The 71,579-nt window shown below is 47.9% G+C and overlaps 4 protein-coding genes and 1 pseudogene across 4 annotated transcripts; 2 read left to right on the forward strand and 3 right to left on the reverse strand.

Annotated features, from left to right (window-relative positions):
* The first annotated feature begins 12,694 nt into the window (after positions 1-12,694).
* Positions 12,695-13,647, forward strand: LOC133282174 (olfactory receptor 5AP2-like; annotated as a pseudogene).
* Positions 13,648-27,765: 14,118 nt separating this feature from the next.
* Positions 27,766-28,898, reverse strand: LOC133282235 (olfactory receptor 8I2-like; the record flags this gene model as incomplete). Its single annotated transcript, XM_061478287.1, has 2 exons — positions 27,766-27,794; positions 28,055-28,898. Coding segments are annotated over 2 exons (873 nt in total), but the record flags the coding sequence as incomplete, so codon positions are not given.
* Positions 28,899-38,729: 9,831 nt separating this feature from the next.
* LOC133282137 (olfactory receptor 5J3-like) lies at positions 38,730-39,602 on the reverse strand. The gene has a single exon (XM_061478214.1). It carries the CDS (start codon positions 39,597-39,599, stop codon positions 38,730-38,732), a length of 870 nt encoding a protein of 289 aa, XP_061334198.1. The 5' UTR covers positions 39,600-39,602.
* Positions 39,603-47,551: 7,949 nt separating this feature from the next.
* LOC133282236 (olfactory receptor 5AP2-like) lies at positions 47,552-49,298 on the forward strand. The gene is made up of 2 exons (XM_061478288.1): positions 47,552-47,578; positions 48,360-49,298. Exons 1-2 carry the CDS (start codon positions 47,552-47,554, stop codon positions 49,296-49,298), a joined length of 966 nt encoding a protein of 321 aa, XP_061334272.1.
* A 9,842-nt stretch (positions 49,299-59,140) lies between these two features.
* Positions 59,141-60,156, reverse strand: LOC133282237 (olfactory receptor 14C36-like). Its single transcript, XM_061478289.1, has one exon. It carries the CDS (start codon positions 60,116-60,118, stop codon positions 59,141-59,143), a length of 978 nt encoding a protein of 325 aa, XP_061334273.1. The 5' UTR covers positions 60,119-60,156.
* Positions 60,157-71,579: the final 11,423 nt, after the last annotated feature.

The following is a 71,579-nucleotide window of genomic DNA, read 5'->3' on the forward strand; positions in this document are numbered from 1 at the left end:
AACCTCTATGACTCCACTATGACACCGAGGAGACCCTTCTATGACCCCTCTATGACTCCTCTATGACTTGTATAGGACTCCTCTACGACTGATATTTGGCTGCTCTATGACTCCTCTAGGACACCTCTATGACTCTATGACACTATGACTCCTCTATGAATCTTCTATGACTCCTCTATGACTCCTCCATGACTTTTCTATGACCGCTCTATGACTCCTGTATGGGTCCCCTAAGAGTCCCCTATGACTCCTCTATTACTCTATGTCTCCTTGATGACCCTATGACTCCTCTATAACTCTATGACTTCTGTACGACTCCTCTAGGACTCCTCCATAACTTTTTCATGACTCCTCCATGACTCCACCATGATAGCCATATGAATCCTCAATGACCCCACTCTAACTCCTCCATGACTCCTCTATGACACATCTATGACTGTATGACTCCTCTCTGACACATCTATGACTTTATGACACCTCTCTGACTCTTTTGACTTCTCTCTGACTCCTCTCTGACTACTCTATGATTCCTCTATGACTCCTCTTTGAATATTCTATGACTCCTCTATAACTCTACTATGATTCCTCTATGTCTCCACTATGACACCACTAGAACTCCACTATTAATACTCTATTACTCCTCTATGACTCCTCTTTGAATATTCTATGACTCCTCTATGTCTCCACTATGACTCCACTAGAACTCCACTATTAATACTCAGTTATTCCCCTGACTCCTCCATGACTCCACCATGACAGCTATACGATTCCTCTATGACTCCACTACGACTCCTCCATGAATCCTCCAGGACTCTTCCATGTCTCCTGCATGACTACTCTATGACACATCCATGACTATATGACTACCCTATGACTCTGACTCCTCTCTGACTCCTGCCTGACGCCACTCTGTCTCCTGTCTGAATCCACATTGACTCCCCTTTGAGTCATCTCTGTCTCCTCTCTTATTCCTCTCTGACTGTTCTCTGACTCCTGACTCCTTTATGATTCCTCTATGAATCCTCTTTCAATATTCTATAACTCCTCTACGACTCCACTGTGATTCCTCTATGACTCCACTATGACTCCAGTATGACTCCACTATGAATCCTCTATGACTCCTCTATGACTGATCATTTACTGCTCTATGACTCCTCTATGACTAATCATTTACTGCTCTATGACTCCTCTATGACACCTCTATGTCTCTATGACACCTCAATGACTCTATGACGCTATGACTGCTCTACGACTCCTCTGTGAGTCTAAGACACTATGACTCCTCTATGACTCCTCTATGACTCCTGTATCAATCCTCTACAACATTATGACACAATGACTCCTCTATGAATCCTCTATGACACATCTATGATTCTATGACTTCCCTAACTCCTCTATGACTCCTCTGACTCAACTATGTCTCCTCAATGACTCCTCTACGACCCAACTACGACTCGTCTATGACTTCCCTATGACTCCTCTATGACTCCTCTGTGACTCCTCTATGACTACTCTTTGACTTCTCTATGAATCCACTAAGACTCCTCTGTGAATCTTCTAAGACTTCTCTAAGAATAATCTAAGAATCCTCTATGACTCTTCTATGACTCCTCTGTGAGTCCACTAAAATTCCTCTATGACTCCTCTGTGACTCCTCTAAGATGCCCCTATGACTCCTCCATGATTTGTCTATGACTCATCTACGACGCCTCTATGACATTTGTATGCCGCCTCTATGAGTTTATGACACAATGGTGCCTCTATGACTCCTCTATGACATCTCTGTTCCTCCTTGACTGCTCTGACACCTTATTGACTCCTCTATGACTCGTCTGTGACTCCTCTATGATTCCTATTGACTCGTCTTGAACACCTCTATGATGCCTCTAAGACTCCTCTATGACTCCACTGTAACTCCACTGTTACTCTACTGCGACTCTACTGTGACTCCAGTGTGAATCCTCTATGACTCCTCTATGACGCATCTATGATGCTTCTATTACTACTCTATGGCCCCTCTATGACTCCACTATGACTCCTCTATGACCCCCCTATGACTTTTCTAAGCTCCTCTATGACTCCTCTGTGACTCTTCTATGACACCTCTATGACTACACCATGACTCCTCCATGACTCTTCCATGACTTCTCCATGACTCCTCTATGACTTTATGACAGAATGGCTCCTCTATGACTCCTCTATGACACATCTATGACTCCTCTATGACTCCTTTATAACTCTATGACTGCCCTATGACTCTATGGCTCCTCTATAACTCTATGACTCCTATATGACTCCTCCATGAAAGCTATACGACTCCTCTAATACCCCACTATGACTCCTCTATGAGTCCTCCATGACTCCTCTAGGACTTATCTATAACTCCAATATGACTCCTCTATGACTCATGTATAACTCCTCCATGACTCCTCTATGACTCCATATTGACTCCTCTGGTACCTTATTGCCTCACTATGACTCCTCTATGACTCCACTATGACTCTTTTATGACTCCCCTAGGAATCCCCTATGGCACCTCTATAACTCTATGATTCCTCTATGAATCCTCTATGACCCCTCTATGGTGCCTCTATGGTGCCTCTATGACCCCTCTATGACCCCTCTATGACTCCACTATGACTTCTATGACTCCTCTATGAGACCTGTATGACCCCTCTATGACTCCTGTATGAATCCTCTGTAACCCTATGAATCCTCTATGACTCCTCTACGACTCCACTATGACTCCTCTATGACTCCCCTATGACTCCTCTATGATTTCTCTATGACTCTTCTATGACTCCTCTATGACTGCTCCATAACTCCTCCTTGACTCCTCTATGACTTCTCTATGACTCCTCTATGTCTGCACTATGACTCCTCTGACTAGTCTGATTCCTCTGACGCTTCTATCTACTCTATAACTCCTCTATGACACATCTATGAATCTATGACTCCTCTATGACTCCTTTAAGACTCCTCTAAGACTCCTCTATGACTCCTCTGTGACTCTTCTATGACTCCTCCATGACTCTATGACTCCTCTATGCCTCTCTGACTCGTCTCTGACTCCTGACTCCTCTGTGACTCCTCTAACTCCTCTATGACACATCTATGAATCTATGACTCCTCTGTGACTCCTCTATGAATCTTCTATGACTCTTTAATGAGTCCCCTATGACTCCTCCATGACTCCTCTATGACCGCTCTATTACTCCTCTATGACTTCTCTGTGGCTCCTCTATGTCTCCACTATGTCTGCACTATGACTCCTCTGATTACTTTATGACTCCTCTATGTCTCCACTATGGCTCCTCCAACTACTCTATGACACCTCTGACTCCTCTATGACTCCTCTATGTCTCCTCAATGACTCCTCTACGACTCCTCCATGACCGCTCTAAGACGACTCTATGACCGCTTAATGAAACTTATATGACTCCTCCACTACCCCTCTATGACTCCTGTATGACTCCTCTATGACTTTATGACACAATGGCTCCTCTATAGCTCCTCTATGACTCCTCTATGACTCCTCTATAACTCCTTATTGACTCCTCTGAAACCTTATTGACTCCTCTATGAATCCCCAATGACTCCTGCATGACTCCCCAATGACTCCCCAATGACTCCCCTATGACTCCTCCATGACTCCTCTATGACTCCTCAGTGACTCCCCTATGACTCCTCTATGACTCCTCTATGACTCCTGCATGACTCCTCCATGGCTCCTCCATGATTCCCCCATGACTCGTCTATGACTACTCTATGACACCTCTATGACGCCTCTATGACTTTGTGACACTATGGCTCCTCTCTGACTTTTATATGACTCCTCTATGACTCATCTATGACACACTTATGATTCTCTGACTCCTCTGTAACTCCTCTATGACACCTCTATGACTTTTCTATGAGTCCTCTAAGACTCCACCATGACTGCTCTATGACTCCTCTATGACTTCTCTATGACTCCTCTATGGCTCCACTATGATTCCTCTATGGCTCCACTACTACTCCTCTATGACTCTTTTATGACTCCCATATGACTCCTCTATAACTCTATGACTGCTCCAGGACAGCTATATGACCCCTCTATAACTCCACTATGACTCCTCTATGAGTCCTCTATGACACCTCTATGATGCCTCTATGATGCCCCTATGACCCCTTTCTGACTCCACTGTGACTCCTATGATTCCACTATGAGCTGTCTATGAGCCCTCCGACTCCTCTGTGACTCCTCTATAACACTACAACTCCTCTATGACTCCCATACAACTCTTCTATGACTCCTCTATGACTCCTCCATGATTCCTCCATGACTCTTCTATGACTTCTCTGTGACTCTTCTATGACTTCTCTATCCATCCTCTATGACGCCTCTATGACTCCTCTATGACTTTATGACACTATGGCTCCTCTGTGATGCCGTTTTGACTCCTCTATGAGTCCTCTGTGACACATCTATGACTCTCTGAATACTCTATGACTCCTCTATGACACCTCTATTACGTTTATAAGACTCATCTATGACTCCAACATGACTGCTCTATGACTACTTTATGACTACTGTACGACTTCTCTATGACTCCCCTATGACTCCCCTATGTCTCCTCTATGACTCCTCTGTGACTCTGCTATGACTCCTCTATGAATTTGTGACACTATGGCTCCTTTGTGACTTTTATATGACTCCACTATGACTCCTCCATGATTCCTCCATGACTCCTCTATGACTTCTCTATGATGCCTCTATGACTCCTCTATGACTTTGTGACACTACGGCTTCTCTGTGATTTTTATATGACTCCTCTATGACTCCTCTGTGACACTTCTATGACTCTCTGACTCCTCTATGACTTTTCTATGAAACCTCTATGACTTTTCTATGACTCCTCTACAACTTCCCCATGACTCCTCTATGATTCCACTAAGATTCCTCTATGACTCCTCTATAACTCCTCTATGACTCCTCTATGACTTGACTATGACTCCTATGATTCCTCTAAGAGCTGTCTATGAGACCTCTGACTCCTCTATGACTCCTCTATAACACTATGACTCCTCTATGACTCTTCTATGACTCCTCTAAGACTCCTCTATGACTCCTCTATGACTGCTCCATGAGTCCTCCATGACTCCTCTATGACTCCTCCATGAGTCCTCCATGACTCCTCTATGACTGGCGTATGACTCCTCCAAGACTTTTTTATGACTCCTGTATGACTCCTCTATGACTCTCCTATGACTCTTTTAAGACTCCCCTATTACTCCTCCATGACTCCTTTATGACTCAACTATGACGCCACTATGACTCCACTATGTCTCCTATGACTCCTCTATGAGCTGTCTATGAGCCCTCTGACTCCTCTATGACCCCTCTATAACACTATGACTTCTCTATGACTCCTCTGCGACTCCTCTATGACTCTTCTATGACTGCTCCATCACTCCTCCATGACTCCTCAATGATCACTCTATGGCTCCTCTAAGACTTCTCTATGACTCCTCTGTCTCCACTATGACACCTCTGACTACTCTATGACTCCTCTATGTCTCCACTATGACTCCAACTACCCTATGACTCCTCTGACTCCTCTATGACTCCTCTATGACTCTTCTATGACTACTCTGACTCTTCTACGCCTCTGTTAAGACTCCCCTATGACTCCTCTATGACTCCTCTATGACTCCTCTATAACTCTATGACTCCTCTATGATTCCTCTATGACTCATGTATGATACATCTATGATGTTTCTATGACCTCACTATGACACCTCTATGACTCCACTATGTCTCCTGTGACTCATCTATGAGCCGTCTATGAGCACTCTGACTCCTCTGAGACCCCTCTGTAACACTATGACTTCTCTATGACTCCTCTACGACTCCTGTATGAGTCTTCTATGACGACTCTATGACTCCTCAGTTATTCCTCTATGACTCTTCCATGACTCCTCTATGACTCCCCTATGACTCCTCTTTGACTCCTCTATGCCACGTTCTGTCTGTGGGGCTGTAGTGGGAGTAATGACTGTCTGGATTTTGTGCTTCAAATATTGTGGTTGTGTGGAGCGTGCTTGTGGGATCCCATACGTGTGTGTGTGTGCGTGTGTTGAGGGCAGACCGTGTTCTGTGTGTTTTTTTTTGGTGTTGGGTTCATGTAAAAGTTTTTTAACCGGTAGCAGTTTGTAGGCGTTTGTAGGGTGAGCGACTTTGCATAAAAAAAAACAAAAACAAAGGCAATGATGCAGCAAACTCCTCGCCGGTTAACAATGTGCAGTTTAACCTGTCTGCTTCTCAAGAACAGATAACCTGGGGGAGGGGGTATATTTGTGTCCTGCCTACAGGTCCATGGCGACTGCCTGCAAAGTTTGTGAAGCCTTGCCATGAGCTGGACAGACGAATGGAAAAACCTGATGCCTCAGCTACAGGAGCTGACCGTGATTACCCCAAGCAGAATGAGATAGAGGAAGAGAAAAACGAATGACTGCAAAACATCACTTGGGGGCAAATGAAAAGTAACATCCTGACTATGTGTGCTTGTAAAGTAGCTATTATTAGAGGTTGTGATTTTGTGTATATAACCACCTGTATTTACTAGCTAGTTGCTAATAAGGAACTGCACCTTGTATAGATTTGTCACTTGTAAAAGAGATGTTAGAGTATGGAAATTTGCAGTAGCTGCTAGAAAAATGCTAAGGCAAAAGCTAGAAAAAATTTAATACAATGGTAGTGTTATAAAGCAGGTGTTGGAAGAAATTTAAGAGGGGGGGAGAATTCCACTGGTAAGAAATTTCTTTGGCTAGTCCCTCACTGCCATCAGCATCTTCAACATGCTGCTGCACCCTGTAATAGTTACTCTGCTAATGTAAATTTGTGTGTGCCTTGCTGTAGTAGCGACTTGTTACTGGATGAAGCAGGTGAAACTGTGCATTGACAACAAGGTGCAAGGACTGAGGCTGACCAAATGCCTGCTACCACAATCAAGGGCAAGACTGGGTTGGCTTCTGTGTTTGCCACCAAGAAGAACCTTTAGCTCCGCTGTTGGCTGCAACCCAGCAGGCATGGAGCGGTGGGGACACATGCCATGCCAGACCTTGATGTGAAGGATCAGAGAGCTATACAGCCTGTTATCAGAGAGCCATACAGCAGAAAAGAGGGGCAGGCCCAGGCAGCCTCTAGTTGGCATATGTTGGGGATATAATCTAGCCCAGATCCCCTGCTCAAGTAGGGTCACCCAAACCATATATAAGACATAAAGGGGGGAGATGTGGAGACAGTGTTCTCACGGGAGAATGCATAAGTGGTACATAAACTTTGAATAGTCCTGAAAGATACAGCAAGGTCATGAGAGGCCCGAAGAAGCTTAAGCAAGCAAGATAAGAGGCTGGAATTCACCAAGTTAATGAGAACTGTGGACTGTTGGCAAGCTTTCAAGGTTGAGTTCTCACACCTGTGTTTAACCAATTATACGTTAGTCACTAAGGGTCTTCAAAACATGTATCCAATCATAATATGCCAAATCACTGTAAGTGCTTCAGCCGGGGCCTTGGCTCAACTAAGCAGACTGGGTTGCTGAGTTGCTAGGCAGACAATTCTACATCGAAGGCAATTTCTGATTTGTTTTAATGTTGACTCTGTAAGACATGCAACACTGCAGAACCTTTTGTTGTTGGAACAGGGACATGGATGTGAAGAGTTTGATGGAATGCGTTGCATGAGTCTCTCTGATTATGCTAATTCGATGCACACACAGCTGAGAACCCTGGCTCAGCTTACCCAGCAATAGTAACTGAGCAATATCCTAAGAATAACTAGATGGTTGTCTTCACGGGACATTACAGTCAAACACTGCTGTTTAAAGTATTGCACTTATTAGTGCAATTAATGATTGTTAGGTTAATCATCGTAGCTATTAGACTTGCTTATAGTTGTGTGATAAAACAGGTGAACAGAATAACCCACAATGCCTTGCTCGCACAAAGAAAAAGGGGGGAATTGTTGCAGAATGACTCTAAGAGCAGGACCATAGAGCCCTGGAGGACTGTGCAAGCAAGGCAGGGGGTGGCCCCCACAGGTAACCGGAAACTGGACATGGGAGGAGAATGTGGAGGAAGCTGTGTGGGGCTAACCAATACTGTTGTGCCAAGGAGGAGTGGCTGGATACCACTCCTATATATATGTGAACTTCATCACAAATAAAGTAGAAGCTTGCTTATCACCCATATTGGGTTGGCCTGTCTGCTTCTCCTCGCCGCTTACAAACAAGTGTACCCAGAGGAGATGACCTCAGCTTGAGCGAGCAGCAGGACTTTGGGCTCCCTTAGAGCAAACCACAGAACAAGCCCACCTTTCACATCCACTTTTGGAGCATTTCTGAGACAGTTACAGCTTCAGAAGGGCCATGGTTGACATTATCATGGCAGGTAGATGAGGGGAACCTTGCTGATGGGAGCTGGTACCAGCGTCCATCAGCAATGTCAGGCGCCACAGGCAATGAAGCAGCTTTCCACCCATCTTCAATTCCTTTTGCTCAAATCATAGCTCACAAGTTTGGCTGCAAAGAAGCCCACAGGAGATCATGGTGACCTTGCTAACAACGAGGTAAATGCTGTCCTCTACTTCTTGTCCATGCAAACATCAATGCTCACATCACCCAAGGCACTCAGATTGGTCAGGTGTGACTTGGCCTTGGTACCTATGTGCTGGCTGCTCATGGTCAACCTCCTGTCCTTCTTCTGCGTGGTGACGGCTTCCTGGGGAATTTGGTTATTCACCTCAGTGGGGATTGAGGCAGCCCCAGTCCTTTTGCTCTCCCCGATGATGACATTCACCTTCTTCCACCCATCGTGCTGGAAGCACAAGAGACAAAGGAGGGCCTGAGGGAGCGGTGCCCAAAATTAGAAGGAAAGAGATGGGGAGGAACAGTGAGGAGTGTGGTGAAGGACTGAAATGGGCAGCAACAGGGGGAAAGGGCCCTTCTGAATGGGAGTGCTTTAAGGTTGCCCCTGTCGCTAGTGGCTCTGATGGATGCTCCCAAGCCCATCACAGAATCCCAGCCTGGTTTGTGTTGGAAGGGACCTTAAAGCTCCTCCAGCTCCAACCCCTGCCACGGGCAGGGACGCCTTCCACTGGAGCAGCTTGTTCCAAGCCCCTGTGTCCAACCCGGCCTTGAACACTGCCAGGGATGGAACAGCCACAGCTTCTCTGGGCACCCTGTGCCAGCGCCTCAGCACCCTCACAGGGAAGAGCTTCTGCCTAAGAGCTCATCTCAGTCTCCCCTCGGGCAGGTTAAAGCCTTCATGGGTGTTGTGGGGAACCTCCTTCTACAGCGAAACATGAAAGGAAAGTGCATGTCACACGGATTCCCACCAGAGGTCAGCCAGATCCCCTGGCAGTGCACACTGGGAGCAAACCCCAACTATCTGGGCACCATTTTGGGTTCCAGCCCCTTCCAGAGCCACATCCTCCCCTTTCCTTCTCTCTCCAGCAGTAAAACCATTCACAGGAGCTGCAGGACATGGTGAGATGCTGAGGATGCGCCCCCTCCATCCTGCTCCTGCTGTCAGCTCTGCCTCTCACACCTCCTCATCTCCCTGCTCAATACCAGCCCCAGAGGCACAGCTGGAGATGGATGGGGGAGAGCCTTCTCCGCAGGGCATGAGATATGTGTATGGATGTGATGGACATAGTAGGTGTACACGGGTATGGTCCCTCCTTGCTTTGCATCAGTCCTGGTCCCAAATGCTCACACTGCTCACAAAGCCCCCATGGCCACCTTGCAGGACATGGGAGGCAGAGGGTGTCCTCTCCATTATGATGGCCATAGGAAGGATTTAAGCACTGATCCCTAAGAAGTGAAAGGTGAGTCCCAGTTTGGATCCAGCTCCATGCAGAGCAGGGAGGGATATCAGCCCTTGCCTCCATCACCAGGGTACCATCAGGGGCAGAAGCCAGCAGCATCCATATGAGAATGTTTCCTGTAGAGCCTCAGCATCCTTCACCCTGTCCCATGGTGTGCAGTGAGGTGCTGGAGTTTGCAGTTTGAATGAAGTCATAATGCAGGTTTTAAGCTATCACCTGGAGATGCTGACAGCTTTGGAAGATATTTTTGACAGGCTAGCAAGGATCCTGGTGCTAATATCCAGTGTGGATCAGAAAAGACCAAGACACAGGGAAAAAAACCCAGATACTAAGGGCAATAAAAGAGTGTAGATAAATCGGATTGTCTGTGGTCTTTCTACACAAACCAGTCATAGGAAAAAAGCAAGACTTAGAAATGGTTCCAAACCAAGCCTGGAAACCCAAGGAAGCGGCTGGGGAAACCAAAGTCCCTGGTGTCCGTGAAGCTCTGGTGTCCTCTGTCACAAAACCAGCACAGAAACGTTGTTCTAAAGCTACATTCAAACAAAAGTGTTGATAAACTACTGAAGAATGAAAGTCTAATTTTATACTTGGTAAACGAGAAGGCACTAAGGAAAAGATAAGAACGCTTGAATGTAAGGATTAATTTATTGCTATCGTCTCCTAATTTGCTCATGCAGGGACATGTTCTGGGTGGAGAGGGACTGCCAGAGCAGTGAGCACTGGCTGGGCTGTTGGGGTGCAGAGGGTGATGGGTTCTACTCTGCAGAAGCCTGGAAAGTACCACAGGGGTTTGTCTCCTTTATCTGTCTAAACAGAACCAAAGGAGAACACCCTGGTGTGCAGGGACCATCCCACAGCACCTGAGCAAGAGAAGTAGGGCAGGAACAGAGAACTGGGCCAAGTTTAACCAAGGCTCCAGAGCATCAGGAAAGCTGGTGATGAGGAGGCAGATTCAAGACCAAGCCAAGTCAGGTCGAGTCAGTCTCTTTTGCAGGATCAGGTGAAAAAATTGCAAGGAAGATAGATGAGAAAACCTAGGTGACCACCAAAAGATTGCATAGGTGTGCTGAACTCCTACTAAACTGGAAACCAGAACTCCTCTAGTAAAGACTAATCCTACCTGTTCTGAGCTGAAATAGAGATGGGGGAACAATAGGAGGAGGGCGGGGATGGAGCCCCAGCTGAGGCTGCTCAGGGGGATAAAGGCCTATTAGTTCAGCCTGGGACAAATCCTCTCTGCCTCAAAATGCCTGTTTTTCATCCTTGAATACAGTGGAAGTCCAGATGCACCAGCTCAGCCTCTGGACATCCAGACACTACATGTGGATAACCCCATTGGAGCTGGAAAACTGGGTTCACCCTCCACAGAGGGACATCAGCAGCTCCAGAGATGGAGTCACTTGTTCTTCATGTTCCTTTTGAGGACTGTGTGCAAGATCTGGAATGTCTCTAAACCCATTTTCATTGTGTCTGTATGTTCAGACCAAAACATTTGCATGGTCCACAAGTATGTCAGAAGCATCCTATGAGCTACCCATAACTGTGCAGCTGTTCTCAGGGATGGCTCACCCACACCATGTCTCTCAGATTCCCAAGCACCACAATGCCTTTCAGAGCTGATTTCATACCCTTTGCTTTTCCTTCTCTTTGTTTTCCTCTGCTAAAGCATGAGCAGCCCTGGAGGCTTCCTCCCAGGAGAGCACACTCTATTTACAGCCTAAGCACCACAAGCTGGGCTCTTGGAGTCTGGCAGGAGCTCACCTCTCTTCACATCAGTTGCTTAACAGAAGTGATGCTGACATGTAGATGTTCTCTGCTGCATTGGAGATAAAACCTTGACTCCCATCACTCGATGGCAGAGGGAAGGCACAGGAGGTAATACCAACACAAGGCAGAACCTCACCTGCGTTGAGGTCGTGTGCTTTTGTCTTCATGTTCTTGCGTCCTCTTAGGTAAAGCTGTGTCAGAAAACAGCCTTACCAGTGTGGGTTTTCTTTATAAGAGGGAGTAATGTCTGATGCATGCTGTGTTTCTTTTGCATAGGCAGCTAAAGCAAGATGCACTGATTTATTCAAGAGTTAAAAGTGGATGACTCTTATTCTGTTATACAGAAATGCAACAATTCAGATTGTCATCAGAATATAATCACTAACAAATGAGCCTTTGGAATCAGCCTGTTAGAACATAAATTCCTTTTTAAAGCAAGCAGCTTAATGCCCATATGTTTAAGATGCTATAGCCTGCTGTAACTCAGAAGTGTATAAATCATGAATTTACCAATGTCAATGTTATTTGATGTAAATGATCTCAAATAGTTTTGTAAATGTGATTTGGTGACTGGAATGATAACTAAAAGCTGAGGGAAAATGTCTGGAGGTCATTCATGTGTAAGCGGGGCTTTCACTGCGACTGACCATTTCTCTTGATCCATGATTAAATGCAATCCTATGAGGTTCCTCTGAGGTGTCTTCTGGTACAAATTGCCTTCAAATTGAAAGTGAATATAGATCTGAATCTTTGCTCAAACCTGAAAACACGTGTGCCTGAGTAACTCCGGTGTTTTAACTATTCCACCAAAGAAAAACAAAAATGCCCCTTTTTGCTTCAAGAAACTCCATGTTCTTTTCTAAACACCTTATCTGAAAAACATAAAATAGATATAATTTTGGTTAGAAAATAAAATGGAAAATTCTATTTGCAGTTATTCTATGGCAGTTAAAATGGTCACTGATTGGAGTTAGATATGGTCCAAATCTGAATGTCCATTTTTGATCAGTTTGATGTTTCTCTTCCTTTTGCCTCAGGAGGTAACACCTGGTCATGAGAGGAAATCACACGCAGACTAAATTTATCCTCTTGGGAATTGCAGACAGCCCATGTGAGCAGACTCCTCTTTTTGTCTTGTTTCTAGTGATTTACATTGTCACTCTGGTGGGGAACTTTGCCATTTTCACATTGGTTCGGGTGTCTCCCAGCCTCCACACCCCCATGTACTTCTTCCTCGCCCATTTTGCCTTCACTGACATCTGCTATTCCACAGTCATCTCCCCCAGGATGCTGGCAGACCTGTTACCAGAGGACAAAACCATTTCTTTCACTGGCTCCATGACACAGTTCCCCACTTTTGCTTTCTTTGCTACTATTGAGTGTCATCTCCTGGCCATGATGGCCTACGACCGGCACGTTGCTATCTGCCAGCCCCTGCTTTATGTGACCATCATCTCCAGCCGTGTCTGCTGGTAGCATCATCCTACCTATTCGCCTTCCTCAGTGCCATCGTCTACACATGGTGCGTGTTTGGAGGTTCCTTCTGTGGTCCCAACCGCATCGACCACTTCTTCTGTGATGTTGTCCCTGTTCTAAAGCTCGTGTGCTCTGACACCCACAGCAGTGAGATGGTCATCTTTGCCTTTGTCACCATCAACGTGGTGGGCACGAGTCTGGTCATTTTACTCTCCTACATCTCTATTCTCTGTACTGTGCTAAGGGTGTGCTCAGCACAGAGCAGGGCCAGAGCCTTCCACACCTGCGCCTCCCATTTGATGTCTGTTTCCTTGTTCTTTGGGACATCATTCTTCATGTACCTACAACCTCCCTCTAGTCACAGGAGCCTGGATAAGGTGGCCTCCATCATCTACACAATGGTCACCCCCATGCTCAACCCATTCATCTACAGCCTGAGGAACAAGGAGGTGAAGGGGGCTCTGCTGAAGTGCAGGAGAACATTCTTCAGCCACTGGCAACATAGAAGAGTTCTGTCATCTGGGACATGAACAGTCCATGGGCAGTGTGAAAGCCAATGGGGCACTGAAATACTGAGATTTTCCACTGATACTCATGACTTTACGGAAGTTCTTCCAGAGTTTCTGCACAAAAGTCTATGATAATACTGAATGAGAAACAGACCCCCCAAATCACACCATTCTTGGAAGAAAACCAAGAGGAGATTGAGCCTCAAAGTTCATTTCACTTCGCAGGCTCGCTCCTAGAAGAAGAAATTACCCTCAATAATCCCAGGCCTCTTTTCCTCACAGGAAACACCAATCAGCTTTATTCATATTTAACATTTGTCATTCATAAATGAGTATTTTCATTGCAAGATTCTTGACCTTGTTCCTCAGCTCCAGTAGAGTTCCTCACTCTTACCTGTGAGTTCTTTGTTAAAGCTGCTGGAGTGGGAGGAAAGAGGCAGTGTAGTTTTACATTTGCTTGCTGAAAAAGAGTCAGAGAAAAGGCTTCAAAAGATTGATTGCATTTGTTTGTGCCTTCCAAAGAGAAGAAGTTGGTGGGAATCAAGATCTCAAGCTGCACCTTTGAATATCATGAGGAATCCCACCCCAGTCTGCAGCTTCACAATAAATTTCACTTCAAAGAAGAAATTGTAGACAATATAATTCATAATACAGGATGATGAACTGTGTTGATACTTCTCAGTGTGAAGGACAATTTGGGCACATCAGGGGGTCTCCCATTCATTTTAAGTGGAGTTTTACATTCATTTGCAGTGCTGTTTACTTCAATAGTGAGAGAAACGGAATTCCAGCTGGACATCAGCACACACATACCATGTCCATGCCCAGCTCATGCTAAAGCCCACCAGGAAACCAAATTGTCTATTTCATATAAGAATTAATTCTGTAGAAAGCTTCCATAGATGAAACACAATGCTGAACAGAATCAATGGTAATTGAGAGCTTTCTGGGTCTGAAAGAAGCCAAAGCACACTGATGGGGGAAAATATCTTTCCTTTAGCTGTTGTGACTGAGAATTAACTTATATTTGGAAAGTATGTGGATGGTGAAGAGACTGTTTATGTGCTCTGAAAAACAATGATATGAAAGGAGACTGTCATAGGTATAAGGGGAACGTGGCTTCTACCTGCAGTCAGTGAAGGAGCCAGACCCTACATCATTAAATGCTATAGAATTTGCAGGACAGAAACCTTTGATATCAGAGAACTTCCTTTAAAAACTTCACCAAACCTTGTTTTCTTCCAATCTATTTTATTGGATATTTCTGCTTAGACTATAGGTATGGAATCATGCAGCTTCAAAAAGCCCAAGTTTGACCTCAAAATAGAGGTACTGGAGAAACACAACTGTGAAGTCCAGCAATACATGAAACAGGCTTGAGGTTTTGGAAATACATTTTATACTGAGATCATCATTGCATGATTCTGCTTCAATCTTTGCAGAGAAAGGGTCTACATAATGCAGAAACTCCTGGCTGTAGACACAAAATTCCCACACCAAATACATACCAGATTTCCTCTCAATCCAAGTCTAATAGTTTACCTGGTAAAGGAGAAGTCACTATGAACCAGAGAATGACACTTGTATATGGGGTTCAATTCATTATTCTATTTCCCTCACTGAGAACACTACCTCCTATTTTGCCCATGCAGGGACATGGTCCAGATGGAAAGCAATAGCCAAAGCAGTGAGCACTGCTGGGTGCAAAGCATGATGGGTTCTCCTCTGCAGGAGCCTGGAGACTGCCACAGGGTTGGTCTCATTCATCTCTTTAAAGAGAGGCAAAGGGGAACACTCTGGTGTGCAGGGACCATCCCACAGAATCTGAGCAAGAGAAGTTAGGCAGAACAGAGACCTGGGCCAAGTTCAGACAAGACTCCAGAGCATCAGGCAAGTTGGTGATGAGGAGGCAGGTCCAAGAACAAAACGGGTCAATACAGAAGAAGTCAACAACCTGCTCAGGATCAGGTTCAGCAATGGCTAGGGAGATCCATTAGCAAGCCTAGGTCACCATGAAAGGATTCCATAGGTGTGCACAACGCCTGCTAAACTGGAAACCACAATGCCTTTAATAAAACTCAAGCTCCCTGGGCTGAGGTTAAATAGAGATGGAGGTCAAATATGCAGAGGGTAGGGATGGAGCTGCAACTGAGGCTGCTCATGTGGATGAAGGCCTCTTAGTTCACCCTGGGATAATTCATCATTGCCTGGAAGTGTCCATTTCTCGACCTTGAGTACAGTGGAAGCCCAGAGTCAGCAGCTCAACTGTTGGACATCCAGGTACTTCGTAGAATCATAGAACAGTTAGGGCTGAAAAAGACCTTAAGATCATCAAGTTCCAAACCCCCTGCATTGGGCAGGGACACCTCACACTAAACCATGTCAACCAAGGCTCTGTCCTTGAACACCACCAGGGATGGAGCTTCCACAAGTTCCTTGGGCAATCCACTCCAGTGCCTCACCACCCTCACAGTAATGAACTCCCTCCTTAGAGCCAATCTAAACTTACCCTGTTTAAATGTTAACCCATTAGCCCTTGTCCTATCACTACAGTTAATAATGAAGAGTCCCTCCCCAGCATCCTTATAGGCCCCCTTCAGATACTGGAAGGCTGCTATGAGGTCCCCATGCAGTCTCCTCCAGGCTGAAGAGCCCCAACTTCCTCAGCCTATCTTCAAACAGGAGGTGCTCCAGCCCCTGATCATCCTCATGGCCTCCTCTGGATTTACCATGTAGATAGCCACAGTGGGGATGGAAAACTGGGCTCTCAAGTGTCCACAGAGGGACAGCAGCAAATCCAGACGGGGAGTCCCTTGTGCATCATGTTCCATTTTGGGACCCTCTGTAAGATCTGAAATGGCTCTAAACTCATTCTCATTCTGTGGCCAAGAACAGACAAAAAACTTTGCATTCCCCACAGGTGTGTCAGAAACACCACGAAAGCTGCTCATCAGTGCTGCTGTGTAGCTGTGATAAGGGATGGCTCAGCAACTCCATGACTCTCAGATGCCCAAGCACCACAATGCCTTTCAGAGCTGATTTCACACCCTTTGCTTTTCCTTTCCTTTGTTTTCCTCTGGGAAAGCATGAGCAGCCCTGGAGACTTCCTCCCAGGAGAGCACATGCAACTGTATTTATAGCCCCAGCACCACAAGCTGGGCTCTTGGAGTCTGGCAGGAGCTCACCTCTCTTCACATCAGGTACTTAACAGAGCTGATGCCGGCACATAGATGTTCTCTGCTGCACTGGGGATAAACCCTTGGCTCCCATCACTGAGTGGCAGAGGGAAGGCACAGGAGGTAACACCAACACAAAGCAGAGCTTCACCTGCACTGAGGTAGTGGGCTTGTGTCTGCATGTTCTAGTTGCCTCTTTAGCAAAGCTGTGTCAGAAAACAGCCTTACCAATGTGGGTTTTCCTTATGATAAGATGGAGCAATGTCTGATGCAGGTTGTTTTTCTGTTACATAGGCAGCTTAAGCAAGATACACTGATTTATTCAAGAGTTAAATGAGGATGAATCTTATTCTGTTATAAAGAAATGCAACAGTTCAGATTGTCAGCAGAATATAGTCACTAAGAAATCAGCCTTTGGAATCAGCACATTTTAACATCAACTCAGCTTTCAAGCAAGCAGCTTAATGCCCATGCTTTTAGGATGCTTCAGCATGCTGGAGCTCACAAAGGTATAAATCATGATTTTACCAATGTGTATTTCATCCTTTGAGAATGATCTCAAATAGTTCGATAAATGTGATTTGAAGACCAGAATGATGATCAAAAACCAAGGGAAAATATCCCTTGCGTGTGAAGTCATGCACGTGTAATCTGGGGTTTCCCTGGGACTGGGACTTTCTCTTGCTCCAAGCTTGTGTGCACTCATCATGAGTTTCCTCTTAGCTGTCTTCTGAAACAAATTGCTTCCAAAGTGAAAGCTAATAAAGATTTAATTCTTTTTTTCAATCTCAAAAAATATTTGTTGCAGAATGGCTCCAAGAGCAAGGCCATGGATCCTTAGAGGCCTTGTGTGAGCAAAGCAAGGTGTAGGCCTCACAGGTAACCAGAAACCAGATGTGGGAGGAGAATGTGAAGGAAGCTGTGTAGAACTAACCAATACTGTTGTGACTAGTAGGCGTCGTTAAACACGATGCGGATTTAAGCAAAGTGGGCCACAAATAAAGTAGAAGCTTGCTTATCACCCATATTGGGTTGGCGTGTCTTGCTTCTCCTCGCCACTAACAAATGGCACCCAAACAGGGACGCAGACTACAGGGCCCCGGTTAGCGGGGACCCGGACTACAGGGCCCCGGTTGACGGGGACCCGGAATACAGGGCCCCAGTTGATGGGGACCCAGAATACAGGGCCCTGAGTAACAGGGACCCGGAACGGCGAGTGAGCGGCACCAGCAGCAGCGGCCGGGGAGGGTGGGCAGTGCTACTGCGGTGGCGTGACGGACCCGGGTGCTTGGACTGACCGAAAGGAGTCCGCCGCTGGGGCGAACCAGACACTGCTGCATCGGGAGGACGATTTGGAGACTGAGGTTACAGGACAATCCAGAAAAGGATGATCTGGAAAAGGCTGGCCATGAAAATGGACTGAGAGGTAGCCCCTGATTTATTACAGCGCTTTTTATAAAAGCGAGGAATTAAGCCTGAGACTCTAAAGCAGCTAGCAGGTCTAGTGGCTGTAGGGAAGGCTAAGGGATTTTTTGTAGATCCTAATACAGTTTTTGAGGAGAGTGAGTGGCAAAAGTCTGGTGATGAGTAATTCGACTCGATGCTTGATGATGATAAAACGGCAAGGAAACTTGGTAAGCCTTGGAGAGAAGTAATAAATTGTATAAAAAAATACAAGGCGTAAAAGAAAATCGCAGCTGTAGCAACAGAGAAACTAGGAACAGAGGTCCCCGGTCTGTTGAGGCCGGGGGAATATTATGACTCGTTTCCCCCAACCCGCGGGGCGCTCCCTGTGCTCGGAGCGCAGGGTTTCCCGCCCCCCTTTCCTTTTCTCCCCCTCCTTCTTCATCAGAAGGTGCAGCGGAGGAGGCACAACTCCCTGCTCCCCCACCACCCCAGTTGAGTTCCGAAAGGCAGAGGGATTCCGACAGGAGGGACTTTGAAAAGGACAGAAAGAGTGTATTAGAAGGGATACGCATGATAAATGTCGAGGAATCCGAAAGGAAGAGGGTGGTGCCTCGGCGCCCGATCGATTGTGGCGACATTTTGAAACACGCAGTAGAAAATAGAGATTATGCCCTAGCGGGAGATCTGGAGGACCTGCGAGCCTTTCCAGTCCGGTAGGAACCAGATGGACTGGGAGGAGCACAGGGAACCCATTATGCCCTAGATTGGAAATTTTTAATTCAGTTACGGGGTATGGTAAACGAATCAGGATTGCACGGTGAGCCCACTAAACAGATGTTAGGTTATATATGGAGTGGTACAGTTTTATGCCCTGAAGATAATAAGGGAATAATTAGGATGATCATGACACAAGCGCAGAAGCTATTGTGGCAGGCGCATTGGCAGCAGCTCTGTGATAGATCATCAAATCTGCCCAGAGGTCAAAATGACCCGCTGTTTGGTGTTACAACAGAACAATTGATGGGAACTGGGTGATTTGCTAGTATAGACATTCAAGTGCAAATGGGGCCAGACGTTTGCCTGAAATCCATGCGTACTGCCCAGGAAGCCATGCAGAGGGCGTGCACGGCGCCCCCCACCCCCTGGTACATGTCCATTAAACAGGGAAAAGATGAACTAGTTGCTGATTTTGTGGATAGACTAACCACAGCCATAGCGGGTACTCCAGATTATATGAGGGGTCCGTTGTTGCACCAGTGTGTCATGGAAAATAGCAACACCTACACAAAAAATATTTTAGTTACCGTACCTGCAGATGCCACCATAGAACTTATGTTAGAACGCATGAGCAGGGTGCCCGTAGGAGCTCAGGCACTACTTGTAGAAACTGTTAAAGAGATGGGAAAAGAGATAGCTCAGGCACAGAGGGAGGCAGCTCAGGCTCAGGTACAGGCTTTTGCAGTGCTCGGTCCTCTCCGGTCCAACAACATAGTGCCGGCCCAACCAAGACGTGAATGCAAGCCGCTGCTTCGTTGCTTCCGATGTGGTGGAAGACATTTGAAACGAAACTGCAGAAGGACTGTCTGGTGCTCTAATTGTCACCGAAACAGCCACAGCACAGAAGCCTGCAGCTCTTCGGGAAACAGACAGGCTAGCGCGAACGGCCGCCGCGCGCAGATAACAATTGCGGCCCCTGTTCAGGCTGCCGCCCAGTGGCCAGCGCCAAGGGCGACACCATCTGCCGGGAGCTGCGGCCCGCAGCCGGCCTACAGCCCGCCACAAGAGGGAGCCTTGGCTTGGACCTGGCAACCGCAGTAGATGTGACCCTCATTGATCAACGGCCGTGTAAGATCCCCACCGCAGTCCGGGGAACACTAATGATCAATGGACAGGCCCATGGAGCATTGCTGCTTGGGCGATCCTCCAGTGGACTGAAGGGTCTGTTTTATATTACCTGGACTGATTGATGCAGACTTTACTGGAGAAATTTGCATTGTAGCTCAAACATTATTTCCCCCGATTCATATCCCTGTAGGGAGCAAGATTGCCCAGCTAGTCCCCTTGCCACAATTAACTGCTGCAATGCAAGATACTGGTTCATTGGCCAAGCGTGGGTCCCAAGGATTTGGCTCCACGGGAGGCCTGGTAATGCTAACTGTCCCAATGACCACCAGACCTGTAGCTGACTCCACATGGTCTCGAGGGAATCAGCATCTAAATCTATCAGCATTACTGGACACTGGAGCCGATATCACCATAATAAACACTGACAAGTGGCCACACTGGTGGCCGTGCCACCCTACCTTTGGCGGGGTTGAAGGCGTTGGCGGTACTGCTTCTGTGCAACGCAGCTCTGATTCAATACAGGTGTCCGTCGATGGTCAGGTTGCCTCCATCTATGCAACCATCATTTTGTTGCCGACTGGGGTTAATGCCCTAATCGGCCGAGATGTGCTAGACCAGCTGGGACTGGTGCTGACTAACCAACATTTTTAGGAGCGGTTGCTGCACTATGGACTTTCCCGATCCAGCTCACATGGACTACTAACACCCCAGTGTGGGTCGAGCAGTGGCCGCTGAAAAAGGAAACTCTAGAGCAAGCGCAACTTTTAGTGCCGGAACAATTACAACAGGGACATCTACGACCTTCCATGAGCCCTTGGAATACGCCAATTTTTGTTATAAAAAAGAAATACAGGATTTGAGAGCTGTCAATGCACAGATACAAGCGATGGGTGCCTTGCAGCCAGGACTGCCCAACCCTGCTATGCTCCCTGAGGGTTGGCACCTGCTGATTATTGATCTCAAAGACTGCTTTTTCACAATTAAGCTGCATCCACTAGACACCGCACAATTTGCCTTTACCTTGCCAATGCCAAATAAAGCAGCACCTTTTCGCAATTTTGAATGGACTGTATTGCCACAGGGCATGAAAAACAGCCCTGCCCTGTGTCAACTGTTTGTGGCCAATGCGCTCCATCCCCTTCGCCGGATATGGCCAGGAACATTAATTTATCACTCTATTCTATTCGCCCAAAATCAACCCTTCACTACGGACCAAGAGACTCTACTGGAGCAGCAACTGAGCAAGCAAGGACTCTTTATCACGGCTGAAAAAATTCAGCGCGGCCCTGAATGGAAATATTTAGGCTGGCATATTACGGAGGGCCAAGTATGACCGCAAAAACTGCAACTTCACATTCAAATATCAACCTTACATGACACACAGCGCTTACTTGGAGATATACAATGGCTGCGTCCCGTCATGGGCATTTCAAATGATGATATTGACACCCTGAGATTCCTGTTGCAAGGTACCAACCCAGCACGGCCTGTGCGACCCACGTCGGAACAGCGGCTAACCATCCAGCGCATTAGCACACAAATCGCACAGTGATAGGTTGACCATCGAGACCCAGATCTTCCCACAGATCTTACAATATCACAAGGCCCTAAGCAACTTTTGGGTGCACTGACACAGTGCAAAAAGAAAAAGGGGGAGGAGGTGAAGATATTGGAATGGGTTTTTACTGCTATCCGACCCAAAACTACTATTCAACAGAAAATTGAAAATTTAGCAGAGTTGGTCCAAAAGGGCCGTATGAGGGCGTTGCAATTAACGGCCCAGGAACCCGGAACCGGGTTAAATGATCCCAATAAAATGGCGGGATCTTGAGTGGTATCTCCAGCATTCACAGGCATTACAAGTCAGCCTGCTGTCTCAGGCTGCGGAGCTCAAGGTAGGACAACTGCAATCCACCACCTTGCACTGGATCAGCCAGCAAGAATGGGTCAAGATACCAAAAAGGAGTGAGCGCCCGTTGGCCAATGCAGTAACGGTTTTTACAGACGCCGGAAAGAAGTCTCGGCGTGCCGCGGCGACCTGGATGCAGGATGAGAAATGGCACCAGCAGATATTGGCTGCGGAAGCAGAGGACTCACTGCAAACCTTAGAACTAGCGGCGGTCGTTTGGACCTTTCTGAACTGGCATCACACAGAAATAAATGTAGTCTCTGATTCTATGTACGTCACAGGTGTGGTTCAGCGCATTGAGGATGGTCGACTCAGAGAGTGTCAAAACCGGCGGTTGTTTGACCTGCTGCGTCAGCTGCAGGCGACCATTCACCAGCGGGAGTGGGCTTATGCCATCATCCACATACGGAGTCATAAATGGTCACAGAGGTTGGGGGAAGGCAATGATAGAGCAGATCAATTAGTTTCCATTGCTGCACCCCTGAGCGACTTCATAAAAGCCAGGGAGGCCCACAACACTTTTCACCAGAATGCCAAAGGACTATTCCGTCAATTTAAGATTACAATGGAAAAGCGAGAGGCATTGTTAGGGCCTGCCCCAGCTGTAGCCATCATGGACCAGGGCTGGGAATTGGGGTGAACCCTCGGGGCTTGGGCCCTTGTGAATTGTGGCAGATGGATGTCACACACGTGCTGCGGTTTATACGCCTAAAGTATGTGCATGTCACAATTGACACATATAGCAGATTCCTGTGGGCTACAGCCCAGACAGGAGAAAAGGGCTCCATGTAGTATGGCATCTAACTAGCTGCTTTGCCGTTATGGGAGTACCTCAGCAAATAAAAACGGACAATGGGCCTGCCTATGTAGGTGAGAGAATGCACCAATTTTGTCAACAATGGGGAGTCAAACATGTGACTGGCATTCCCCATTCACCAACGGGACAGGCAATAGTTGAGCGGGCGAATCAGACCCTGAAACAGTACCTTGAAAAGTTCAGTGACGTTCATAACCTGCAAGAAAGACTGTCTAAGGCATTGTTTGTTTTGAATTACTTGTGCATTTTTGCAGACCAGGACTCTCCCCCTGCTCAAGTGCACAGCCGAGTTGCGGCGTCCGAGTCTAAGGCACCCATGATGGTCATGTACCGTGATCCCAGCATGGGCCTCTGGCGGGGCCCGGCAGAAGTGAAGTACATGGGGCGAGGTTATATGTGTGTGCTCACGTCCACAGGTACACAATGGGTCCCCGCAAAGTGGACTAAAACAGTGTCTTTATCTTCCCCTGCTCTTCCTGATAGTAATGAAGACTCCGGAAACGGCCAGTTATCTGCCTCCGTAGCCCAAGACCAACGGGTGGGCGACAATGGTTAAGCTTAGGGAGCAGAACACCATTTGCCTCGCCTTATCTTCCCCTAGCAACCCGTTTTCAACCTGTTTGGTTGGTGTTCCTATAGATGACTGGCCCTGCCCGTCCACCATACCGTGTGTAGCACTGCCAACCTCAACAGCACAACAGACAGTTGGGACGCTTGGGTACCCTATTTGCCTATTGCCCCAAATGAGCCTCAGGAGTTAGAATTATTAGGGGCCGTGCGAACGGATGCCTGTGTGACACTTAGTTGGACAAGCGCCCAAGCCAAGGTGAATGGTACCGCGACAAATGTAAATTCTAGTCCTTTAGTTTACAGGAACGCCAGCGTGTGGTGCAGGTATGCTTCCCGCAACACTTCCCGCTCTACCGATCATCCCCTGAAGTTGCCCAGTGGAATGTTCCTGATTTGTGGCGATCGAGCCTGGCCTGTTATTCCCTCTAAAATGAAAGGGGGACCTTGTTCTATTGGAAGACTGACACTGTTGGACCCCAACACTTCAATAATTCCTGATATGTCTTGACAGCACCATTTAAGGCGCTTAAAACGCTTTGTACATAGTTTTACTGCCAACTGTAGATCTGATGTAAAGTTTTGGTTACCTGACACTATTATAGCAACTTCTTTTCTCGCGCCAGGTGTGGCTTCGGCCAGGGCCTTGGTTCAATTAAACAGACTGGGTTGCTGACTTGCTAAGCAGACAAATACTACCTCGAAGGCAATTTCTGATTTGTTCTTTGATGTTGATTCTGTGAGACATGCAACGCTGCAGAACAGAGCCGCTATAGACTTTTTGTTGTTGGCACAGGGACATGGATGTGAGGAGTTTGATGGAATGTATTGTATGAATCTTTCTGATCATTTTAATTCGATACACGCACAGCTGAAAACCCTGGCTCAGCTTACCCAGCAATTGCAAGTGAGCAATGACCTAGGGATAACTAAATGGTTGTCCTCATGGGGCATTACAGGTTGACTTAAAACACTGCTATTCGAAGGACTGCATTTATGTATCATTGTTATTTCAATCATTGTAGTTGTTAGACTTGCTTATAGTTGCGTGATGAAACAGGTGAACAGAACGACCCACAATGTCTTGCTCGCAGAAAAGAAAAAGGGTGGAATTGTTGCGGAATGGCTGCAAGAGAAGGCCATGGATCCTTAGAGGCCTTGTGCAAGCAAAGCAAGGTGTAGGCCTCACAGGTAACCGGAAACCGGATGTGGGAGGAGAATGTGGAGGAAGCTGTGTAGAACTAACCAATACTGTTGTGACTAGGAGGCGTGGCTAAACGCCACGCAGATATAAGCCAAGTGCACCACAAATAAAGTAGAAGCTTGCTTATCACCCATATTGGGTTGGCGTGTCTTGCTTCTCCTCGCCGCTAACAAGTATTAAATCCATACTTTTAAGTGTCACATCTTCAAAAAAATACATGCCATCTGTTGCTTCAATGCTCTTGCTGTTCATTTCCAAATACCTCAACTGAAAAAAAATAAAGTATACATAATTTGGGTTAGAAAATGTAGTAGAATATTCTAAAAAGTAGCAGTTACAATGGTTATTGATTGAGATAAGATATGGTCCAAATGTGAATTTCTTTCACTGGCTGCATGATGCAGCTCCTCACCTTTGCTTTCCTTGCTACTATTGAGTGTCATCGCCTGGCCATGATGGCCTACAACCAGCACGTTGCTATCTGCCAACCCCTGCATTATGTGACCATCATCTCCAGCCGCGTCTGCTGGCAGCTGGTAGCATCGTCCTACCTATTTGCCTTCCTCAGTGCCATCATCTACACATGGTGCACGTTTGGAGGTTCCTTCTGTGGACCCAAACACATTGACCATTTCTTCTGTGACATCGTACCTGTGCTTAAACTCCTCTGCCCTAATAAATACAACAGCGAGATGGTCACCTTTGCCTTTCTCACCACCAATGTGGTCATGAGCGTGGTCATTTTGCTCTCCTACATCTCTATCATCCGCACCGTGCTGAGGGTGTGCTCAGCACAGAGCAGGGCCAGAGCCTTCCACAGCTGTGCTTCCCATTTGACGGCTGTTGCCTTATTTTTGGGGACATCATTCTTCATGTACCTACAACCTCCATCTAGCCACAGGAGCCTGGAAAAGGTGGCCTCCATCTTCTACGCTTTGCTCACCTCCATGCTCAACCCATTCATCTACAGCCCGAGGAACAAGGAGGTGAAGGCAGCTCTGGTCAAGTGTGAGAGGAGATTGCTCAGCAGATGGCAACATAAAAGAGTTGTATCACCTAGTACACCAAGTTCATCTTAAGTGAGAGACTTTGGGACACTAAAACAATGGGATTTTCCACTGATCCTCATCATTTTATATAGGTTCATCCACAATTCCTGCACATGAGTCAATGACAGTATTGAATGAGAAATACACACCACAAATCACATCTTCCTTGGAAAGAAACTAAAAGGAAAGGAACCTCAAACTTCATTTCACTTCACAGTCACCAGCCTGTGGGAAGAGATGACCTTCAATTATACCAGGCCTCTTTTCCTCACAGGAAACACCAATCAGCTTTATTCAGTTACAGGTTTCGTCACTGATAAATATTTGTTTTCCTTGCAAGATTCGTGACCTTGTCCCTCACCTCCAATAAAATTCCTCACTCTTACCTGTGAGTTCTTTCGGCCTGGGAACAGCACTGATAGCACTGACGTTTTTAGTTACTGCTCACATGTTTAGACTGACCAAGGACTTTGTGAGCCTCATGCTCTGCTAGGGAGGAGGGGAAACCGGGAGGAAGCAGAGACAGGACACCTGACCCAAACTGACCAAAGGGGTATTCCATACCACAGCACGTCATGCCCAGGAGGTAACTGAGAGTTACCTGGAAGGGCTGGGACTGCGGGGTTGGACGAGGAATTGGTTGGTACATGGTTGGGCTGGGGGGGTGGAGGAGTTATCAGTCAGTGGGTGATGAGGTTTTGTATTCTCTTCCCTTGTTCTTTCCTTTATTATTATTGGTGGTGTTTTGTGTTATACCTTAGTTACTAAACCATTCTTATCTCAACCAGTGGGAGTTCCATTTTTCTGATTTTCTTCCCCATCCCTCTGAGAGCAGGAGGAGGGCAAGGGGGGGGGTGTGTGCTGTGTGTATGTGTGTGGGAGAGAGACTGTGTGCCTGGGTTTAAACCCAGTTTTCAATGTCAATCTGTTTTCCTGCTGGAAGGCACCAGACTGTGACAGTCCATGAGATGCACTGGAGGAGCGTAGAAAAGGATTTCTGAGTGGTTTTGAATGTCTTTCTTCCCCATTGGGTACTGGGCTAAAACCAAGGCTTGAGATGTGGGAAGATCAATATAACAGAGGGAGAAATAACCCTCAATCAATTTTGGAAATAAGAAAAATATGTAATTCAAAGATTATTGAAAAGAACTACATGAAGGCAAAAAAAGCCACCAAGAATACCTGGGTGCACTTGTGCAGGGTGAATAATGCAGCTTGAAGTTCCAGATACAGTCAGCTGGTTATTGCACTTGCTCCATCAGCTTCATCAGGGGACCCAGGCCAGCAGCACCTTGGCTGTTCAGGGGTGAGGAAGACCCCAGATCCTCTCTCCCACCAGCACTAAGGCTCATTGTACCCCTACTTAAATCCACAGCAGAGCAGAGGCTCAGATATGACTCATCCCCATTTAGCACAAAGGCTTTGTTGACCAACAGACTGTCAGAAATTTATTTCACAGAATCCCAGCCTGGTTTCTGTTGGAAGGGTCTTTAAAGCTCATCCAGATCCAATCCACCTCCAACGGGGAGGGACACCTTCCACTAGAGCAGCTTGCTCCAAGCCCTGTGTCCAACCTGGCCTTGAACACTGCCAGGGATGGGGCAGCCACAGCTTCTCTGGGCACCCTGTGCCAGCGCCTCAGCACCCTCAGAGGGAAGAGCTTCGGCCTAAGAGCTCATCTCAGTCACCCCTCGGGCAGGTTCAAGCCATTCCCCTTGGCCTGTCCCTACAGGCCCTTGTCCAAAGCTCCTCCCCAGGCTTCTTGTAGCCCATTTAGGTACTGGAAGCTTCTCTGAGGTCTCCACACAGCTTCTCTTCTCCAGGATGAACAGACCCAATATTATCAGCCTGGCTCCATACGGGAGGTGCTCCAGCACCAGACCATCCTCGTTGCCTCCCCTGTACTTGCTTCAGCAGCTCCGTGACCTCCTTGTGTTGCAGACACCAGAGCTCTATCAAATCCTCTTGACCTTCCCGCAGTTCATCATTGAGGAAATGCTTATCGAGCAGGCAATGGAGACAGTGGTCAGTGCCTTATGTGAAGTCTGAGCCTCCTTTTTGTGGGCTCTACTTTCATTTAGCACAATACAGACACAAAACACCATGGTGCTGTCTCAGGGCTACTATTGAGGAGCTGATACTTATTCGGATGAAATATTGAATGCTCAGGCCACACTTAAAACCACCTGAGGCTCTTTGAAGAGAACCATTTGTTATGCAGGTTCTCCATACCCTGCACTTGCTTTGTGATCTCCTTAACTGTAATAATGACCAATAGGGACCAATAATGACCAATAATGGCCAGTAATTATCAATTCCATGTCCACATGTTTCTTCCTTACCTCCACAGTACTGAAGAGCTCCAAATGTGCTTTCAAACCCTGCATAGATGTGGCAGCAGCTTTCTCTCCCACAGCCTCCTCAGAGCCCCCTTCACCTCCTTGTTCCTCAAGCTGTAGATGAGGGGGTTGAGGGCTGGGGTGAGGATGCAGTAACACACCGACACCAGCTTTGCCTGATCCCATGAGGATGCCTCATGAGGCTGGACATAGGTGAGGATCCCGGGTGCATAGAAGACGGTGATGGCAGCCAAGTGGGAGGCGCAGGTAGAGAAGACCTTCAGCCTCCTCGTGGCCAAAGGGATCTGCAGGACGGTGTGGAGGATGTAGGTGTAGGACACCAGGATCATCAGGAGAGAGACCATGGCATTAAACACAGTGCTGTATACCTGCAAGACCTCATTTGTGCTTGTGTCTGAGCAGGAGAGCTGCAGGAGGGTGGGCAGCTCACAGAAGAAGTGGTTGATGCTCCTGTCCTGACAGAAGGACAACCTCCCTGCCAGCGTGATGTGCACCAGGGAGGTGAGGAACCCGATGGTGTACACCAGCACCATCATGCCATAGCAACGCGCCCTGGTCATGGTAGTGGTGTAGAGCAGGGGCTTGCACACAGCTGTGTATCTGTCGTAAGCCATTACCCCATAGAGAAAGCTCTCACAGATAGCCAGAGCCAGGAAAATATACATCTGGGCAAAGCAACCCCAAAAGGAGATGTGGCTTCTCCCCAGCAGGAAGGTCTCCAGAGCTTTTGGGATGATAGCGGAGGAAAGGCAAAAATCCATGCAGGATAAGTGGCTCAGGAAGAAGTACATGGGGATGTGGAGGTGGGGGTCAGTGTTGATCAGCAGGATCATCGTCAGGTTCCCCAGCACCATGAAAACATAGAGGGATAAGAAGACTGTGAAGATGGTGTTTTGTAGCTCTGGGGCATCAGAGAAACCCAACAGGATGAAGCTGGAGAAAACAGTGAGGTTTCCTGTATCTGTCATTTCAACATGTTGATGGATTTGGATTGAAAAGAATCAGTGAAATACACCCCTAGAAGAGAAATAATGTGGAAGTTTAGTTGGAATATAATCCATAAAGTAAATGCAATGGAAAATGGTGTATTTGTAATGCTGTATTTCTGTGTGCAGCCCAAGATCTGAAATCAGAGAAGTGAAGGAGCTCATTACAAAACCTGAAATTAGAAGAGAATAATTCCACCATGATTGATATACACTTCACTAATGATACACAGGGAAACATCATGTCTATCAAAGTGTAATACAATAAAATCTAATACATCTCAGAATGTGGAAAACAGAAAAGATTTTGTATTTTCTTCACTGATTTCTGGGAATTTTAAGGATTTTTTTTCTCCTTTTTGTATTTTTAAGAGTGGATCAGTGCTCTTCTGTAGCTTCTTTACTTGTGCTGCATTGTTTTCATCACAACACAAAGCCATGTACTTGAAACTTGCTTTTGGTTCTAAGTTTATCTGCTTTTGAGGGACCCTCACCCTGAATAATGTTAAGGGAAAGCAGTGGTCTTGGCTCCAGCAGAGCTCTGCTGTGAATGCAGTGAGCTTCCTACGACCAACCCAAATATCCACCTAAGGGTTTAAAAAACAAAATACACCAAATATAAAGGAAAATTTTAAGGCTTTAGCTTGGATATTCTCATGCTAAAATATCGCTAAATCTGTTGTAGATGGGGTCAGGAATATTGGTGTTTTTGAAGCAAACCTACTAGGCATTCTAGGACACTTTTATTCACACCATGGGTTATCATGGGATGCTTTGGGTTGATGGGACCTTAAAGCTCACCCAGATCCAAACCCTCCCACGGGCAGGGACCCCTTCCACTAGAGCAGCTTGATCCAAGCCCCTGTGTCCAACCTGCCCTTGAACACTGCCAGGGATGGGGCAGCCTCAGCTTCTCTGGGCACCCTGTGCCAGCGCCTCAGCACCCTCACAGTAAAACACTTCTTCCTTTTCTCCAAACTGAATTTTCCTTTTTCAGTTTAAACCCATCACCCCTTGCCCTATCGCTACAGTCCCTGAAGAAGAGTGAAATTCAACATGCCATCATGCATGTGAGAGGCAGCATGACCAGGGTCAAACTGGACCCACCACCCATCAAACCCTTTTGTACCTGCTTGGTTAAAGAGGAAGGTGGTGGTGGATGCAGTGCCTGCAGCTCATCCTGGAGTCCATGCAATGGGTTGAAGGAGAGATGCTTGGGAGCAGGATGCTCCAGGCTGGCTGGTGGAGGGGCTTTATCTCACAGGAGGCATTACCTCAGAGGCTTGTGTTGTACAAACTGTCCTCCCAAAGGACCCTCCTCCATCGGATAATTAGTTTGACTTGATCAGCAAAACAACCTCTCAATTCCTCTCTCCCCAAACTCCTTCTGGCTGCATCAACACCTCCAAGACCAGTTCTCCTGTAGAGACCTACCCAGGAAGACAGGCCCAGGACAGTTTGCTTTGTATTTCCCCATCTACCACATACCTCTTCCTTTCAGTGTTTCCCTAAGGAAGCCCTTTACATCCACAGGGTTCATCTAATATTGCATTGAAGGGAGCTGAAAACAAAGCATCCTCTGTGTGGATGGTTTGCGCTGGTCATGGGGAGTCCTTTCCATCACATGCATTTACTTCCATGCACTTGACTAGTGACTGTACACCACTTTGGTCAAAAGCATTGGCTCAAAACGTGGCTGCTTTGAGGATATATCAGGATGAAGTCAGATTTCCCAGTCTTCCTCTGAAGAATTCGGAGTGCCGGTGTGTCTCGAATATTTCTCCTAGATAAAGAGACATGATAAAACCCTTAGTAGAAATATTAACTGATAACCTTGTCCCAGTCATTTAGAAAAGACAAAGGATGGGGCAGATAGAAGAGAAAACCGAGGTATGAAAATGTGGGGAAGCAAGAAAGAGAAGAATGTAGATAGCTTTAGATGTTTTCAATGTCAACCTGTTTTTTCTGCTGGAAGGCACCAGACTGACAGTCCAGGAGATGCACTGGAGGAGGGCAGAAAATTATTTCTGAGTGGATTTGAATGTCTTTCTTCCCCATTGGGTACTGGGCTAAAACCAAGGCTTGTGAAGTGGGAAAATCAGTGTAACAGAGGGAGAAATAACCCTCAATCAAATTCTGGAAAGAAGAAAAATATATAATTCAAGGATTATTGAAAAGAACTACATGAAGGCAAAAAGAGGCACTGAGAATACCTGGGTGTGCTTGTGCAGGGGGAATAATGCAGCTTGAAGTCCCAGATGCAGACAGCTGGGTTTTGTACTTGCTCCATCGGGCTCATCAGTATACCCATGCCAGCAGCACCTTGGGTGTTCAGGGGAGAGGAAGACCCCAAATCCTTCCTCTTTACCAGCATTCCTGCTCTTTACACCCCTACTTAAATTCACAGCAGAGCAGAGGCTCAGATATGACTTGTCCCCATTTAACACAAGGACTTTGTTGACCAATAGCCTGTCACAGCTTTATTTCTTAGAATTGCAGCCTGGTTTTTGTTGGAAGGGAAATTAAAGCTCCTCCAGCTCCAACACCTGCCACAGGCAGGGACCCCTTCCACATGAGCAGCTTGCTCCAAGCCCCTGTGTCCAACCTGGCCTTGAACACTGCCAGGGATGGGGCAGCCACAGCTTTTCTGGGCACCCTGTGCCAGTGCCTCAGCACCCTCACAGGGAAGAGCTTCTGCCTAAGAGCTCACCTCAATATCCCCTCTGTCATGTTACGTGACCAAACCTTGTGGTCTGGAGTTGAAATACCTGGAAATATCAGTTAATATTTCCTTAAAACCAGAAATAACACCAGAAATCATTTGCTAATATAAAACATGAGCTCAGATACCAGTTGATTTGATGTCAGCAGGGCAAAGCCACCACCTTCTCCTTTTTGCTCTCTGAAGCCTGAAGTAAAGTTTATTATTATGTTTAATAGCATATAAATAATAAGATATATTAATTTCAAGTAATATTTAAGTAGCAATCACTTTGGACAACAACATTCTTTCCAATACACAGTCACTGTCAGGTTTCAGGCTGCAGCCAGAGAAAGTCCTGTCCATGCCAGCACAGAATGTAGCCTTGGTTTAAGGAGAAGTGTGTTTTCCAGTTTTCAGGCTTCCAAGTATGTTTAGTCCCTTCTTTGTGCAGGTGCTATATCCACGCGTCCTTGAAGGTGCTGTATCCAACCATCCTCTTCAAGGTGCAATATCAAACCATCCTTGAAGGTGCAATATCCAGCCTGCTGCTTCTCATGGGGACCAACTCGTCATGCTTCAAGGACTGGCTGGAGATGGGCAGGAGGTACATGAAAAGGGAGCTGCCATAGTACAAAGCAATGGAGATGAAGTGAGAGTCACAGGTGGAGAAAGCTTTGCGTTGACCAACCACAGGCCACACCCACATGACAGTGGAAAGGACCAAAAAGTAGGAGATGAGGATGAAGACCGCGGTGCTCAGTACCTTGAACCCCACCACGGCAGCAACCATCACCTCAATGGCAGGGGTGTCAGAGCAGGAGAGGGCTAGCAGTGGTGGTCCATCACAGAAGAAGTGACTGATCATCTTGGACTGACAGAATGGGAGATGAACTATGGAAACCATGTGTATGGCAGAGCTGATCACACCAGCTAAGTAGGCACCAGCCAACATCCCAATGCAAAGCCTTTGGGACATGACTGTGGAGTAGGAGAAGGGGGTTACAAATGGCCATGTAGCGATCATAAGCCATAGCAGCCAGCACGTAGCACTCGGTGGTGGCATAGGTTGTGAATGAGAAGAGCTGGGTGGCACATCTAATGAAGGAAATCACTTTCTTCTCCATTAGAACATGGAGCAAGGCTTGAGGGATGATGGTAGAGGAGTAGCAGACATCCAGGAGAGGCAACTGAAAATTCTGAAGAGGCCCAAATCCCTCAATAATATTAAGAAAGTCACGTTTTGTCTATCAATCAGCTACCCCACTTTAAGTCAATGTAAAGGGTGTATATATATACATATATACACACACATACATATATATAAGTCAATATGAGGTAAATTCTTTTTGGGAGAGGAAAACACCAAGGCCAGTCTTGGCTGAACACCACAACCACCACCAACACAGCTGGAAGCTAGTAGGTATTTTAAGGCAAGGAGGGAGGGCAACACCAGAATGAATAAACTGCAGGGTTCCTCATAGTTCCTCTCAAGCCATTGACACATGGAAGTCCTTGAATTCCTGAGTAACTACTGGGGAAAGGGAATTACTTCTCATCTTTTGGGTGCTGCCAGTCTAGTGTGATAGTGTGATACATGAGGAATAAATAGCTGTTCTCTGTGACCCAGGAGGAGCTCTTTGAGAGCAAATGTGGCTTTCCTTAGGGTAGGATGGTGCAGAGCCAGGATTTCTCGCCTCACTTTGCTTTAGACACGATGCCTAACTTGGAGACAAAAGATACATTCAGGCTTGATCAAACATAAATTCTGCCTGGGAGAAATCAGCAGCTCCTAAAATCACAGCTTACAACAGGCAGAATAAATCTTCATTGATTTTTCCTGCCTAACATTAATCATCACTTGAGAGAGTTACAGCAGAGAGCAAAGCAGGAGTGCGCGTGGCTGGTATCTGACAAGCAGAGCCATGCTAAAGAGTCATCATTATTTGATGACCTTTTGCTGAAGGGGTGAGCTCCCCCTCCAGAGCCAGACTCATTTCAGATGTCCTGTGAGCAACGTGTGTGGTCTCCTGGTGTTATTAATGGGGATTTAGAGCTGCTTTTCACTGCTCACATAGAGATGCTGGAGGCAAAGCAGCTCCTGAGCCATCACCACGGAGCTGGAAGATGTGACCCAACTAATGAAAATCAAACTGTTTGGGTCTGGGTCTCAATCCTCCCCCTGAGGCAGCATCCACCTGCCCAGACACACACATCTCCTGCCAGGGGACAATTGACCTGAAGCTCACAATTAACAAAGACTCACCCTCGCTTTTTCTTGCTTGACAAAGCAAGTGCTTGGTCTGAAGTGATCCAAGGCGCAGATATGAAACCTGGGATGTTTCTAAGGGTGCAGCTTGTGCTATACACGACAGCTTCCCCCCAGCAATCACATCTCCCTGCAGCTTGCGCACACTCACTGGAATGGAGATAAATTAATCTGAAAACCCATACCTTGCTCACTTCGTTTAGATATTATCCATGCAGGTTGTGGGTCCACACTCTGCTGAAGAGTTGACTGAATATTTATCCCTGTATTCCTGGGGAAAGGAGCTCCATTTGTGGCTTTCCTACTCTGATTTGGCAACATCTTGCTTTTTGGCCAAGCTTTCAACAAGCTGCAATAGGACTCACCAAGCAGACTGTTGCTAGTGTTATCCAAGATGTAACTCTTGACATGGATAAGGGAACAACCGACTGCTGTTGAGATCCTACAGCAAAGAAAAACCTGGCAGCACAACCTCCTGGTTAGGTAGCAGTGAGCTTGTTCTCATAGAACCATAGAATCCCAGAGAGGTTTGTTTTGGAAGGGAACTTAAGGCTCATCCAGCACCAGCCCCTGCCACGGGCAGGGACCCCTTCCACTAGAGCAGCTTGCTCCAAGCCCCTGTGTCCAACCTGGCCTTGAACACTGCCAGGGATGGGGCAGCCACAGCTTCTCTGGGCACCCTGTGCCAGCACCTCAGCACCCTCACAGGGAAGAGCTTCTGCCTAAGAGCTCATCTCAGTCTCCCCTCAGGCAGTCCAAAGCCATCATGGTGGATGTCATCCTCAAGATTTCAGTACAGGCACAAGGGGAAGGTGCCAGATATATAAAGTTATAATGCACTGGTTAGCTGTTCTTTTGAGAGTCATACAGCACAAACTATCAAAAGAAAAGGATCGTTTAAAATATGAAGCAAAAGAGCCCCATGCTCACAGCACCAGCATCCCTCTGATTCCTCAAGGGGATGGTTTCTGCTGCCCTGATATAAAGCAGAGGTGTTAAGGTTTGCTACAAGGCCTGTGGATCCTGTGGATGCCACAGGACAAAGCAGGGTTTTCATATCAGGGATTTCTTCCTCTTTGCTCTCAGATCCACTTGAAATGGGTTTTAATACTCCCAGCTTCTCCAGGCTCCAGCTAGAAGGGTAATGCTGCTCTGTCTTCCCCCATGCAGCATCTACCCGTCCTTCCAGAGCCTTGTCCTTTGTGGTATTCACAGAGCCAGGGGTGAAACAAGTCAGGGGATTACACATTAACTGCCAGGGAGCTGTCAGACCAGGCAAGGGTCAGCCCAAAGGGCTCCCAAGAGCCAGGTCAGGATACACCCAACAGGTTTTAAAATTAATGGCACCAGAAGGTCTTATTTGAAAAATACAAGCCCAAAATCGTTGCCTTTAAGAGTTTTATCCAGCCTTCAAACATCCCCAAAGGTAGTTTTTTTAGTACATACCAGTATGTACTGTCTCATATTCGTATTCAAAAACAAGATTACCTCTTGTGAAGCACTCTTAGATGTGTTCAACCCTCAGTGTAGGGAAAATACAGCTCTCCTTTATCTCAGTTTATGCTGCTACTTAGAATGAAAATATAAAAGCACAACTTCCTTTTCATTTTGAAGCAGCTGCCTTTACTTTTCAATCAGAAATGCTTTCGTTACTGTGCAACCAAATATGAGAGGGGGCTGCAGGGCCTTCCAGGAAAGGACAGAAGTCACCTCTTTACTCCCCAAAAGCCCTAGTAGGGAATGACCCTGGTTATTCCTGCCTAGCTCTTAATGTTCTGTAACAAAAGGTGGGTTTCCTACCCTATGCAGGTTACCAGGATGGATCTACCAGTAGCCCAGGAACTTGGTTACTGTATAGGCATCCTCACCCATTCAATTCAGCACCAGAGAGCACCTAAATAAGCCCAGCTGCTCCCCTGGGATTATTTAGGTGGTGATGGGTGTGATTTACGTATATCAACAACAAGGAATTAAATCCTTCACCTCCATGGGATAAAGGTTGAGACCTTACCTGATTTGAGATCTGATGGTTTTTTTGTTTGCTTTCATTATAAAATCTGGAATGGCTTTGTCAGGAGTAAAGATGTGCAATGGGGATACTTTCTGAGAGGGATCTGTGAATCTAGAGGAAACAACTGATGGAGAAAGGTATCAATTAAAACACCATGAATTAGCACTTCAAATTGTGTATGGATAGCACAGAATATTTAAGAGAAAAACCATTTAAAAGGCAGAGTGATTTTGATATCCTCAGCAACAGAAGGACATGGATAAAGTACAGAGGAGGCCATGAGGATGATCAGGGGCTGAAGCAGCTCCTGTATGGAGCCAGGCTGAGAACATTGGGGCTGCTCAGCCTGGAGAAAAGAAGCTGCGTGGAGACCTCAGAGCAGCTTCCAGTGTCTGAAGGGGGCTACAAGGATGCTGGAGAGGGACTCTTCATCAGGGACTGGAGTGACAAGACAAGGAGTGATGGGTTCAAACTGAAACAGGGGGAGTTCAGGTTGGATGTAAAGCAGAAGCTGTTCCCTGTGAGGGTGCTGAGGCACTGGCACAGGGTGCCCAGAGAAGCTGTGGCTGCCCCATGCCTGGCAATGTTCTAGGTCAGGTTGGACACAGGGTCTTGGATGACATGGTCTAGTGTGCGGTGTCCCTGACCATGGCAGGGGGTTGGAACCAAGCTCCTTTCCAACCCAAACCACTCTATGATTCTACAATAATCTACATTTCATAAAACCTGAAGCCTCAGCCAAGAACTGCACTAGGAAAAGTGGGGTTTAAAGCATCATTTCTAAATGTGAGAGGACTTTGAAGCTGTTAAACTATCTGACATTGCCTTAACAGGGTCAGGAAATAAACTGTCTACATAGGATCAGCCAACTGTAGAGGCAACATGATGGCCTTAGTTTATTTATCTATTATTTCTCAGTTTCCTGGGCAAGAACAAGCCACTTGGCTTGTAAGACAAGCACGTAAGAAAAAAAGCACTCCCAGCACGTAAGAAAAAAGATTTTATCTAAAATAAAAAGGAGTGGATATTCCCAGCAACGTCCAATAGATGGTGGTGTTGTATAAGAAATCCTGATCCATGATTTTCTAGACAGTTATTTCAACTCTTTGGCCTTCTGATACCTAGAGGGACACCTGTGACCATTTTGCACCTCTTGGAGGTGACCACAGAGAGTAATGGTATCAAGAAGTAACAAAAATCACAGAGGAAAAGGAATGGATTTTGTTCAGAAGTAGATGAATACAGCTTTGAAGGGGAAATGGGCATCTAAAGAGCAGGCATATGTGGATACTGTCATGTCCTGCTGGCAATAGTAAGAGTCAGCGTCAGGCTGGTAACTTTAGTAAACAGTAAGAACAAAGAATAAGAGTAAAGAATAAGAATATATATATAATATATATAATAAATATATCTATAATAAAAAATAAAATGCAAACGATAAAGAATAAAGTATAAATAAAGAAAAAAGTTTAAAAAAAGAATAAAGATCTTAGTGCTGGCCAGGGTCACATCCCTGTTTGGGTTATTTTCCCCTGGATTAAAGAGTGTTTTTCCCACTGGAGATGCCTCAGCTCAAGTGACCACAGGTGGAAAATCTCCATCCAGGACTCAGCCAAGCCTTCTCCTTCCTAAAAACCCATCAGCTCCAAATCCATTCCCAGAGGAGCTTGTTAACACAGTTGGATCAGGGACATCTCTCACCTTTGAGTGATGAGCTGCTAAAGAAATAGGGAAGTTTTGGGTGTGTGGGGAAGCCCTGTGGTGACTGTTTTCCCTGGTGGCATTGTGATTTTATAGCAACCAGGATATGGGGGGGGGGGGCTGCAATTTGTGCCAGGAACGACTTCTTGAATAGGAAATAAGGACTTTGGGTTGGGTTTCTTCATTACCTTCGATTTCCCTGTTGTTTCAGGGTGTTGGTGTGTTTCCATGTTTGCTTTGGGTTTCTTTAATCCCCATTGCCTCAAACCAAAGCGCAACTCTCCTGCAGCAAGCTCTACCGATAACATTCTTGCCTTTGTTTTTAACAAACTACTGTGGGTATAAATTAGAAAACTCCTTAGAGCTTGTCTTAAAGGCGTTGAGAAAGGCGGAACTTGAGGAAAACTGAAAGGGTGAAGTTCTACAGCTGCCTGAAAAGAGGCGGCAAAGCCCAATTTGACTGTGATTTAACTCAGCAGCCTGGTTCCAAACACAAACCCGATGAAGAATTTGCATTTCACTCACTTGACTCATGCACGATATCCCATTGCTCCACAACTGCATTAAAACATCAGTTCATCCATTTAGATCTTGGGTTTCCATCCGTCCTGGGAAAAGCTTTTCATAGGAGCTGCCTCCCCTACCCAGCCCATAAATCACTGAGACCCCAACTAAACTGAGGCAAGAAAAATCAGTATCGTGTGTGTTGGTGTTGACATTTAACACAAGAATATATTGTGTTATATATAAATATATAGGTTAGGATGCATTTAATATTGTGTTTTGATATATATACACACATACATACGTGTTTATGTGTATAATTTGCAAGTCATAGGAACAGAGACCTCCTAGATGTCCTTTCTGAGCAATAACTATGTCCTGCTGGTCATAGTCACATCAGTGACTAGTCATGGTCACATCAGGTTGCTCCTGGCCTCATTCAGGCAGCTTCTGAACATGTCCATGGGTGGAGGCTCCACAGCCTCTGGGACAAATCCTCATGTTACCCACATCCCTGGATCAGGGTTTTCAAAGCCTGACTATGATTCTTTCTGCAGTTCTCCACAGAGCATCCTTCATCTCTTTGTTCCTCAAGCTCTAGATGAGGGGATTGAGCATGGGGATCACCACTGTGTAGAAAACAGAGACCACTTTGTCAGTGTTCAGGGAGTAACTAGAGCTAGGGCGTAAATACATGAAGATGGTTGTTCCATACAACATGGTCACCACAATCAGGTGGGACATGGAGGTGGAAAAGGCTTTTTTCCTGCTCTCAGCATTACGGACCCTCAGGATGGCAAAGAAGATGAAGAGGTAGGAGACCAGAATGGCAGAGATGGTGCTGAGCTCAATGACACCAGCCAAGGAGAAGAGGATCATCTCATTGATGTACGTGCTGGCACAGGACAAAGCCAGGAGAGGAGGAACATCACAGAAGAAGTGGTTGATGACATTGGAGCTGCAGAAGGGCAGCCTGATGATGAAGGTCATCCGAATGATGGAGTTCAGGACACCCCCAATATAGCACCCAACCACCAGCCCCACACATAACCTCCGAGTCATAACAGAGGAGTAGAGCAGGGGGTTACAGAAGGCCATGTACCGGTCATAGGCCATGACAGCCAGCACAAAACACTCAGTTGTCACAAAGACGATGTAGAAGAAAGCTTGACCCATACAGCCAGCAAAGGAAATGGTCTTCTTCCCCAATAGGAAGTTGACCAAAGTCCTGGGGGCTACCACGGAGGAGAAGCAGATGTCAACAATGGAGAGGCTGCCCAGGAAGAAGTACATGGATGTGTGGAGCTGTGGGTGACCTCGGATGGCTACAATTATCCCTGCATTGTCCAGAAGGGTGATGGTGTAGATGAGCAGCAACAGCACAAAAAGGGCTGCCTTCGTCTCTGCTTGGTCACTGAGACCCTTGAGGATGAACTCTGCTGCTGAGGTGTGATTCTGCTCTGCCATTCAGGGCTTTTGTATCTGGCAAGGAAGGAAAAAAGTCTTGAAAATACAGGACAGTGGAAACCATGCCTTTATTTGAACTGGAATGGGATAACTTGACAATTAGCACCCTGTGCACCGATGGCATCCCCACTATCCATTTCCAGGGAGCTACAGTGGAATGGACTGCTCTGGCCATCTGCTCCAAGCTTGCCCTCTTACACAGCCCAAGGAAAGAGGAGGCCCCTTCTGAAGTGAGAGCATCCCAGCTTCCCCAAACACCTCTGAGCAGATCCATTTATATCACTCAATCCCATTGTGGTACCTACAGTTTGATGAGACCAATGGCTACAGCAGCAGAGAGGGATTGATGTGACACAGACCAAGCCATCAGCTCTGCCCTTGATCTCCCGTGATCAAGTTTCTCTGAAGACAGCACTGATTTTGGAAGCAGCTTCTGGCTATAACTCATATAAGACTAAAAGCACTGTAGCTTTCTTTGGGTGGTTTTGGAAAACTCATTGAGATGAAGGAAAAAGAGCCTTTAACTTGCTGGGAATTAAGGAAGGAGAAGGGAAGGGGTGCTGCATGACCCTAAAACTCATTCAGGACATGAAGAGTTTAATATTACAGTCTTGGAAACCTTGGGGAGGTGATGCCAGGAGACCATGAGCAAAATTTGGGTCTGAAGATGTTATTCCCTTAGTACTATTAAGAGAATATACGATTAGGAGGAATCAACACCATGATGAGACCATTGAGCTCTGCTAAACCAAACTCACTCAACTCCGGTTGTCTAAGTTAGGCACTAAGTTAAGCTGCTCACCCTCATGAAAAAAAAGTGTGAATTACAGGTTTCTGTCCCTGATAACATGAAGGTTCAGAATAAAACAACTAAATCTTTACAGGATTAAAGATGAGAATTAAAATCTTACCCCACCAGATGAGTGTCAGGACCGGAAGACTCAGCGAAGATCCATTCTCCATCAACAGAATATTTCTTTGTAGAAATATTCTTTACATTTTAAAGTGAGTATCACTATTTCAGGGCCAGTGGTTAGGTTCATCTGTCCTTGTGAGTTTTCTCGTCTCTTATTTTGCAAGGTTCCTTAAACATACCATAAGCACCATGATAAGCAGCAGTGGCTAAATGGGCTACAAGAAAGATGGAGAAGGGCTTTGGACAGGGGCCTGTAGGGACAGGCCAAGGAGAATGGCTTGAACCTGCCAGAGGGGAGACTGAGATGAGCTCTTAGGCAGAAGCTCTTCCCTGGGAAGGTGCTGAGGCACTGGCACAGGGTGCCCAGAGAAGCTGTGGCTGCCCCATCCCTGGCAGTGTTCAAGGTCAGGTTGGACACAGGGGATTGGAGGAAGCTGTTCTAGTGGAAGGTGTCCCTGCCCGTGGCAGGGGTTGGAGCTGGATGAGCTTTAAACTCCCTTCCAACCCAAAGCAGGCTGGGATTCTATAAGTACATCCCAGCAGGAATATTTCACCTCTTTAAAACCAACACAGAGGAGCAAATCTTTACCTGGCACAATTCTGAGCAGCCTCCCCAGTTGCTGCAGTGATTTCTACCAGAGCAGGGCTAACCTGGACCTTTCATGGTATGGTCTCACATACCTGTGGAAGGGGGTCACCTCTTACAGCTGTAAGTTCTCTTCCACATTAGATGACACTGGATATCTGCACAGCAAATCAAGGGGATTCTCTCTTGAAGGCATCCTCCTAGCTTCCAAACAAGAATGTCCCTCCTGAACCTCCAAGACCTTCCAGCCTATTTTCATCACCAGGTGAAGTTCTTCACTTGCACCAATGTGTTACTTTTATATCTCTCCCTGCAGGTCTTTGCAGGCAACAGACACAAACACTTGGGGAACAAGTATTTGTCACAGTTTTGGCTACAATTCAGGGCTCTAAGATACATGAACCTTGGTTATATATTGCTGGCCCCTGAATGAGAACCCATGAGTCACAACAGCCTAAACTGCTAATAAAGGCTTAGCTGTGCACACAGGCTGATGGAAAATCTCTTCTAATTGTTGTCACAAAGATCTCTAACCTGTTACAACATTCAGCAGCCTCCAGGGACAGGAAAAGCAGAGATCCAAACAAGCACAAAGTGTTCTTCACAAGTCCTTTTGAAGAATCAAGGGGCAGGTGAGAAGGTGCAACCAAAGGGCAGTCTATGTCAATTATCTTAAACACTTGCTGCAAGCCGCTTAGGTAATTACCTCTGAATGGATGCCTGGAGAAGACAGGTGGTATTATAGAAGATGAAGGCTGACCCAAACCTCCAATCACTAAATGAGCCTGAAAGGCTACTGTCCAATGTTAGGGAATCCACCACTTTCCTGGGGAGACTGTCACTGAGCTACTGATTTGTATCACTGAGAGCCTAGAGGACTGGCTGAGAGATGGACAAATGAGATGGGTTTGGGCTCACCTTGCTCCACATCAGCGTGACATACAGACCAACACATGAGCTATAGGTGTCCCAGGTTATCTTCAAGTCTGTGAACTCCAGTGGTGCCATTCAGTTGGCCAAAGGAATGGCTGAGAAATGCTGCAGGACTCACTGGAACCCATGAGCTTCTGGAGGAAAGCATCAATGTCACCAGCACAACCAGCAACAACCTGCACCAACAAACCCAAATATGGATGGAGAAGAGCAATGCAGACAGCTGTGTTGACCCCTGGTTGGGTTTAGCTTCTACAAATGGCAATGTTTTAACAGCAGGGTTTATATTTGAGGAGTTTCTGTGCCAACACTTTCACCAGCGATTCCTGTTTGTTCCCACTATATCACCAATCCTTCAGGCACAGCTCAAAACACGCTCCCTTTCCCTGAAAAGGTGAATAAAAACACATATTCCAGTTATTGCCAGAATAAACTTATTTTGCTTCTTACAACAGCATGACAAGGAGGAAAAACAACTTGTAGAAAGCAGGTAGACAGTCATCAGTTTATTAGGTATAAACCTTCAAAGTGTTTATCACTAAATTCCTCATCTTGTATCAGCTCTGTTGTGTCTAAGGATGTTTTGAGCCTATTAATTTTCCTCTTATAATGAAGGTGGTAATGGGGGTAATGGAAAGGGTGAGTTTCAAATAAAAAATACATTGAAGTTATACAGAACTGAAATCTGACATAAGGAGGTGCCATGACTCATAGGCTGGGTGCGCCTTATCCACCTGAAAATCAGATGTCCTGAAGTTAAATACGGCAGAATCATGATACGTGTTCTATATGCAACTGATATCTTCATTATATCATTATGAACCATCATTCACTTGAGCCATTTCCCATGATGATTTGGCAAGGTCTTTAGTTCCTTCTAAGGAGGGAGACTGAGATCAGATGTAATGTCTGCTTATTGAACTCCACTTTTGGCCAGTTAAATCCCACAACTAATGGTCTTGTGGATACAGAGAACTACATGCCTAGAGCAAAAAGAGAGAATAAAAGTAGAAATAAGAGTTTTATTGCAACTAATGCAGCATGGCTTTACTGTACATTAAGTTTGACTATATGTACTGAACAATCCCACTCAACAGTACATTTAGGAACCATCACTGTCCAATCCTTTACGCTGTATATTACCAAAATCTTTTGAAGTATTTCTTCACTATGAAAAGCACTTTGAAGGATTAAAGTGCAGCAGGGAAATTTTCAAATACCTTTGAACATTCTTTGATGGGTCGTTGATTGGTCTGTGATTAGGGAAGAAGATTCCAGGAAGTTCCTCTCAAACTTCCCTGTTTCCTGCAGCTTTAGGGAACTTTCCTTCCTCCTCTCTCCTCCAAGCTTCCTTGGTCTGCTCTGTGTGTTCTCCTGCATGCTCCCATCTGTCATGGGGTTTACCTGGAAGCACTGAAATTCACCTTAAGTCCATAGATCACATGGAGAAGTGGTCAATGACATTGGGGCCACAGAAGGACACCCTCAATGCAAAGCCTGTGAAGATGGCTGAACTAAAAAGCCCAACTGCATCGGACCCAGCTAAGAGGGAAACACAGACCTTCTTGGACATGAGGATGGGGTAAGGCAAGGGGTTGCAGATGCCAACATAGCGGTCATATGCCATCTCAGCCAGGAGGTAGCACTCTGTGATTGCAAAAGCAGCATAGAAATAGAGCTGTAGGAAGCAGCCAGCAAAAGAAATAGTCTTCCTTTCAGACAAGAGGTTCAGCAGCATTTTGGGTGTCACCGCGGAGGAGTAGCACAGATCCAAGAAGGACAAGTGGCTGAGGAAGAAGTACATGGGGCTCTGAAGCTGGGAATCGAGCCAGACTGCAGCAATGATGCCAGGGTTTCCTATCACAGTGGTGACATAGATGAGCAGGAAAAGCACAAAGAGGGTAACCTGGAAGTCGAGGCAATCTGTGAACCCCTTGAAAACAAACTCTGTCACCATAGTCCAGTTTTCCCAGGCCATCAGTGTCCAAGAGGCTCCCAGTTCCCAGGCAGCAGGGTGGTTTCCATGGGCTTGGTTATGATGGCTTAATCCCTTGCTTAACTATTAGTGGGGTTTAATCCTGTACTCTGTAGATAATGAAGACATTCTCTAATGAAAACCAACCAGGCACCTTGGCAGGATGCTTAGATGGTCCACAACCACCCTCTGTCGTGGTTTATACCAGTCAGGCAGCTTGTTCGCTCACTTCCCCCCACTTCTTTCCCTCCCCCTGCTCCCAGAGGGATGGAGAGGAGAATCGAAAAGAATGCAACTCCCACGGGTTGAGATAAGAACAGTTTAGTAACTAAGGTATAACACAAATCACTGCTGCTACCACCAATGATAATAATGACGAAGGAAATAACAAGGGAAGAGAATACAACACCTCACCACCAGCCAACCGATAACTCACCCCCCAGGCCCGACCAAGCACCGACCCATACCTCCTCCAACCCTGCAGTCTCCCAGCCCTTCCGGCTAACTCCCCGTTACATCCTGGGCATGACGTGCTGTGGTATGGAATAGCTCTTTGGTCAGTTTGGGTCAGGTGCCCTGTCTCTGCTTCCTCCCGGCTTCCCCTCCTCCCTGGCAGAGCATGAGGCTCACAAAGTCCTTGGCCAAACCAAAACATCGCTATCAGCTCTGCTCCCGAGCCGAAAGTCAAAACACTGCACTGCACCAGCTACCAAGAAGGAGAAACATGACTGCTACTGCTGAACCCAGGACACCTGCCCATGCAGGGAGTCACTGGCTACATCTACCACTCAGGCTCTTAAACCAAGCTTTGAATGTATCTTCTATCTTCACACACCGATTTCAAAGGAAGTCTGAAGCTAACAAAACAAGTTTTCCCTTGGACATCACCGTGGTCTTCACTATGTTTCCATCTGCCTGCAGTTTTCTCCACATTAAGGGAAGAGCAGCTCATGTTGACTGCTCTGATAATACAGAGTAAAGGAATATTAACTTTCATGCTGCTTTTCAGGTTGAAGATGTCCCAGAGACTCTTTTCATTACCCCAGGTAGCTCAGCATCTGCATTTGTTGCCCCTTAGTCTAAGTGCTCAGAAATAAAAGCAATATGTTGGTTTTCATTAAAAACAACTGATTAATAACAAGGTTAGTGGCTACTTTGGGGCTAAACTGCATCTCAATAACTGCTCTCATCTCATAAGAATAAATACATAGAAGAGACAGACGGGCATATGAATTTATCTTTCCTTCTCTTCCAGCTTCACTGGTGACTTGTTAAAAATGTGCTTTCCCCTTTAATTTCTATCATTCAAATTACATTTTAAGCAAACAGCAAATACTTCCAAGCAACTGATTTCATGTCAGATTAAGGTCAGGAAGTAAAACTTCTTTTTAGAAAGGATTTATAACATAACCATGTGTCTCAAACACAGACATTTGAGAGGAGTTTAAAACTAGTTCCACCACCATCCCCCAAAACAGTACCTGAGATGCCACTTCTGGTTTCCTGTTGAAGACCCAGCCTCTTTCAGGCTGAGCTATTATTGTGCTTACCTCTTGTTCCTTTCTCCAAGGAAATCATTCAAAGACAGAACCTGCACCTTGTCATTGCTGAGGGGAACTAGAAAGGCAACAATACAGACAAATAGAGCATATCCTATTGAAATTGTCTATGCTGATCTCTTAAATAGGATAAAATACATCCCCAAAAAGGATTGTGTCAGGAGAGGGGGTAAATACATATTAGACATTTCTTCTGTACATGTTTATATTTGTCCCAGTATAACCATTACCACTAAGCAAGGAGATGTTTGCAAAGAGCTTTTACTAAGACTGGAAACCCATTACCAAACCACAGTGTTACCCACCTACTCAAAAGCATTATTCTACAATTATATTTGGAAAATGGAGGTGATACTATTGACCGCAGAATAACACTCCAGTATAAAGTTCAATTGATCACTCTAATTCCCTCACTGAATAGACTATCTCCTATTGTGCCCATGCAGGGATATGGTCTGGATGGAGAGGGACTGCCAGAGCAGTGAACAGTGGCTGGGCTGTTGGGTGCAGAGGGTAATGGGTTCTACTCTGCAGGAACATGGGGAGTGCCACAGGGGTTTGTCTCCTTAATCTATCTAAATTGAACCGAAGGAGAACACCACTGTGTGCAGGGACCATCCCATGGTACCTGAGCAGGAAAAGTAGAGCAGGAACAGAGACCTAGGCCAAGTTGAGCCAAGATTCCAGAGCATCAAGCGAGTTGGAGACTATGAAGCACGTCCAAAACCAAGCAACACAGGTCAAGTCAATCCCCTGGTCAGGTTTAGGTCCAACAATTGCTAGGGAAGTCCACAAGCAACCTCAGATCACCATCAATGGATTCCATAGATGGGCACAGCTAATGCTAAACTGGAAACCAGAATTTCTCAAGCATAGTGCAACCACCTTGGGCTGAGCTTAAATAGAGATGAAGGGTAAATGGGTGGAGGGTAGGGATGAAGCCCCAGCTGAGGCTGCTCAGGTGAATAAAGGCCTATTAGCTCACCCTGGGACAATTCATCACTGCTTCAAATGCCCATTTCTCACCCTTCAATACAGTGGAAGCCCTAAAGCACCAGCTCAGGTGTTGGCCATCCAGGCAGTACATGTGGATAATCCTATTGGGGCTGGAAAACTGGGCACGCAAGTGTGCACAGAGGGACAGCAGCAGCTCCAGAGAAGGAGTCACTTGCTCTTCGTGTTGTATTTAGGGACCCTCTGCAAGATCAGGAATGTCTCTAAATCCCTCCTCATTCTGTTGCCAAGGTGAGACCAAAACCTTTGCATAGTCCACAAGTATGCCAGAAGCATCCTATGAGCTGCTCAGCACTGCTGCTGTGTAGCTGTGCTCTGGCTTGGCTCATTCACTCCATGACTCTCAGATTCCCAAGCACCACAATGCCTTTCAGAGGTGATTTCATACCCTTTGCTTTTTGCTTCTCTTTGTTTTCCTCAGGTAAGTCATGAGCACCCTGGAGGCTTCCTCCCAGCAGAGCACATGCAACTGTATTTACAGCCCCAGCACCACAAGCTGGGCTCTTGGAGTCTGAAGGAGTTCCCCTCTCTTCACATCGGGTGCTTAACAGAGCTGATGCCGGCACGTAGATGTTCTCTGCTGCTTTGGGGATTAACCCATGGCTCCCATCACTCGGTGGCAGAAGGAAGTCACAGGAGGTAACATCAACACAAAGCAGAGCCTCACCTTCATTGTTTCTTCATGTCCTCAGGTCCTCTTTGGGAAAGCTGTGTCAGAAAACAGCCTTATCAATGTGGGTTCTTTTTATAATAAGAGGGAGCAATGTCTGATGCAGGTTGTGTTTCTTTTACAGAGGCTGCTAAAGCAAGATGCACTGATTTATTCAGGAGTTAAATGAGGATGAATCTTATTTTGTTATAAAGAAATGCAACATTGCAGATTGTCAGCAGAATATAGTCACTGACTAATAGAGTCAGTAACAAATCAGCACATTGTAACATCCACTCCTTTTTAATGCAAGCAACTTAATGCTCATAGGTTTAGGATGCTTCATTGTGCTGGAGCTCAGAGAGGTATAAATCATGTGAATTTTATCTGTTATGAATAAAGTCAAATAGTTTGATAAATGTGATTTGGTGACTGGAATGATATCTAAAAGGCAAGGGAAAATGCGTGCAGTTCATTCACGTGTAAGCTGGATTTCACTGGGACTGGGACTTTCTATCCCCTGGATTACATGCGCTACTATGAGGTTTTCAGGTGTCTTCTGACCAAATTAACTCTGAAAACTGAAGAGTGAAAGTGAAGAAAGATCTGATTCTTTTCTTTAGTCTGAAAACACACACGCTTGAATAAATCCATAGTTTTAGGAGTCCTAGCATTGAAAATACTGTTTGTTCCTAGAATGCGGTCCCAGTTCAAGATACCTCAACTGTATAACATAAAATATATATAATTTGAGTTAGAAAATATAGTGGAATATACAGTAATGTAGCAGTTAAACCCGTCATTGTTTGAATTACAATATGGTCCAAAAGTGCCTAAATAAATCCATCGTTTTAAGTGTTCCAGTATAGAAAACCAAAAATGTCATTTGTTGCTTCAGTGTGCTTCCTGTTCCTTTATAAATACACTAAGTGAAGACCAAAAAACCATATGATTTTGGTTAAAAAGATAGCATAATATATGAATTCAACCAAAATGTGGCACTTAAAAACGTGATTGATTGGAGTCAAATATGGTCCAAAAATGAATCTCCACTTCTAAAAACTGTTATGTTTCTCTTCCTTTTGCCTCAGCAGGTAGCACCAGGTCATGGAAGGAAATCACACCCAGACTGAATTCATCCTGTTGGGAATTACAGACAGCCCTCTTGCGCAGACCCCTCTGTTTGTGTTGTTTCTGTTGATTTACATTGTCACTCTGGTGGGGAACTTTGGCATTATCATCTTGGTTCGGGTGTCTCCCAGCCTCCACACCCCTATGTACTTCTTCCTCACCCATTTTGCCTTCATTGACATCTGCTATTCCACAGTCATCTCCCCCAGGCTGCTGGCAGACCTGTTATCAGAGGACAAAACCATTTCTTTTCTTGGCTGCATGATGCAGTTCCTCATGTTCGCTTTCTTTGCTATTAGTGAGTGCCACCTCCTGGCCATGATGGCCTATGACCGGCACGTTGCTATCTGCCAGCCCCTGCTTTATGTGACCATCATCTCCAGCCGTGTCTGCTGGCAGCTGGTAGCATCATCCTACCTATTTGCCTTCCCCAGTGCCATCATCTTCACATGGTGTGTGTTTGGAGGTTCCTTCTGTGGTCTCAACCGCATTGACCACTTCTTCTGCGACGTCGTCCCTGTGCTAAAGCTCGTGTGCTCCGACATGCACAACAGTGAGAGAGTCATCTTTGCCTTCGTCACCATCAATGTGGTGGGCACAAGTGTGGTCATTTTGCTCTCCTACATCTCTATCCTCTGCACCGTGCTGAGGATGTGCTCAGCACAGAGCAGGGCCAGAGTCTTCCACACCTGTGCCTCCCATTGGACGGCTGTGTCCATATACTTTGGGTCAGCATTCTTCATGTACCTACAACCTTCTTCTAGCCACAGGAGCCTGGATAAGGTGGCCTCCATCTTCTACGCCGTGGTCACCCCCATGCTCAACCCATTCATCTACAGCCTGAGGAACAAGGAGGTGAAGGGGGCTCTGGTGAAGTGTGGGGGAAGGCTTTTCAACGGCTGGCAACATAGAAGAGTAGTATCATCCCGGACATGAAGATTTCATGTGATTTGAGAAAGACTATGGGGCACTGAAACATTGGTATTTTCCTCTAATCCTCATGATTTTATGTAGTTTCTTCCAAGGTACATGCACAAAAGTCAATTACAGTATTTAATGAGAAATGAACCCCACAAATCACTTCTTTCTTTCTTGGAAGTAAACCAAGAGGAGAGGAACCTCAAACTTCATTTCACTTCGCAGTCACCAGCCTATATGAAGAAATTGCCCTGAATTATCCCAGGCCTCTTTTCCTCACAGGAAACACCAATCAGCTTTACTCAGTCATAACTTCTGTCACTGGTAAAGATTTCTTTTTCTTGCAAGATTCTGGATCTTGTTCCTCAGCTCTTAGAAATTTCCTCCCTCTTACCTGTGAGTTCTTTATTAAAGCTGCTGGGTTGGGAGGGAAGAGGAAGTGTAGTTTTACATTTGTTTGCTGAAAAAGAGTCAGAGAAAAGGTTTCAAAAGATTCATTGCATTTGTTTGTGCCATTCAAAGAGAAGAAGCTGGTGGGAATCAAGGTCTCAAGCTCCAGCTTTGAATATCAGGGGGAATCCCTCCCCAGGCTTCAGCTTTGAATATCAGGGGGAATCCCTCCCCAGGCTGCAGCTTCGCAAGAGATTTCACTTCAAAGAAGGGAATTGTAAGCAATGGAATTCATAACTGAGAATGATGAACTGTGCTGAGACCACCCAGTGGTAAGGAGTATTTGGGCACATCAAGGGCTCATCAGATTCAGAATTAAGGGGTGTTGTACATTCATCTTAAGTCCTATTTACTTAAATGGTGAGATAAATGGAAATAAGCTGGAAATAAGCACCCACATGCCATGTCCATGCCCATGTCAGCACGTTGCTATCTGCCAGCCCCTACTTTATGTGACCATCATCTCCAGACGCATCTGCTGGCAGCTGGTAGCATCATCCTACCTATTTGCCTTCCTCAGTGCCATTGTCTACACATGGTGCGTGTTTGGAGGTTCCTTCTGTGGCCCCAACCGCATTAACCACTTCTTCTGTGACAAAGTTCCTGTAGTAAAGTTCCTGTGCTCTGACACCCACAGCAGCAAGATGCTCATCTTTGCCTTCGTCACCATCAGCATCATGGGCACAAGTGTGGTCATTTTGCTCTCCTACATCTCTATCATCCGCACCCTGCTGAAGATGTGCTCAGCACAGAGCAGGGCCAGAGGCTTCCACACCTGTGCCTCCCATTTGAAGGCTGTTTCCATGTACTTTGGGACAGGATTCTTCATGTACCTACAACCTTCTTCTAGCCATAGGAGCCTGGATAAGGTGGCCTCTTGTCTTTTACACCGTGGTCACCCCCATGCTCAACCCATTCATCTACAGCCTGAGGAATAAGGAGGTGAAGGGGGCTTTGCTGAAGTGTGTGAGGAGGTTGCTCAACCGCTGGCAACATACAAGACTTGTGTCATGCAGGACATGAATACTCTACATCAAGTAAGAAGGTCTAAACTAATGGGATTTTCCTCTAATCCTCATGACTTTATACATCTTCTTTCACAGTTCCTACACAGAAGTCAGTTACCTTGAATTATCCCAGGCTTCTTTTTCCTCACAGGAAACACCCATCAGCTTTATTCAATTCTCACTTTTGTCGCTGATAAATATCCGCTTTTCTTGCAAGATTCTTGACCTTGTCCCTCAGCTCCAATATGCGTAATATGTGTATGTGTGTAAATATATATGTGTGTGGCAGAGGAATACAAATAAAATGTGTAAAACTGGTATTACAAGTGACACACACAGACTTGGACTCAATGTATGGATCTGCATGACTGTACTGCACAGAATCATCTCTATCTTGAGAAAAAACTGATTTTCTCACCTCCTGGCTTGCTTTATAAATCAGAGCTTCAGAGAAGTAAATTCTCCAACTCTCCCTGTTCAGTTCTACAGGGTGTTGGGTGTCAATGTTTGGCTGCATCAACCAGAGACTCCTGTCTTTAGCGGTTATTACTTTCTATCTTAGATGGTTGGGATACGATGCCAGCAGCCTCACTGGGCACATCACCTATGGCAATCTTGTTTTCTCTCCCCTTCAGATGTAACTGAAGAATTTCTTTAGTGATTTCACAAGTTAAACATCTGGAGCTGTTAATTCCTCAACCTTTGAGATGGCTTGTCTTCTGGGAGACAGACTAGAACAAGATCAGAAACTGCTCTGAAGTTACTGAGAAAAAGCATTTCTTAGAGATGGCACCTCATCATCTTCAAAGCAAAGAAACATTGAAGCTGGAAAGATTAAAGAGTCTTTACTAAGACTTGAAACCCATTTCCAAACAAAAGTGCTGCTCATCTACTAAAGACCATAATTCTAATATATTTTGAAATGGAGGAGATACTAATGACCAGAGAATAACATTGAATAGAATGTTCAGTTGCTTACTCATTTGCCTCACTGAGAAGACTATCTCTTAATTTGCCCATGCAGGGACAAGGTCTGAATGGAGAGTGACTGCCAGAGCAGTGAGCACTGGCAGGGCTGTTGGGTGCAGCCAGAGAAAGGTTCTAATTTGCAGAAACCTGGCCAGTACTACAGAGGTTTATCTCTTTAATCTCTTTAAACAGAGCCAGAGGGGAACATCATGGTGTGCAGGGACCATCCCACAGTACCTGAGCAAGAGCAGTAAGGCGGGAACGGAGACCTGGGCCAAGTTCAGCCAAGACTACAAATCATCAGGCAAGTTCATAGAATCATAGAATCACAGAATAGTTATGATCGGAAAGGACTTTAAGATCATCTAGTTCCAACCCCCCTGCCATGGGCAGGGACACCTCACACTACACCGTATCCCCCAAGGCTTCATTCATACTGGCCTTGAACAGTGCCAGGGATGGAGCATTCACAACCTCCCTGAGCAACCCATTCCAGGGCCTCGCCACCCTAACAGGAAAGAATTTCTTCCTTATATCCAATCTAAACTTCCCCTGTTTAAGTTTTACCCCGTTACCCCTTGTCCTATCAATACAGTCCCTAATGAAGAGTCCCTCCCCAGCATCCCTATAGGCCCCCTTCAGATACTGGAAGCTGCTCTGAGGTCTCCACGCAGCCTTCTCTTCTCCAGGCTGAACAGCTACAACTTCCTCAGCCTGTCTTCATACAGGAGGTGCTCCAGTCCCTGATCATCCTCGTGGCCTCCTCTGGACTTGTTCCAACAGTTCCATGTCCTTTTTATGTTGAGGACACCAGAACTGCACACAATACTCCAGGTGAGGTCTCACAAGAGCAGAGTAGAGGGGCAGGATCACCTCCTTCGACCTGCTGGTCACGCTCCTTTTAATGCAGCCCAGGATACGGTTGGTTTCTGGTCTGTGAGCACACACTGAAGCCGGCTCATGTTCATTTTCTCATCTACCAACACCCCAAGTCCTTCTCTGCAGGGCTGCTCTGAATCTCTTCTCTGCCCAACCTGTAGCTGTGCCTGGGATTGCTCTGACCCAGGTGTAGGACCTTGCACTTGGCATGGTTAAACTTCATGGGGTTGCCATCAGCCCACCTCGCAAGCATGTCGAGGTCCCTCTGGATGGCATTCCTTCCCTCCAGGGTATCAACCGAACCACACAGCTTGGTGTCATCAGCAAAATTCTTGAGGGCGCACTAAATCCCACTGTCCATGTCAGCGACAAAGATGTTGAACAAGACCGGTCCCAGCACCGATCCCTGAGGGACACCACTCGTTACTGGTCTCCAGCCGGACATTGAGCCATTGACCACAACGCTTTGCATGTGGCCATCCAGCCAGTTCTTTATCCACCCAGTGGTCCATCCATCAAATCGATGTCTCTCCAATTTAGAGACAAGGATGTTGTGTGGGACAGTGTCGAATGCTTTGCACAAGTCCAGGTAGATGCCATCAACTGCTCTACCCCTGACCATCAGTTCTGTAGCCCCATCATAGAAGGCCACCACATTGCTCAGGCAGGATTTCCCCTCAGTGAAGCCATGCTGGCTGTCACCAAGCACCTTGTTGATATTCATGTCCCTTAGCATGCATTCCAGGAGAATCTGCTCCAAGATTTTGCCAGGCACAGAGGTGAGACTGACTGCTCTGTAATTCCCCAGGTCATCCATTTTCCCCTTCTTGAAAATGGGGGTTATATTTCCCTTTTTCCAGTCATGGGGAACTTCACCTGACTGCCAGGATTTCTCAAATATGATGGCCAGTGGCTTCGAAACTTCATTCCCCAGCTCCTTCAGGACCCGTGGATGGATTACATCGGTACCCATGGACACGTGCACGTTCAGATTTTTAAGATGGTCTCGAACCAGTTCCTCTCCTACAGTGGGCGCAAGGTCTTCATTCTCACAGTCCCTGCATCTGCCTTCCAAGATTTGGGTGGTGTGGTCAGAGCCTTTGCCAGTGAAGACCGAGGCAAAGAAGTCATTGGGAACCTCAGCCTTCTCCAAATCCTGTGGAGCCAGTTCTCCTGAGAGCTTTCTGAGGGGACCTACTTTTACCCTAGTCTGTTTCTTATTTGCGATGTACCTGTAGAATCCCTTCCTGTTATCCTTAACATCCTTAGCCAAGTTGAATTCTAACTGGGCCTTAGCTTTCCTAACCTGGTCCCTAGATCCCCGGTCAACATCCCTGTATTGTTCCCAGGATGCCTGTCTTTGCTTCCACCTTTTAGAAGCCTCTTTTTTCATTTGAATTTTCCTCAGGAACTCCTTATTGAAACAAGGAGGTCTCCTGGCCCTCCTGCTGCACTTCCTTCTGGTTGGGATGCAACACTCCTGAGCTTGTAGCAGGTGATCCTTGCATATCAACCAACAGTCTTGGGCCCCTCTGCCCTCTAGGGCTGGATCCCATGGAACCTTCCTAAGCAGGCTCCTGAAGAGGCCAAAGTCTGCTCTTTTGAAGTCCAGGGCAGTGAGCTTGCTGCACGGTCTCCTCACAGTCCTGAGGATCTCAAATTCGAGCATCTCGTGATCGCTGCATCAAAGGCTGCCCTGGAGCATCACATTTCCTACGAGCCCTTCCCTGTTGGTGAGTACAAGGTCAAGCACGGCACCTCTCCTTGTCGGTTCTTCTATTTCTTGCAGAAGGAAGTTGTCTTCTACACAATCGAGGAACCTCCTGGATTGCTTGTGCTGGGCCATACCCTCCTTCCAACAGATGTCAGGGTGGTTGAAGTCACCCATGAGAACAAGGGCCTGTGAGCGTGAGGCTGTTCCTATCCGTCTATAGAGTGCTTCATCCACAGGTTCTCCTTGATCAGGTGTCTGTAAGAGATCCCCACAGTAATGTCTCCCAGAGCTATATTCCCTTTAACCCTGACCCACAAACTCTCTGTTGGCTGCTCACCTGTCCCCAGACAGAGTTCGATACTCTCCAGCCATCACAAAGGTGTGGTGGTATCTGTGGAGACACCCATTGTGATGGAGCCCCCACGGTGAGCGTGGGCCATTTAAGGAGCCAGAGCCCTACAGTAACCAGACTCCTCCCTCGGGAGGCTGCATCTGTCGTGGCTGCCCTGCGCATCCAGGTCCGTGTTCTTTGACTTTGCAATCCTGTTTTAGTGTTGGCCTCAAACACATTGTGGGTGCGTGCTGGGAAGGGAGGAGAAGCTGTCAGGAGCTGTGCTGGTGCCATCCCAGCTGTAGGAGCAGGGGATGGATGGGTGAGGAGGAGGCACTGGGCTTGTTCATGTGCTTGGATCTCAGTTCTGCCTGCAGAGGTGCTGGGGGCAAAGCAGGAACCTTCTGTGTGCAGGAGCTGCTGGTGTCAGAGGTGCTGAGAAGGTGTCAGGGCAGGAGCAGCCCCTGGGCACTGCAGCTGCTGGTGCTGTCTCTGGGAGCTGAGCACAAGGGGACCTTCCTGGCTCTGGCAAGGATCACGGAAGCTCACCAGGCATTGCGGAAGGCGGCCGGGCCCTGGCAGGTTCTTGTGATCCCTGTGCCGGGCATTCCAGAAGGCACAGAAATTTCTAAACTTAAAAGTATGAAAACAAACACTTGACAAGAACTTTTATCAGTTGTTCTTTGCAATCTTCCTGCACCCAGAAACCTCCAATGTGCTGTGCAACCTGAAAGACTTGACAAAACGCAGAGGTTTTAATGAGCCCCGCGGTGTATTTGGGCTGAGTACCTGAACCTCAGGGGCTGAGAGGAGACTGAGGAAACCTCTCAAGAAGTCCAAGTCAGAAACAAAGCCCCAAGTGCCTTCAGCATTAATGGGCCCCACTGAGGGCTGTTACTGGCAAAGCCTCCCCAGGGACTCCTTAAAGCAAGTAACTGGAGGCTGTGATTACAGGGAGACAAAGGCAAAGTGCAGGTGTCTGATGGTGAGAAGGCCAAGCCCTGACTTCAGCCCTTAGGGAAGAGCCTGAAATCCTGAGAATGAAAGTTCTCCTCATAGGCCTTGATGAAAGAGGCAACTGCCATAGCCCAGGGCACAGAGGCCTTTTGTACTTTTGGGCCTTTCAGCTATGCCAGAACCCTGTCATCTCTGCTGCAGGCTGTCCTACACTGGCCCATGCCTGCACCTCTTTCCCTTCAGGCTGTTGACCCCCATCTTGCTTTCCCACCTAGCTCTCACCTGGCATTTCTGTACCTTCAGTCCCATCTCTGCACCCATGGCTGTCTGTTCCTTGAAACACAAAGCCATGGGCTGAGCCAGACTCCCTCTGGGTGACCTCTTGCACCACAAGTCCACCTTTTGAGAGACATTTCTCTTTCCTAACTTTGAATCTGAACCTTCCAAGCTGCACTTTGCAGAGGTTTCCTTCTCTTCCTGCTAGCAAGAAAACCTCCATCACCTCTGCAGCCATATTTCACCTAGTTGTAGGCTGCTACTACAGTGTCAATTCAAGAGATGCATTGAATATCCCTCTGCAAGCTGATCTAAAGGAGGCTTCTAGAGGAATGGGTGATGCCATCAGTACAGAGAACTAAGCACCATGGGAGAGCAGCGGGAAAAGGCAATGGTCTGGATTGAGAACTTCTTGGCAAGAGCCAAAAGGAAAGGTGGTGTCCTTGGGTGCAAGGTACCCCATGCTCTGGGGACAGGGCACCTCATGTGGGACACCTTCTTGCCTGTAGCACCGTCTCTGCTGCACACACCCCGCTCTCTGCCCGCACTCACGAGTGTCTCACAGAAGCTTTGCACCTCCCCTGCAGCAGCGACTCCTCACTGCAGGAGGTTCCTGCAATCCCCAGGCTCAGGGATGGATCCTGCATTCCAGGCAAGTTTGGGTAGTGCAAGAGAGGGAGACAGGAAGGTGGGCTCGTGGGGCATGATGAGCAGCGTTCAGGCACCCCCAGCAGTGGGTTCCCCATGTGCCACACTGAGGCATGTTCCCATGAGGGAAAGTTCTCAGATAGCCTCTGGTTTGTCCAGGGCGTGCAGCCACGCTCCAGGAACACCTACTCCTCCTCCACCTACAGACACCAACTGCTCCCCATCGCTGGGCTCCGTCCTGCTTGTAAGGATTTGTTAAAGCCCTGAACCACCACCTTGCTCCTCTCTGACTTCCCTCCATCTCTCTCACCTCCCTACACACTGATCATTGCCACCAGTAAGTAACTGAAGAGCTAAGAAGCTCTCAAGGCTTTCCTCAGGGGGTGAACATGTTTCTCCATTCACCACTGATGGATCCACTGAGTGCCAGGTGTGAGGCTCCTGCAGAGGCAGAGATGCCCCTGGGCAGAGCCCTGCTGCTGGGAGGGGTGTGCAGGGCAGAGCTGAGCACACAGCCCATGGCATGGGCTCTGGGAGCACTGAGAGGGAGCAGAGCTGGGCACAGAGCAGCAGCTCCTGGCAGGGACAGCTCCAGGCAGCAGAGATATGGATGGGCAGGGAGTGGGGGGAAAGTGCAGCCCAGCCCTGGGAAGGGTGCGTTCAGGCAGCTCTCTTGGGGTCTGGCACTGGAGGTGGCTGCTGGCCGTGCTCTGCTGCCCACAGCCCTTTGCTTCTCTCCACGAGAGCTCCGTGATCTTCTCTTTGAAACCGTGCTCCCCTGCTTTCAGCACAGGACAGGTGTTTGTGGGGGTTCTTAAGACCAATTTGTGTGTGAAGGCATCATATACAAGTGTTGTAAGCACAGGGCAAATGGGAAAGGACTGATGGACACTGCAGCCCTCCTTGCTCTGCACTAAGCTACAAGGAGCTGAGAACTTCTCCCTGTTTCAATACTGTTCTGATTTTATGTCATACAAAGAATGTTTTATAGTCCCATTCCCCCCCCCAAAAGTGTTATGCCAGTAAATAAATAACACAGTCCAAATAACTCTAAGGCCATGCTGAACCTCTCTTGTGCAGCCCAAACTCGAGTCATGAGTACAAGTAGTGAACTTTACAATGAAATTGGATTTCATCTGTCATCCCTTGTGAGCATCAGAGGTGGACAAAGCACTGCTTCAGAACAAAGCTGACTCCCATCCAACCTGGCCTTGAACACTGCCAGGGATGGGGCAGACACAGCTTCTCTGGGCACCCTGTGCCAGTGTCGCACCACTCTCAAAGGGAACAACTTCATCTGAATGTCCAAGCTAAATCTCCCTTTTTTCAGCTTAAATCCATTCCCCCTTGTCCTGTCACTGCACAGCCTCATAAAAAGCCCCTCTCCGGATTCTTTGTAGGCCCTGCTTAGGCACGGGAAGATTGCTAAGATGTCTCCCTGAAACCTTCTCTTCTCCAGGCTGAAGACCAACATCTCTCAGCCTGTTTCCATTGGAGACGTGTTCCAGCCCTTAGAGCATCTTCGTGACTCTTCATAAGCCCATCATTGTAGGATCAGAAGTGAACAAGGGTTAGAAGGGACCCCAGGATATCTCAAGTCAAACCCACCAGGAGCAGGGTCAGAGCAAGTGTTTCAAGGCTTGATTCAGTCTGAGTTGGCAATCCTTAAGGCCAGAGACTGCACAGCCACTCTGGGTGACCTGATGCAGCCCTTGCCTGAGCCGATGGGAACAAGGTTTCCTTCTGTCCTGCCTGAACCTCTCCTCTGTCACTATCCCCCACTGCCTTTTGTCCTCCCACCAGGCACCATGGTGAGGAGCCTGGCTCTGTATTCCCCATGTCCTCCTTGCCACTACAGGCAGCCAGTCCCCAACAGCCTTCCCTACCCAAGATCTCAGGTCCCCACGAGCCTCCCCTTCTCCAGGCTGGAGAAGCTCAGCTCCCCCAAACTTTGCCCACAGGCATCGTGCTCCAGTATCTCCTGACCTGAGGGCCCATTACTAAACCCACTCCTGAACTGGGGATCTGAAACCTGGATGGAGGATTCCAGATCATCCCTTCCCTTGTTCTCCTGCCGTGCTCCTGCTCATACAGCCCACGATGCTGCTGTCCTCCCTTGCTGCCTCCTGTCCAGCTCCTGCCCACCCAGACCTTTCCCATGGGCTGTTCTACACCAGGCAGCCCCAGCCTGGGCCATTGCAGGGGAGTTCCCTGCAGGGACCCCTGTGTCCCCTGCTCTCCTGCCCAGGACACCCTGAGAGCTCTGAACCCCCCCCCCCATGCCATCCCATCTCCCGACACCAGCACAACAGCCCCATTCATTGGGCTCCCCAAGAGCTCTTCCTGCTGCAGGCACAGAGCAGCCATCCCAGAGCTGGAGCAGACAGAAAGCTGCTTTCATTCCCCTTCATTCCTGACATGTGAGGACGTATCACAGAGAAGAAGTTGCTGCAGGATCATTTATTTCCCTTAAATACAATCAGAGACCAGAGTGACACAAAGTCTGTGGGTCACACAGCACGAGTGGCAACTTAATTAGGAAATGAAAACTGACATTTCTATGAAGACAACATCATCACAAATTGAAATAGGAAAACAAATGTAAAGCAGGAAAGACAGACATGGTCTGTTATGACCTACACTGGAAACCCTTTCCAGGGTAAAAGAAGCAGCATATATCTGCTGAAACATATCTGGTCACCAGCTTCCTCACAGCATCCTTCAGCTCCTGGTTCCTCAGGCTGTAGATGAGGGGGTTCACTGCTGGAGGCACCACCGAGTACAGCACTGACACCACAAGATCCAGGGATGGGGAGGAGACGGAGGGGGGATTCAAGTAGGCAAAGACAGCAGTGTTGACAAAGAGGGAGAGAACGGCCAGGTGAGGGAGGCACGTGGAAAAGGCTTTGTGGCGTCCCTGCTCAGAGGGCATCCTCAGCACGGCCCTGAAGATCTGCACATAGGACCCCACTATGAAAACAAAACAGCCAACAGTAATCAGGATACCAACCACAAGAAGCCCAACTTCCCTGAGGTAGGAGTGTGAGCAGGAGAGCTTGAGGATCTGGGGGATTTCACAGAAGAACTGCTCCACAGCATTGCCTCGGCACAGGGGCAGTGAAAATGTATTGGCCACGTGCAGCAGAGCATTGAGAAACCCAGTGCCCCAGGCAGCTGCTGCCATGTGGACACAAGCTCTGCTGCCCAGGAGGGTCCCATAGTGCAGGGGCTTGCAGATGGCCACGTAGCGGTCGTAGGACATGGCAGTGAGGAGAAAATACTCTGCTGAGATGAAAAAGACAACGAAAAAGAGCTGTGCAACACAACCGGTGTAGGAGATGGCCCTGGTGCCCCAGAGGGAATTGGCCATGGATTTGGGGACAGTGGTGGAGATGCAGCCCAGGTCCAGCAGGGAGAGGTTGAGGAGGAAGAAGTACATGGGGGTGTGGAGGCGCTGGTCGCAGGCTGTGCTGGTGATGATGAGGCCGTTGCCCAGGAGCGCAGCCAGGGAGATGCCCAGGAAGAGCCAGAAGTGGCAGAGCTGCAGCTCCCGCGTGTGTGCGAATGGCAGGAGGAGGAACTGGGTGATGGAGCTGCCGTTGGACATCTGCTGCCTCTGGGCATGGGGCACCGTCAGAGGAGAAAAAGGCAGTGACAGGTCAGGACAGGAGGGGTGTCAGATAGAGAAGTTCAGTTTACACATTCACAACTGAGCACATTTTAGCAGGAGAGGAGAGGTTTAGCGTCGTCACCAGTCATGTCATTACACTGCTGAGGCTTCTTCCTAGGTACAATCAGAAGAGCATTGCATCAGGCAAAAAGTCTCAGTTCTTTGCAGAACCAAGAGAGCTGCAGTGTCCATCAGTCCTCTCCCACTTGCCCTGTGCTCAAACTTGCACTGCCTGTAAGGTGCTTTCACACGCAAATTGATCTTAAGAACACCCACAAACATCTGTCCTGTGCTGAGACCAGGGGAGAACGGTTTCAAAGGACAGTCCACAGAGCTCTCACGCTGAGAAGCAAAGGACTGTGTGCAGCAGAGCACGGCCAGCAGCCACCTCCAGTGCCAGACCCCAAGAGAGCTGCCTGAACGCACCCTCCCCAGGGCTGGGCTGCACTTTCCCCCCACTCCCTGCCCATGTCTCTGCTGCCTGGAGCTGTCCCTGCCAGGTGCTGCTTCCCTGTGCCCACCTCTGCTCCCTCTCAGTGCTCCCAGAGCCCATGCCATGGGCTGTGTGCTCAGCTCTGCCCTGCACACCCCTGCCTGTGCAGGGGCTCAGGAGCAGCTCACACAAGCCCTCACAAGACTCTCGGTGCCTCCCCCAAAGCAGAGAAGTAAATTCCCAGCTCCCACTGCCCAACCTGCCCACCAAGAGGGAAAAACATCAAAAGCTCAGCATCCTTCCCTATCAGGTAAATGATGCCTCAGTGTCTTTCAGAAGGACCCTCTGAAGAAGTGCTCAGCGTGACGGCAAATTGGAGCAGCGTCACCCACTCAGCACTTCCCTTCCCTGTCAGGGGTTTCTCCTTTCCCCTCAGCTCCCCCCGAGCTCCATGGGGAGCTCCCGAGCAGGCCGAGTGCTGACCCTGGCAGGCAGCAGAGTCCCTGCCCCTGCACACAGCCTTTGGGCTGCAGGGACCCTGCTGCAAGGGCAGCACTGGGCACCCCTGGCTGCACACCCACATTCACACCCTGCAGCCAGCCCCGGGACAAGGGACCTGCCTTGTCCTGTCCCTGCATGGTGCAGGGGGAAGCCCTGCTCTGCAGCACATCCTCCTCCTTATCTACACAGAGAGAAACTGCAGCTGCATTGCCCTGCACCCAGTGCCTTACCACAAACAGGACTGGGAAGGTTTCTCCTTCAGAAGGTTCCTCCTCCTCCTCCTCAGCATCCTCCACTGCCAAGTGCCTTTAAGCTCCCTGTGTCTCACAGGTCTCCCCTCGGTCCCAGTTCAGCAGCAGAGGCCCAGCCCAATGTGGCTCTGCCTCTGCCCCCTGGGCTCCTTCCAGGGCTCCCTGGGGCTCCAGGGAAACACCATGGGAAACAGCCTGAAGCAAGCACTGATCTTCCCTCCCTCCACTGGAAGGCACACTGCCTTCCTGCAGTGCCATTTCTCTGATGATACAAAGATTTAAGGCTAAAAATCTTCGTTTCTTACAATCAATCAATTAATTTGAAAATGGCCCTTTGAGAACATTGAGTCCAACCATTAATCTATCTCTGGCAAGTCCACACACTGCGCATGAGAACATCTCTGGTAGGATACCCTCTTTGGATGGTCACCAACCGCAACTGGGGCTTTAAAGATGAATTTTACATCCTACCTTAATTTCACTAATTTATATCCTATTCTGTTAGTTGTTAAACATTCTGCTATACATTAGAGCATAGAAATCAGCTGAACAAGTTATGCTGATGCAGAAACCTGTCCATATATATAATTGTACTTAAACCCATTTAAGAAATTCTTAACAATTGAGTAAAGCAACCAAACAACGCCCTCAATTTATGACTGGAATTCAGCACTACTCTGTGGCACAGCGGCAAGAGGTGAGCACACCACTCTGAGAAAGATGGACTGACGTTAGTCACAGGGTGGAATGTGCTGATGCACTTCCCCCCCATTTCCTGGAGCCCTCTGCTTCCCCAGGAGTTCCTGTTAGGCCCCAGCTTTTGCACAGTGCAAGGAGTTGGATGCTGGCTGCTCCCTGGCTGCACCAGGAGCTCTGGTTGCCTGGCAAAGGTGGGAGCAGCCCACAGAGATCAGGAAAGTTGGATACTCCCTGATCATAAAAGAAGCTCTTTCAGGTTGATCAGGCATTCCCTAAATCCTAAACAGTTTCAGAACAGGCATGCAGGACTTCTCTAGGAAACACCTTCCAGTGTCTCACCACCCCCATCAGAAAGAATTTCTTCAGAGAACATGGTTTCTGTTTCACTGCAGAAAAAGGAGGCAGGAGAGAAGGGGTGGGGAGCACTTACTGAAGCCCCGACTCCGCACAGGGCAGCGAGGGGTGCTGCTCTTCACTACAGCACAGCTGGGCTGAACTGAGTCAGTGCTTACACAGAAACCTGTCCTTGTCCCTGATGAAGCTCTACAGCCCACAGGCTTCTCCACAAGTACCAGCCCAGCTGTTTTTCTTGTCACGTCTTGCCCAGTGTCACAAGCTGTGGCACAAGGGGAGGCCCTTGTTGCTGTTTCTCCTGGAACACAGGGAAGTAGAAAATGAAATACTTTTTTTAATAATGCAAGGCAAGGCAAGGTAAGGCAAGGCAAGGCCATTAAAGGCCAGGAAAGGTGAGGAGAGGTAAGGCGAGGCAAGGCAAGGGAAGGAAAGAAAAGGCAGGGCAAGGCATGGCAATGGAAGGCAAGTCAAGGGAAGGGAAGGCAAGGCAAGGAAAGGCAAGGTAAGGCAAGGCTAGGCGAGTCAAGGCAAGGCAAGACAGTGCAAGGCAGTGCAAGGCAAAGAAGGGAAAGTAATGGTTAGGTGAGGTAAGGCAAGGCAAGGCAAGGCCAGGCAAGGCGAGGAGAGGCAAGGAGAGGCAAGGCCAGGCAAGGAATGGCAATGGAAGGAAAGTAACGGCGAGGAAAGGCAAGGCGAGGCGAGGCAAGGAACGGCCATTAAAGGCCAGGCTAGGCTAGGAGAGGCGAGTTGAGCTGAGGCGAGGCAAGGAACGGCCATTAAAGGCCAGGCTAGGCTAGGAGAGGCAAGTTGAGCTGAGGCAAGGCAAGTCAAGGGAAGGAAAATCCTCGCGAGGCGAAACAACGTGAGGAGAGGCGAGGCGATGAGAGGGGAGGCAAGGCAAGGCAAAGCAAGACCAGGGAAGGCAAGGCATTGCAAGGGAAGGAAAGGCATGGCAAGGCAAGGCAAATCAATGCAAGGCAAATCAAGGCAAGGCATGGCAAGGAATGGCAAGGCAAGGAAAGGCAAGGAAAAGCAAGGGAATGCAAGGCAAGGCAAGGGAAGGCAAGGGAAGATAAGGCAAGGCATGGCAAGGGAAAGAAAGACTTGGCAATGTGAGGAGAGGCAAGGCAAAGCAATGCAAGGCAAAGCAAGGAAAGACAAGGCATGGCAAGGGAAGGAAAGGCATGGCGAGGAGAGGCAACGCGAGGCGAGGCAAGGCAAGGCAAGGCAATGCAAGGCAAGGGGAGGCAAGGCGAGGCGAGGCTAGGAAAGGCCATTTCAGGCCAGGCAGGGCGAGGCTAGTCGAGGCAAGGTGAGGCGATGTGAGGCGATTCCAGTCAAAGCAAGGCAAGGCAAGGGAAAGCAAGGCAAGGCAAGGCAAGTGAAGGAAAGGCATGGCAAGGCAAGGGAAAGCAAGGCAAGGCAAGGGAAAGCAAGGCAAGGCAAGGGAAGGGAAAGCAAGGCAAGGGAAGGAAAGAAATGGCAAGGCGAGGCAACGCAAGGCAAAGTCAGCCAAGGAAAAGCAAGGCAAGGCCATTTAAGGCCAGGCAAGGCGAGGTGAGATGAGGCAAGGCAAGGCAAGGAGAGGCAAGTCCAGGCAAGGCAAGAAAAAGCAAGGGAAGGAAAGGCATGGCTAGGCTAGGAGAGGCAAGGCAATGTGAAGGCAAGGCAAGGCAAGGCAAGGCATGGCAATGGAAGGAAAGTCCTGGCGAAGCCAGGCGAGGCGACGTGAGGCGAGGCAAGGCAAGGGAAGGCAAGGCATGGCATGGCAAGGGAAGGGAAGGAAAGTCATTGCAAGACATGGCAAGGCGAGGGAAGGCAAGGCAAGGGAAGGCCAGGAGAGGCAAGGCAAGGGAAGGCCAGGCATGGAATGGCAAGGGAATCAAAGGCAAGGCAAGGGAAGGCCAGGCAAGGCAAAACAAGGCAAGTCAAGGCAAGGCAAAGCAAGACAAGGAATGGCAAGGGAAGGAAAATCATAGCAAGGCATGGCAAGACAAGGGAAGGGAAGGCAAGGGAAGTCAATTCAAGGGAAGGCAAGAAAAGTCAAGGCAAGGCAAGGCATGGCAAGGGAAGGAAAGGCATGGCGAGGAGACGCAAGGCAAGGAGAGGTGAGGGAAGACAAGGCAAGGCAAGGCAAGGCATGGCAAGGCAGGGCAAGGCAGGGCAAGGCAGGGCAAGGCAAGGAAAGGCAAGGCAAGGTGAGGCAGGGCAAGGAAAGGCAAGGCAATTCCAGGCTGGGCAAGTCAATGAGAGGCGAATCAAGGCGATGCGAGGCAAGGCAAGGGAAGGCAAGGAAATGCAAGGCAAGGACAGGCAAGTCAAGCCAAGGACAGGCAAGGCCAGACCAGGGCAGGCAACGCCAGGCCAGGCATGGCAATGCAATGCAAGGCAAGGGAAGGCAAGGCAAGGCCAGGTAAGGTAAGGCAAAGAAAGGGCAGGCAAGGCAAGGCAAAGCAAGGCAAGGCCAGGCAAGGTAAGGCAAAGAAAGGGCAGGCAAGGCAAGGCAAAGCAAGACAAGGCAAGGCAAGGCAATGCAAGGAAAAGCAAGGCAAGGTAAAGCAAGGCAAGGCAAGGCAATGCAAGGCAAAGCAAGGCAATGCAAGGCAAGGCAAGGCAAGGCAAGGCAAGGAAGGGCTATGCAAGGCAGGGCAAGGCAAGGCAATGCAAGGCAGGGCAAGGCAAGGCAAAGCCAGGCACGGTAAGGCAAGGTAAGTCAAGGCAAGGCCAGGCAAGGCAATGCCAGGCAAGGCCAGGCACGGTAAGGCAAGGTAATGCAAGGCAAGGCAAGGCAAGGCAAAGGAAGGCAATGCTAGGCAAATCAAGGCCAGGGCAGCCCAGGAAGGGCAAGGCAAGTCAAGGCAAGCCCTGCAAGGCCAGGACAGGCCACGTCAAGCAGGGGAAAGGCCAGGCTAGGCCAGGACAGTCAAGCAATGGAAGGAACGGAAAGGCAATTCAGTGCAAGACGAGGCAATGCAAGACAAGGAAAGACAAGGCAAGGCCAGGCAAGGCCAGGCTAGGCCAGGCCAGGCCAGGCCAGGCCAGGCAAGGAAATGCAAGGCAAGGCAAAGCAAGGCAAGGCAATGCCAGGCAAGGACAGGCAAGGCAAGGCAATTCCAGGCAATGCAAGGCAAGGCAAGGCAAGGACAGGCAAGGACAGGCAAGGCAAGACAAGGCCAGGCAACGAAATGCCAGGCAAGGCCAAGCCAGGCAAGGCCAGGCAATGCAAGGCAAGGCATTACAAGGCAAGGCAATGGAAGGACGGCACGTCAAGGCAAGGCCAGGCCAGGCCAAGTCAGGCAAGGCTAGGCAAGGCAAGTGTCGTGGTTTAAAACTAGTCAGGCAGCTCGTTCACTCACTCCCCCAATTCTTGCCCTCCCCCAACTTCCAGAGGGAAGGAGAGGAGAATCGAAAAGAATGCAACTGCTGCTAAACCAGTATCCAGCCGTTACTGCATACCATTCACGTCATGCTCACATCCTACATTTTCAATGTGCCATTGCTCTTACAAATATACATTCATGTATACACACAGAGAGTGAGAAAGAGATCATTTCTTAGCACATGGACCAATCCCTATAGAGCTGCTGAGTCCGTTCTGTCCATGATATCAGGTTTCATCTCTTCTAACAGTCTTTCAGAACAGGAGAGGCTGTGTGCAGTGTTCACACACTTGAATCACCTGGGCAATAGTGTCCATTGCTAAGTCCACCCCTCCATCATGAGTCCATCTCTATGTTGCATCTCTGCCGTGATGGCCTGAAGTGCCATGGGCCCACCAGGCTCAAAATAATTCACTGTCCCCTTCAGCAGTTTCTGCACCTTGTTGCTGGTGCCTCCATACAGCTGCCTTCCATCTCTGATGCTTCCAAAGCACTGAAGGGGCCCAGTGGACTAGATACTTGCCCATACTGTCCCACACACCCTGCCACTCATGACTGTACAGCCTTGGGGAAAATCTCTTGGTCCTCCTCTTTCGTCGTCTAACCCTAGACAAGACCCAAACTCAACTCTGCTTAACTTTTGAGATGAGACAAAATGGTGGTGGGTAAAACACAGCCTGTGTGTGTGCCAACATGCTGATCCCCACCACAATCAGCAGGCAGGTCCCAAGGGTACCCAAAGGCCATTCAAAACCTTCAGACCTCTCAAACGATGCTGCTGTACTTGTCACTGGGGCTGGGGTAGCTCCTGTGCTTGCTGGCACTCCCACCACCAGCTTCCCTTTTCCTGAGTCCAGCTCTTCCTCCTCTGCCTTGCTCGGAAATGCTGCGTGGTCTCCTGCATCCTCCTGGGGCTTGGCTGGCAGCTTCCAGGGAATGCTCTCGGTCGTCATGGGGCTGGGCTTGGTCATGGGTCTCGGCTCCTCCACCGCCTTCTCCCGCTGCTCTGCAGCCACCTCCTTCTGCCCCTCGACAGCCTTGACATCCCCCACCAGCAGCCGCTGCCCGCTGACCTCCAGCCCCACTTCCGCCGCTGCTTGGTCCCCGGGGCTCCTCTCCCAGGCCAGTTCGGCAGCTGCTGGCTAACTGGACCACTCCCCCTCGGCTCCCCGCAGCCTCTCACAGATGGAGGTGAGGACGAGGGCCAGGACGGAGAAGAGCAGTGTACAGGTACAGGTACAAGTCCATGGCCACGTCCGTCCCGCCCTGCTGCTGGAGCCCACCTATATTACAAGTCATTGCCATAAAGCACAGTCAGACAAGAACCTTAGCCCAAACCCCACACTTGATAAACACTGAGACAGCAAATACTGGCTCTAAGTAAGTTACAACAGTCTGAAAATTTGAGATGAAGAGGAACAATTCTGAGAGCCAATAAATCGGCATTGTGATGAGTGACTAGTAACCTGGTCAGATCTGTCGTTATCTCAAATCCTTGTGCTCCACCTTAGGCGCCAGAAAGAACTGTTGTGGTTTAAAACCAGTCAGGCAGCTCGTTCACTCACTCCCCTCTTTCTTTCCCGCCCCCTACTCCCAGAGGGACGGAGAGGAGAATCGAAAAGAATGCAACTCCCACGGGTTGAGATAAGAACAGTTTAGTAACTAAGGTCTAACACACATCACTACTGCTACCACCAATAATAATAATGATAAAGGAAATAACAAGGGAAGAGAATACAGCATCTCACCACCAGCTGACTGATAACTCACCCTCCCCTCCCAGCCCAACCAAGCACTGGCCCATACCTAGTCCAAACCGGCAGTCCTCTAGCCCTTCCGGGTAACTCCCTGTTACATCCTGGGCATGACGTGATGTGGCTTGGAATACTTCTTTGGCCACTTTGGGTCAGGTGTCCTGGCTCAGATTCCTCCCGGATTCCCCTCCTCCCTGGCAGAGCATGTGGCTCAGAAAATCCTTCGTCAGACCAAAACATTCGAGCAGAAACTAAAAACATTGGTGTTATCAGCTCTGTTCCCAGGCCGAAAGTCAAAACCACCGTGCTGCACCAGCTTCTAAGAAGGAGAAAAATGACTGCTACTGCTAAACCCAGGACACTCGCCAATGATCTTTCTAAGAGTCCCCTAAGACCCCTCTATGGCCCCTCAAGGAGTCCTCTATGACTCCTCTAAGACTCCTCAACGACGCCCCTATGACTCCTCTATGATGCGCCTATGACACCTCTATAATTCCTCTATGACTCCACTATGACTCTAAGACACCTCTATGACTGTAAGTCTCTTCTATGTCTGTCCTGGGTTCAGCAGTAGCAGTCATGTTTGTTTTTTTCCTTTGTGTTAGCTGGTGCAGTGCTGTGTTTTGACTTCCAGCCTGAGAACAGTGTTGGTGAAGCCGATGTTTTCAGTTGTTGCTAAGTGATGTTTACCCTGACCAAGGACTTTGTGAGGCTCATGCTCTGCCAGGGAGGAGGGGAAGCTGTGAGGAAGCAGAGATGGGGCGCCTGACCCGGGCTAGCCAGGGAGGTATTCCATACCACAGCACGTCATGCCCGGGGTGGGGGGTAACTGGGAGTTACCCGGAAGGACACGGGCTTCCAGGTGGAGCTCGTTTTCTTGGCTGGTGGTATCGTATTCTCTTCCCTTGTTATTTTCCCTTATCATTGTTGTAGTTGATAGTAGCGGTGGTGATTTGTGTTGTACATTGGTTGCTGGACTGTTCTTGTCTCAACCCGTGGGAGTTGCACTTTTTTTCGATCCTCCTCCCTGTTCCTCTGGGAGCGGGGAAGGGGAGAACCCCGGTGTGGGTGGGGGGGGAGACGGACACGGACCTTGATTGTTGTCAGCTCGGCACCACTCACTGGGAGTGAGTGAACAAGTTACCTGACTGGGTTTAAACCACGACAGTTCTTTTTGGCGCCCAACGTGGGCCACGAGGGGTTGAGATAAGAACAGATCTGACTGGATTGATAGTCACTCGTCACAATGCTGATTTATTGGTTGTTCCTCTTGATCTCACAGTTTCAGTATATTGTATCTTACGTCCACCCGGTATTGGCTGTATTAGTGTTTTTCAGGTGTGGGGCTTGGGCTAAGGTTTTTGTCCCATGTACTTTATGGTAATGATTTGTAATACAATAGAATCATTGATCATGAAACTGATCTGGCTTATGTTCCCAGTGTGGTCACCACCTTTATACTTTGGGAGGTATATGATGGAGGTGCTTAGCAATTACACATCTTTTTTCTCCTTCGCAGGTGCTCAACCTGTGAAGGAGACATTCTTTTACCCTCCCAGTCGTCCCCCCAGACCATTTACATTTGAGAGTTTTGAATTTTTTGAATGGCCTTTTAATGCTGTTGAGACTTGTTTGCTGATGGTGATGGGAATCACCATGCTAACACGCATACAGAGTGTGTTTTGCCCACTACTGATTTCAAGAGTTAAGCAGATTCAGGTTTGGGTCTTGTCTGGGGTCAAACGACGATGTAGGAGGACCGAGAGATTTTCCCAGAGGCTGGACAGCCATGAGTGGCAGGGTGTGTGGGATAGTATGGGCAAGTATCTAGGTCAGTGGGCCCCTCCAGTATTTTGGAATTTCACTACCGAACAACTGCAAAATCCAGAAGAATTAGTAAAACACTTAAATGAGGTGTGTGGTCATTCTGGCCATACCAGAGATGGACAAATCACGGCAACGTGCTGGGCCTTGGCCTATGCTTACAGGGCCTTGTTCAACACTATCCAGCACCTTCAAAAGGAAATCCCAGTCGTCCAGGCATTCTAGAAGTCATCATGGACTGGCCAGAGGGCAAAGATTTTGGAATGTCACCAGAGGAGGAGATGATGCGCGCTGAAGAGGCCCCACCATATAATAAACTGTCAGAAAGTGAAAAGCAGTATGCCTTGTTTACTGATGGCTCTTGCCGTATTGTGGGAAAGCATCGGAGATGGAAGGCAGCTGTATGGAGTCCTGGACGACAAGTTGCAGAAACTGCTGAAGGAGAGGGTGAATCGAGTCAATTTGCTGAGGTGAAAGCCATCCAGCTGGCCCTGGACATTGCTGAACGAGAAAAGTGGCCAGTACTTTATCTCTATACTGACTCATGGATGGTGGCAAATGCCCTGTGGGGGTGGTTGAAGCAATGGAAGCAGAGCAACTGGCAACGCAGAGGTAAACCCATCTGGGCTGCTGCACTGTGGAAAGATATTGCTGCCAGGGTGCAGAACCTGGTGGTGAAGGTACGTCATGTAGATGCCCATGTACCCAAGAGTCGGGCCACTGAGGAACACCAGAACAACCAACAAGTGGATAAAGCGGCTAAGATTGAAGTGGCTCAGATGGACTTAGATTGGCAACATAAAGGTGAATTATTTTTGGCCCGGTGGGCCCATGACACTTCAGGCCATCAGGGCAGAGATGCAACATATAGATGGGCCCGTGATCGAGGGGTGGACTTAACAATGGACACTATTGCCCAGGTTATTCATGAGTGTGAAACATGTGCTGCAATTAAACAAGCCAAGCGGTTAAAGCCTCTTCGGTATGGAGGACGATGGTTGAAGTATAAATATGGGGAGGCCTGGCAGATTGACTATATCACACTGCCACCAACCCGCCAAGGCAAGCACCATGTGCTTACCATGGTGGAAGCAACCACCGGGTGGCTGGAAACATACGCTGTGCCCCATGGCACTGCCCGGAACACCATCCTGGGCGTTGAGAAACAGATTTTGTGGTGACACGGCACCCCAGAGAGAATTGAGTCAGACAATGGGACTCATTTCCGGAATAACCTTATAGATATTTGGGCCAAAGAGCATGGCATTGAGTGGGTATATCACATCCCCTACCATGCACCAGCCTCTGGGAAAATCGAACGGTACAATGGGCTGTTAAAAACTACACTGAGAGCGATGGGTGGGGGAACTTTCAAGCATTGGGATACACATTTACCAAAGGCCACCTGGTTGGTCAACACCAGAGGATCTGCCAACAGGGCTGGCCCAGCCCAGTCAGAACTTTTACATATTGTAGAGGGGGACAAAGTTTCCGTGGTGCATATGAAGAATTTGCTGGGGAAGACAGTCTGGGTTATTCCTGCTTCAGGTAAAGGCAAACCCACTCGTGGGATTGCTTTTGCTCAGGGACCTGGATATACTTGGTGGGTAATGCGGGAAGATGGGGAAGTCCGATGTATACCTCAAGGGGATTTGATTTTAGGGGAAAACAGCCAGTGAACTCAATTGTATGCTGTTGCCTGCTGTGTAATGCTTTTATAGCCCGCTGTGTAATGCTTTTATAGCCCATCAACTAGACGTCTCCAGGTCACCAGCGACTGGCCCTGACTTCCCTCCAGCCATCATCCCAACAGAGAATGAACTTTGAACATCATGGACCGAATATAGGGATTGGTCCATGCACTAAGAAAATTATCTTTTCCTCTTGGTCTGTATGTATATGGATGTATATATATGGGAGAGCGATGGTGTATTGAAAATGTGGGAACTGAGCACGACATGAATGGCATGGAATAAGGGGTGGATAATGTCCGGGGTTCAGCAGTAGCAGTCATGTTTGGTTTTTTTCTCCTTTGTGGTAGCTGGTACAGTGCTGTGTTTTCACTTCCAGCCTGAGAACAGTGTTGGTGAAGTCGATGTTTTCAGTTGTTGCTAAGTGATGTTTACCCTGACCAAGGACTCTGTGAGGCTCATGCTCTGCCAGGGAGGAGGGGAAGCCGGGAGGAAGCAGAGATGGGGCGCC

The sequence above is a fragment of the Pezoporus flaviventris genome, unplaced genomic scaffold (genome assembly GCF_033815535.1).
Source record: "Pezoporus flaviventris isolate CSIRO_AGI_PZ_B2104156 unplaced genomic scaffold, CSIRO_AGI_Pfla_v1 ptg000116l, whole genome shotgun sequence".
Lineage (NCBI taxonomy): Eukaryota > Metazoa > Chordata > Aves > Psittaciformes > Psittacidae > Pezoporus > Pezoporus flaviventris.

Bases quoted from the DNA above. Each gene is read 5' to 3' on its own strand.
- LOC133282137 (XM_061478214.1), bottom strand. From the start codon at position 39,599: ATGGCAGAGCAGAATCACACCTCAGCAGCAGAGTTCATCCTCAAGGGT.
- LOC133282236 (XM_061478288.1), top strand. From the start codon at position 47,552: ATGCTCATAGGTTTAGGATGCTTCATT. The intron at 47,579-48,359 runs GTGCTGGAGCTC...AATCACACCCAG, and splicing joins TAGGTTTAGGATGCTTCATT to ACTGAATTCATCCTGTTGGG.
- LOC133282237 (XM_061478289.1), bottom strand. From the start codon at position 60,118: ATGTCCAACGGCAGCTCCATCACCCAGTTCCTCCTCCTGCCATTCGCA.